The sequence below is a fragment of the Fundulus heteroclitus genome, chromosome 5 (genome assembly GCF_011125445.2).
Source record: "Fundulus heteroclitus isolate FHET01 chromosome 5, MU-UCD_Fhet_4.1, whole genome shotgun sequence".
NCBI classification, from domain to species: Eukaryota; Metazoa; Chordata; class Actinopteri; order Cyprinodontiformes; family Fundulidae; genus Fundulus; species Fundulus heteroclitus.
In genome coordinates, this window is record NC_046365.1 from 18777339 (window position 1) to 18849427 (window position 72089).

Below are 72089 nucleotides of genomic sequence, written 5' to 3' on the forward strand. Positions count from 1 at the left end.
TGCTATATAACAGAAGTTGTGGCAGAAGAAGGCACACTACTGCTTAGGTAGTGTAGGACATGAAATTACAGACTGGACTGCAAAGGTGATTGTGCACACCCCTGAATGGGTGGACACATGCTTCCTATTTAAGGTCTGTGTGTGAGAACAAATGAGGTTCTCAGGTACTGGTTGTGTTGTTATGAGAACCCAGTACTGAAACAGTAAACATTCCTCTGCCTTTTAGATTAAATATGGTAAAATATAATTATGGTTTGAAGAGTTATTACTACAGAAGTCTACAATGGAAACACCACATTAAGAACCAAGGGAGACCGCAAACAGTTCGATACTTTAACAGTCGGTTTAGGTCCAGTGTGAAGTATACAGTCAGTATTGTGTTGGAGAGCCATGTCATCTGCTGCTGTTGCTCCACTGGGTTTCATCAGACGAAGTTAGAACCAGGGGCCCTTGTAGAAATGGTCATGGCCCCTGTACTAACGACATTAAAAACATTTCTTAAGATTATATGCACTGGTGCAGAAACCATAACTGATTGGTCCCTTTGACCAATTTTATTTTTACCTATACAGTTTTACTTTAACAGGGATTTTAAAATTAAGGTGTTTCACGTTTACCTTCAGCCGTAATGAGCTGGGATCACAGTTTTCTTCTGCTAGATCAGTTGTCTGAAACCTGCAGTTCCAGAGCCACAAGTGTCTCGCTTAATATTAAATATTGCCGTTTTATTGTTTCATTCCTTTGTTCTGTGCTCCTATGAAAACATACTGGCCGCCCCTGGTAAATTTGGTCGGGGAACCGCCACTGGTTCGTGCAGCTGCGCTGTCTGCCAAGAAGTTTTAGAGCATTTCATCTTCCTCTCTGCTTACCAGCTGTACGGATTCACATTTCATCTTCCACTCAGCAATAATCGATCATAACCAAAGCGATATATCAAAGTAACATCTTATTTCAGTGTTTATTGTAAGCGTCTGTCGCGGCAAGGACCGCGCGCGGTCGCGGCGCATCAGCCGCGTGGAGCGCGCACGACCCCGTGCCTGCCTGGGAAACGGGGCGGCGCCTTTCCCTTGTTCGCCATACTTGCACAAGACCTCCGAGCAACGAACGCACTTACTGCAGAGGCACCTGAAATCACAGCTGCTTTTTTTTTTGACTTAAAGGTACGTCCCCCGCGGTGTTAAAGCCAGCCGACAGCGCGGATCCATATCTAGCCTCGCGCCTCCCGGAATCCGCCTGGACGCCGCTCGCGCGCTGACGGTTGATGATAACTTGTCGCTAGAGCTAGCCGCAGGGCACAGTTAGCTTGGCTGGATTGTCTCCTAGCCGCCTGTCTTTTCTCCCTGTCCCACCCGGTGGAAAAGGGCCGACGCCTAGAAAAGTTAAGCCGCATTTCAGGATGTTAATTGATGTAATGGCGTGCAGTGGTTGATTTTGAGAGTTGCTGTGCTGTCGCTGCAGTGTCATGGTGTAAAAAAAACAAAAAAAAAAAAAAAAACACTTATGAATGCCGGTTTTCCACTGGGAGGGGAAAGGAAGCCCTGCTAGCTTGTAGCCATCACATTTATATTTAGTGTTTTCAGAGGAGCAGCTTATCCTCATCACTGTGGTAGGAGTGTGTTTTCTAGTCCTCCATCTTCTCCAGGTGATATTTTCTTTTTGCACAAGACCAAAAGACAAAGGAAATGTTACAAATGGCAAAAGTAGCAATCGTAATGAAACTGTCCAATTTTTTTTCTCATCCAAACATCCTCAGTTAGTGTTTTCACGAGTACATTTATAATAACGCTAAATATTTCCCCAGATAACAATGAGTGATATGTTTTTCATTCCCTAACGCTGTCAATATAAGTGAAGAGTAAAGGTGGAAACCCTACGGAATTCACTTAGTAAAGACGCGGTTTTATAAATGGTCAGCACCATCACAGGATCTGATAATTAGATTAAATAGATTGGAGTACTCAGAATACTCTAGTATTTCGATTTCACTGGAGGAAACTGCATCATCTCTGTATGCAAGTTTAGGGATAGAATAGGGCTGCACAATATAGGAGAAAAACATATTGATAAAATAGAAATCATATTGGTCGATATTGATAATTATCAAAAATTATAAACAAATAATTTATTTGCAGCCGTGACCATTTTATGCTGTTGCTTAGCGACTTATTTTTAGATGCAGAACACACAAACATTGAATACAAACTTAACTCTTTATTCAACCAACTTTTTACCAAAACTGCAAGTTTTTAAAAAAGAAAAAAAGAACACGTGCTCTCTGAACTCTTTGAAGGGGGCGTGGCTTGGTGACGGAGCGTTCCTGGATCTGCGCTGTGATTGGTCAGAGGATATAATGACTGTAATATTAACCTACATGTCTAGAATGCAAAAGGAAGGAAAAGTGCTATTCTATTAAACCTTTTTTTTTTAACCTTTTTTCCCCCCTATTATTATCTGTTTATCGATTGATTGATCGATTATATATTGTTATTGAATTATCGTCCAGCCCTAGGATAGAATATCGGTATCAGATGTGTATCTCTGGTAAAATGACAATGTTTCTTCTGTTTGCCAAGCTTCACTTTAGAAGAGCGGTAAAAGAATCAACTTCTGGCACCTTTTTGGACATAAGGCAGTATGAGATTCTCATGATGTTTATGTTAATTTTTCATAATGTGTATCATGATCTATTTTCTTTTTGTTAAGAGAAAAGGATTAATTATGCCTTTTTAATGCTAAAACAGTTTAGTTTAGCGGTTGTCAATTATAAAAATGTTATATATATATATATAGCATAAATTTATGATTTTGACACAAACATTAACAAAAATATAGCAATAACGACCACTTAATTTTAGTTTTAATGTGTGTTTTGTGCAAAATAATGTACCTTATCCTGTTCTGCTCTTTAGCATGAGCATAACAAGCTGACATTAGGTGGTTCATTATCAGGCTGTCAGGTTCCACCATGCTAGCTGAGGTTTTAAAACGCCTTTAGTTCAGTCAAAGTGATGGGTCTCCTTTTAGTTTCCGCACCATAAGCTTTTGTTCGTCTTGACTGGTTTTCTTTCCAAATCGCTGAACTTGTCTTTCCTATAAACGCGGGACTAGTAGAAGCGCAGCGTCGCTCTGCGACTCAATTGGCTGGAGAAAAAGCTGGCCAGTCTGCCACGTTCTCTGACATTTCACCTATAGGGCTTGAAACGGCATGAGCAATTCAAAGGGAAAATTTATCAATTATGAAATTGGACCTCTTTTATTCCTGAAGGTTGTTGTCTGCCAAACATGCAACAAAGCCTTTCAGACTTTGCCACGTTCAGAACAGGATGCAGCTTCAAAAGTAATGAGCAGATTGTGTCTTTGCAACAGGCTGCTAGTGACAAAATGCCTAAAGGTTTAATTCAAAACCGATTATTTATTCTGTTATCCTGTTATTCGTACACACAACATGCCGTTTAGTCCTCGGTTAGGTACCTGAACCATAAAATGGTCTGTGTTAAATGACTTAGCAATCAGGCCTGTTCCCCAGAAGTGTTTAGACACAAGCACTGAAAATGAGTGGAAAAAGCAGCCATCATTTACTTTAGATAAAAATGCAAGAATGTCTAGTTTAGAGAGACGGGTTTCCAGTTTTATCCCAAAAAAGTGACTAAAAAAATAATTAAATTCATCGCAGTCTCTTTTTGGCAGTAGATTGTGGGGCTATAACCGTATGCCACTGTGAAAACACAAATACTCCTCCTTCAATAAAAACCTGACCAATTTCTATCAGGCAGCCTCAGTAGTAGGGCAATTATACAACTGAAACACAGAAGAGCTGCATATTTAAAAAAATATCTGTACTCGTTGACCACCTCATGGAAGCTAGAGTAGAAAATGTGAATTTCTCCAATGTGAGATCAATAAAGCCTATCTTATCTTAAAAAAAACACAGTCCTAGTCATGTTGTAAATATTGGGGGCTTGCAAACATGATTAATTAGGTTATGATTAATCACAACAACTATCAGAATAAAATGTTTCCACACAATAAATTTAGACAATACGATACTTCCCTTTCCCTTTCTCCAGTTCAGTTCCTTAGAGGCGACACACAAAACAAAAGCCCACTGCAAAGTATTTTCTGTAGGTATCATACCGTCATACGTAATATTCCGACAGCACAGTTTATTGCTTTTTTTGTCAACGTTGTGAACCCAGAAATTGCACAAGTATAAACATTCATATTTACACACTTTTAACCGGTGTGGCGACATAATTTAGCAAACTGTTTAAGGGACAAATGAGAAACGTTTGTAAAGTAGCTACAGCTTTTAACCGTGTTATTTATTCGGTGGTGGCACAGAACGAGGAGTCAGCGCAGGCAGCGTATATAGGAGCCTAAATATATGCAAAACATAGATCCCAAAGATTGGTTTGTAGGAACTTTTGCCACGCCAGTGTCTAAAATCCCCGCACCGTTTGCACTTCCTCTATGTAAAGCTGATGTTTTCAGTTTTCTGGCCTGATTGTTTCCTCAAAGAGCTGGGTGTGGTGATTCCTGCGCGTCCTTGAAAATGAATGCCGACACTTTACATGACAGAACGACGCGGCTTGTTTATACGGGATTTATGAGAACTTTTCAAATTGTCTTGTTGATATTTTTTATTTTTTTTTTAGTGACAGCAGGGGCTGTGGCACAAATAAGCAATTTGAAAAGATGGTTAAGGAATGATCTTCTTTGGTTTCACGGTGGAATCTCAGAGAAGGGTGTAAACGATCAACAACGCTTATTATCTTACTGCTACTGGAGACAATTAGTCCTCAAGAAGCCCTTTCTACTGCAGGGAGGGAAATGAAAGCGCTGAATTTAAAGGCACCGGTTACATCATTCATTCACTCTGAAGGCTCCTCCTGTCCTAGCATCTCACTTTGCAATTTATATATAGCCCTTGATCTAAATACTGGGTGTTGCAGATTTGACATTTCTTTATGCACAATAGTGGAGTGATTTTTAATATGGAAGGACTTTTTCAATGAGATGCCTGGGGTGAAATAAAGGACGGGTCACCTCATATGTGCCGAAAACTCCTGCTTCAGTGTTAAGATTTTACCCTTAATAATAAGGGTTATAAGGGGGAAAAGCTTTAAATCTTTGGCCTTGGTCACATTTTCGGGTCAGGGATTTGTGGAATGATGGAGAATACAGTAATATGTGGCATGTTTAGCACCAGCCCTCCTCGCTTAGTCCGCTCTTTCACTGCTGCTGCTGCTTCGGCATTCCTATCGTGACTGCTGGTTTTTGGCAGGTCAGATTGGAGAGGAGGACCGAGGTCTGCGCAGAAACGCTCTCTCTCTCTACTCGTCATGGTGGTCGCGTGTCTGTCGCGAACGTTTAAAGCATTCCTTTTCGTACTTTGACAACCAGCACGCGTGGCACCGCTCTTGTGCTAAGCCACTGCTGACGCAGAGAGGTCCGAATGATCCCTGCTCCAAATGAACGTTTTACGTTTCAAGCCGGGCTTTCACCTCACAGTCCGGGTCGCTTGAGGTCCGATCTGAAGCGCCACTGTTCAGGGGTCGAACCAGAACGCCAAGACGTCTGCTGGTGTTGGTCCGCTTTGCTTTACCAAGTTGAAACGTAGCGCAGCTGTCCGCCAGGATATTTTAGATCACTTCCCACTGCTGATGAGCTGCATGGAGACCTGCCCACAGTACCAATGAAAATGGTGAAAGTTGGATTTGAATGGACAGCAAACTGGCCTGACCCAACCTCCACAGAGAAGCTATGGTCGAGAGCCGCCTGAGGCATCAGATCCATGACAGACGAGCTGAAGGTCGCTAACAACACAGCGTCTTCCATGGCCCACATTGAAATACTATAGACAGTTTGTGTGGCAACTTGAAGACAAGAGAGGACCGCGTGGATGATCTAGAGCAGCGTCCTCCAACCTTTACACTCTAAAGAGCCATTTTGCTTTCAGTCCACTTGAGTTAAACTCGTTCAGAGCCGCAAATGTTGCCTGGCCTTTTGAAAAAAAGACAAGTTTAATTTGTGATAAAGATCTACTGTTGGAAATATGTTGTCATCGTTAAAGAAATGCCCTTTATGTCTGTTTTGAGGTTTAAGAAAAGAGGATGGACGGGATGTTGATATTTGTGGATAATGGTGTAAAATAATCATAGTTTCCAACATAATGAAAAAAATATTGATTTAAAATTAAATTACTGGCACTTTTTGCATCATTCTGTTGTGAAAATTAAAAGCAATTATTCCAAGAAACCCCCCGCTAAAACCTGCATTTCTTATCATTATTACATTTAAATACCATAATAAAAGTATAACTTGTAGCCAAAGTTATTAAGAGCCACTGTTGAAGGTCCAAAGAGCCAATTACGGGTCCAGAGCCACAGGTTGCAGACCCCTGACCTAGAGTGATTGTGGAAAGATGCATGCTCCAAGCTAAATCCCATCCCATTGGCTAAAGCAATCAAAGCTGTGGTACCAGCAATTATTATATATCGGTTTTCTTTTAGCTCCAGTGTGTGATCAAATGCCCCATTGTGCCTGAACAACTGTGACGCTTCCGAGGATCTTTGGTTTCTCAACGATTGAAGCAGTTAAAAATGGTTCCAGCCAATTATTTCTGCTGTGTTTTTTATCCTATTAAGAACCCAAGCTTTCCAAATAATCCCAGACTTTTGATTAAAATTGATCAGTTTGTGAAATCTTAAACATGCGAATGGTGCTCCAGGTCCTGAAGCAGGAAGTAAACATGTCCCTTTTTAGCTTGTAAGGCTTGAAGTTAGCTGGAAATGTGTTAAATCAAAAATAAATATATGCGAAGATGATGTTTGTGTGGGAGTGTTGGGATTATTTAATAGTCATTGTTTGTTCCTAACCGTCCCAATAAATCTGTCTGTCTTCAGTTTGAGAACCAAATTCAAGTAAGGAATATGTTTATCTTGTACTGGTCTGTGGAGACCTAAATACCTGCAGGTCTCTGGACAACTTTAACCTGCTAAATCCCCTGAATCAGTCCCAACGCTCTGTTTTCCCACCTGTGATGCACCCAGAACCGTCCCGTATGCCCCTCGCAGGACAGCTGTAGCTATTTACAATGAGTGCATCTACTAAAGCCCCAGCCTTCGTTAAGACGGAACCTGCACAAATCACACCGATTTTAAATATTTACACTGCATTGCTCCAGTTCCCCAGCACGGTTCTGATGCGTGCTGCGGGCGGGACGGCTGCGGGCGGGACGGCTGCAGCGTGAACGTTAAAGCCTCTCGGAGTAAACAAAGCGCTTCCTGCTTTTGTTACGCTTCTCGGTTCCTGCAAAGGAAATCTGTCCAGAGTTGAACCCCCCCCCCCCCTCCGAGCTCTTCCACGGGGGGACGTGCCGTACGACCAATTATTTGCTTTCATAAGAGCTGGTTGTTTTGGCAGCGGCCTAACTTGTTAATCCACGGGGCCTTCGTTCCCGATGTAAGCCGTGCGTCTTTTATGAGAATAAAAGAAACGTTGTTCTTAATAATCGTAACGCAAAACAATTTCCTGGATAGAAAATCTCCTTTCTAAGAAAAAATAAACGCCGTAACTTACTAATATGAATGGAAGCGCTTGAAATAAGTATTTTTTTTTTTTTTCGTTTCTTTTAATACCCCCTGTTGGCTCGTGTTTGTCATTCCAGAGTAGCTCAGTCCTTTTCCCATGACCTAGACGTGGCGAAGGCTAGCGAAGGCCCTCGTCACATCCTGCAGGAGAGGCTTTGTTGTCATCTGATGCCCGACACCTCATTCAATCCACGACTGGCGTTGATGACGTCGCATCAGGGATGGTTTCACCTAGCAGAGTTAGGGCAACAGCATTAAGATCAACTGTTTGATTTTGTACAGCCTGACAGCAGCAGGACTCCAGAGCGTATCGACGTACGACGGCATACAGAACCATTTCCATCAGCATTTCAAAGGACGGGGGGGGTTATATTTATCTACAGATTTATTTTTGCCCCTAAAGTACGCGTTCGGCTGTTTGCTTTTCACATCTCTCAATTCTCCGCTGCCTTTGCTGCTGGACTGATGTCTATTTATGCGTGTTTTTTTTTTTTCTTCCTCCAGACATGGCTGAGGATGAGGTGACCCCAGAGCAGCTAGCAGCCATCGCCGCCGAAAATGAGGAGCCAGAGCCAGTGAACTACAAGCCGCCAGCGCAGAAGTCTGTGAAAGAGATCCAGGAGCTGGATAAGGATGATGAGAGTCTACGCAAATACAAAGAAGTGCTGCTTGGCCCCGGGATCACTGAAGCTGGTAATGTTAGAATATGTGTATGACGGAGAGTGGGACACACACACACACACACACAAAGTTGTTCTTGTTGAACACGTTTCTTGCGTTCATCGTTGTTTAAGAAGCTTAAATCCCAAATCCCTGTTCGAGTGTTGAACGTTGCCTTGGGATTGGGATGGAAACGAGGCTAATTATTTGCTTAAGTTATTGGCATTAACAAAGCCTCAGCTGGTGTGCTGCTAGAAAACGACTCGAGAACTAAACAATATTCAGCTGCAACTCTCAATAGAAAATCATGTTTTTGTTGGATGAGGTGATGTCTGTGTGTTAACGTTGTTTGTGTGGTGAAACGCGGTATTAGAAGATGTAAACAAATGTGTAAACAATTGATTACTTAATTCTATTACTACATAACTTTAGGCAAGAAATTCATTATTAAATTAGGGATTAAAAATTGACATAAAAAGTCTGTTTGCTTACTTTGAAGCCAAATGTATTGTTTGAAAAGGAGCAGCGAGCAAACTAAGTGGCTGCTTAGGGCCTCAGGGCCACTAGGGGCCCCCCAAGAGCAAGATAAAAAAAATAAATAAATAAAAATATGCAAAATGATTTCTATATGATTATAGTAACAAAAAACACAATTTCATGGTAAAATTGTACATTTGTTTTACAGTAATATATTGTTGATCATGTAGAAATAAATTTTTCTTGCAAAAATGTATTTTGAATTGGTCTTGGGGTCCCCTAGTTGCTGTGGTGTCACGCTGCACTGGTAATATGTGCGATGCACATCCAAACTTCCAAAGCACAAAAGGACATATATCCTTCTCAGGGGCAGAGAAAAGATAGAGGAAGAAGAGTGAAACAAAAGCTAAGATAAAGGTATGTTTATATGTCTTGGCAATGTAGTGTTTATAAAAGAGGTTTGTGTGGCTGTTAAGAAAAAGAAAATAGCTAGCTAGCTAAATAGCATAGCTAGCATAGCCAAATATTTATGCTAATATATTTGTGTAAAATTAAGCTTTACCTTTCTCAGGGTTGGCCCTATATATTTTGGCTTTTTAGCTTCAAAGCAAAGTTTTTGCTAATGTTTGATAGCAGAAAATAACTGAAACATTACCATGTTTGACGTTTGCCAACAAATCCATATTATTGGCAGAAATAGAGGGCCCCAAATTAAATCTTGTTTAGGGCCCCATGGTGGTATCAGTTTTGGAATCAAGTTTTAACATGCATTTTATGAAGAATAAAAAAATGCATGTTTAATGTTTCTAAACTTCTCAGTAATAAAACAAAGAAAAACTCTTTATTGGCATTAAAGCATTGACACCCTTATAATTGACGACCAGCTCTTGGCGTGCATCCGCTGGCATTTAGACTCATTTTGGTGACATCCAAGTCTTTGAGGGTGGAAGACCTCCTTCAAATCATCCTAATCTTTAATAAAAAAAACCTTCACAGATTCTTTGTCAGAGCCAGGGTGGGCTCTGATGAAGGCTGGGCCGCACCAAAATATTACCACTTCCAGTCAGAAGGAACCTGTTAGTAAAATTAAAAGGTAAAAGTGCTTAGCCACGTTGTTTAACTTTTTTTATTTTATTTATACATCAGTAGCTCTGGCTGCATACAAGGTTTTTATGAAAGATTATCACGTAGAAGGAACCTGTTGGTAAAATAAACCCAAGTTCGCCTGGGGTGTGAATAATTGTGAGCGTTTCTGATGTTGATGACATGACTGTTCAAAGTAAGGTCTGTAACCGGACAGTATGAAAGTACCCTCCATACGCTTCTGCACTTACTCCCTGCCGGCTGGATTGCGTAGGGCTGAGTGAGCCCGTCAGAGGTAGTTGTGATGATAAACACTCGGGCTACATGTTTCTCAGATGCTGTGGCCCAACATCCTTTGGGCTAAACCACAAACTTGTCTGTTTCTAATTATTAAATGCTACCAAAATATCAAAGTCTAATTAACGGAGAGAACGTCTCAACTACAGCAGCAGCGTCCTAGTTTCAGCTCCCCAGAGCTCACACAGTTCAACAGCCTGCAATGTCACGACAACTGGACTAAGAAATACTTGAAGAATATCAGAAAAGCTTTAAAGCACTAAGAAATACTCACAACAGTCTTTGCAATATAGAAACACTTCATCTGTTGCGTGCACGTGTTGTTTAACTTGAGGGTATAGTGACATGTTTGGGTGAGCACAGTGGTATGAATAATTTTTTCACCACAGCACACGTCTGAACCGCTCGTTGCCGTCAGCTCTATAAATCTCTGACTGGTGGAAACGTGCAGAAACAGCCTCTTTGTGCCTCCAGATTGTTCCATCTGTGGTGCGGATTGTCGCAGAGCTTCATTTCCGACGGTTTTCCGACCCAGCGGTTCGCAACCCTGCTCCTGACGAGGCGCTATCCTGTTGTAGGTGGTTCCCCGCTGCCACACATTTGAGTTAAACAAATGGGTGGTTAACAGGCTTCTTCAGCACTTAAAGGCACGTTGAGGAGGTGGTGCGATCGTTAGAATCCGGCGTGCCGGAGCAAAGCTGCGTCTAAAACACGAAGGAGAGTGGACCCTGAGGACCAGGGAGAAGAATCTGATCTGACCGATGTCTGTACTGCAGCTTCTGCGCAGTGTTTCAGGAACGCTGCATCTGTTTGATGCTGGGATTGAAAAGACTGAGCAGTCAAAATCTTAGCTCTCTGAAAAGTCTTTGTGCTATTACTTTGAAGTATATTCACCCCCCAAAAAATTAATGCTTTGTGTTGTACCTTACATTTTTAATTGTAAAGTAGTTACAAATAAAAAGTTTGGTGGGCCAATGTTTTCTTGCGACAAAGTTTGGTGGCCACACAAGATCAGTTCAGGGGCCAAAAATGGCTCCGGTGCTGCACTATGGGCGCCCCTGGTCTACACCAAACTCACTCATCCATGTTTTTATGGACGCCGCTTCGCCTGCAGGTGCACAGTGGGGTTGGATCAGGAAGGGGCCATCTCACAAAGGTTGGGAGCTTGAAACTGAGGGTGTGTCTCCTTCACTAGAAAGGCCAAGCGCAGCTCTCAGAAACAGCCCCGGACCTCTGCACTAAGCTTTACTCGTCTTGGCACAATGCAGTCAGGCAACTACCAAACCCACACTTGTCCATTGAATTTGCCAGAGTGGCTTTATTCAACACTCCAGAGAACATGTCTCAGTTGCCCTAGAGGCCAGCAGTGTTGTGCTTTTACATCAATGCTTCTGACACTTTTCATTTGACTCGGTGATGTGAGGCTTGGATGCAGCGGCTCAGCCCCGAAAATCCATTGAGTGAAGCTTTGGATGTGCCCTGGTCTTGAGTTGAGGCTACGTGAAACTTGGAGGTACAATCCTTTAAGGAAATTACAATCCTTATCAGTTTTTTCTGTTGGACATTGGTGTGTCTTATTGAATTAGTTCTTGTTTTGGAGCAAATATTTTAAAACCCCAGCTTCTGTTAACCTGAGGATAATTGATTTCAATTTCAATTCAATTCAATTTATTTATATAGCGCCAAATCATGAAACATGTCATCTCAAGGCACTTTACAAAGTCAAGTTCAATCATATTATACAGATTGGGTCAGATTATACAGATTGGTCAAAAATGTCCTATATAAGGAAACCAGTTGATTGCATCAAAGTCCCGACAAGCAGCAGTCACTCCTGGGGAACCGTAGAGCCACAGGGAGAGTCGTCTGCATTGTACATGGCTTTGCTGCAATCCCTCATACTGAGCAAGAAAAAGGAGATGCGATGGGAAATTGAAAATGCCCTTTTTATCAGAGTATTGCTCAGCTTAAAACATGTTTTTTTGTTTTTTTTTGTCTATCCCAAACAGATCCAAATGCTCCCAATGTCCAGGTGACTCGGATGGCGCTCGTCTGTGAAAGTGCACCAAATCCTCTGGTCTTGGATCTGCAAGGTGAGTCCCTTTTTCAACCAAACTACACAACATCTCCCCATGTTTAAAGTCAGTTTTTCTACCCTGGTGAAAATTAGGGGTGTAGGCTAATGACTGTTTTGGTGATCGACTATTCTATCGGTTATTTTGACGAGCACCACAGTTCAGAGACCGCCCTTGACAAGGTGTTCAGTGACAGCTGTTATAAATGCAATCTGTGGAAGAACCACAGTGCTGGTGCTATTGGACCTCAGTGCAGCGTCCGACCCTGTTGACCCTCTAATCCAGGGATCTTCAGCTCCGGTCCTCGAGGTCTGGTGTCCTCCGACTTTTATGTGCATCTGCTTCAACACACCTGAGTCAGATAAACAAGTCGTTAGAAAGACTCTGGAGAACTTGTCTCAATCCGAACACCCTTAATAATAGCTCCTAGCTCCTGTTCCTTCACCTTTCACGGGGTCAACAGTTAGAACTCTATCACGGGGAGGAAAGGAGCTTCGGACCGCTGTACCGATTTCGGACAGCCTTCAATGCCGATGTCTTTACGTGACGCAAACCATCATGGATGATGAGAGTCAAATCCAAGCCTACAGCCTTCAGAAAATGAGCCACAAATTGCGATCTCTCTTCTCTCTGGACATTTTCATTGATTTCCGTGAGGTGGGCTGTGCTGATACGTCATGTCACGCAAAGGATTGTGGGATACCTTAAGCCGGCTTCTCAGTGCCGATGAGGGACGTCACGGGGATCCTAGGCAAAACTAGCCGCAGGAGGGAGCATACAGGCTACTTTTCCACACCTGCTTCCTTACTGACTGCACAATTCGGACAGCACTGATCATGGCGACCGCTGCTTTGACTAAAGAGTCCTGACTCTATGCGGGTATACGGATTGAGCCCCTGACTGCATACCGAGGAGCTAATTCAGCCATTCAGTTCAGGTATGTTGGACCATCTACAGGTTCCAGGACACCGGCCCTCGAGGACTGGACTTTGACAGCTCTGCTCTGCACCAAACTCACTCATCCATGTTTCTATGGATGTTGCTTTATGCACAGGAAGTAAGAAACCAAGCTCAGCTCCCTAAAACAGTGGCCGCCTTGCTGGCCAATCAAAACAAAGTAATGTTGTGAGCAGAGCTGGGCCCGAGCAGAGAGACGAGCAGCGAAAGGGAAACACTGGGAGCAAAGCCTCGGCTCTGAGCCACGCCTCATCGCTCACTGCAGACATTGCTGTCGGTAAAATACGTCTAACTCTGTTTTGCATAACAACTGCTTTGCTATATTTTATTTTCTGTTAAGTTTAACCGGATCCCACACTTTTGACACGGTGGTTTTGTTGGTGCCGGTTTTTTGTCCCTCTCTTGTCTCCCTCCGTAGCTGACGACCGCTCTTTATATCCTCATACCAACAGTGTAGGCTATCATAAGCAGAAATGAGGGCGCTGTGCAACACAAACAACCACTCGGATGGAAGAGCGTGCGCTGGATAAAAAAATTTAACAAAGCTTTGAGGCAGACGAGAAACTCTAATCATTCGAGGAATTGCTTCAGCTTTAGTGAAAATGCCTATTCAGACAACTACAAGTGGTCCGAATGCAGGTTTCAATTGTGTAATATCACAAACCAAGAGTCCGTTACTCCCATCGCATCTTCTTATTCTGAGTCCAACTTCAAAGGGCTCATAAATGTATTTTACACAGTTGAAGTCATTTTGGTCCCAGTGGAAAGTCTCCAGCTGTCCACGATTTGAATCAGTCCAGAACATTCTGTTCTGTGTCGGCTGTTCCCTGCATCACTGCAGCGTTGTCAAACTTCCCATCTAATTATGACAGCCCGCTCTGTAGAAATAATGGAAATGGACACGATGCTGATTCTGTGTCAGATTTCAGCTGAATCCGAGGCCCAATTATGGTCAAAAGTAGTTCTGATTTGCTTAGCCTGAGTGGATCCTCATATGGATTCTTTTCAATGTGGGAATTCTCTCAAAGACCCATAATGACCCCCAGGATGCAAAAAAAAAACAGGCAAAATAAAAGACTTTCGCCTTAAATGCCATCCCCACTGTGTGCTTTTGCACCACTAATAGCAGAAAGCAGGAAACGGTGGGCTACATTTGCATTAGACATACTAAACAAGATGTATGAATAATTTAATATGCCTCGTCTTTTAGAAAGGTCGCTGTCCTAAAAAGGATTTGTCTTCCAAAAGTTTATATCCATTAATTAGTTGAGCTGTCTTGGGGTTATTTGTAAAGAAGCAGTAAAATCTGCTGAGGATGAGTCACAGTAACTTAGTCATTGATTAGGATGAGTTAAAGCAGACTTCAGATCTAAACAGAAAAATAAAGTGGCGGGAGACGGAGAAGCTACATACCGCCTTTAAATCAGCAGTCTGAGAAGAACGGGGCAGTGATGCTGAACATGGAGGTCACCTCACCAGGGACTATCCGTTTATTTTAGGCTCCTTCAGTTCAGGACCTGGAACACAATCGATGCGTGTAAACTCCTGTTTATGTGCACTTGGAGTGTATTTCTGTCTGAACATTAAGATCTTTGTGTTTCAAGTGTCCAGAAACTAACAAAAAAAAACAAAACTATTTATTTCTGTGTGCCTGCATCGATGTTCGCACACATAATACGAGCGTTTAAATGAGGTTGTGATGAAAAGACATGAGAAGTTCTGCAGAACCCTAAAAACGGACAGCATGGACCTGTTGTACCGTGTTTTTCAGACCATAAACCGCACCGGATTATAAGGTGCACTAAATATTTATCCCAAGTGTATATCACAGCGCCCCTTCACGTACACAGCTCTCTCCTGAGAGAGAGAGAGAGACAGATATCCGTCTCTGTCGGTAGGACAGAGTAGTTGGACTACACTGTCCTGTTTCTAACGTAAGGCCAAAATAAACGTAACTTTTATATTGAATTAACTTACTAGGTTTATTGTTGCTAGCGCGTACTCCGGCCATGGAATGCCTCACATGAATGCACTTCTAGTTTCGACATTACAGTCAGGCAGTCTTGTAGACAGCTCAGGGGTCCGATCAGGTAGTGATACAGTTTACCGTAATGCTCTGAATATTCATTGAGCGAAGCGGATTTGTTGCTAACTAAAGTTGTACTTACACATTTTAACAGATTTTTGAACGCATTGTACCACATAAAATAAGCACAACGGTAATCATACATAAGGCGCACCGGAATCTATGGCACATCTTCAATTTCTGAGAAAGTTTAAGGATTTTAAGTGCATGTTATAGTCCAACAAATCCGGTAGTTTGACTGCTGGGGTGTCCTGTTTACAGTTCTGTACGTATGTCTAAAGAGACGTACTTTGTTGTAATGTTTCTAAAGCGATCTGGAAGAATTCCTTGTAGGTTGTAATGACATGAATTTGCCACTAGCAACAAAGATAGAGCTAAAAATTAATGCATAGCAGAAGCTTGAGTGAAAGATGTTTTTTTTTTTTTTCTAATCAGCAGACATAAAACCTCTTTCCTTTAAAACTAGTGATGCACCAATCAGTCTGCCTGTGATCAAAATCGTCTGGTTTTCTCTGTCAACAAGTTTAAAACGGGGGGGGGGATTTTTTTTTTTATTTAATTTACTTTGTTTGCTGAATGTTTAAAAGGTGAAATATCATGTGTGAGGTCTATTAATGCAGCAAAATGCAGGTTTTTGTTTCATTTTGTTTTGTGTCTAGTAAAGACTTTTTTTTTTAGATAATTAGTGTGGCATTTAATTGTTGAAATACAAATAACTCTTCATTACTCTTGTTAAGAAAGACAAAACTGCAGGTTAGAAAGTCCGTCTAGTGAGTAAAAGCCTGATTCATCTTTACTAAAACCACTTCCTGGTTAAGAACAGCATCTGTACTTGTTAAACTTCCAGCCCAAACTGCACCTCGGTAATTTCACTAGTGATGCTGAAATGAAACCATAAAGTCTCTCTTAAATGTTTTCGGTCTTTGCTCTCCAAGATTCTTTGATATTTTTTGTGTTTCTATTTTTGACCCACAACCCCCCTACACACACACCACCACCACCACCACATCGTATTATGTCATTTAAACCAAGGCGAGCATTTTTTGTGTGCAGTTGACTCCTGTTTAAAGTGCATTTCTAGAATGCGCTACCGTTGTTATTTTGTTTCTACTTGCTGGAAATAATTTTTGTGACTAGAAATCTACCAAGTTTAAGAAAGGTGATATCGTTTCCCAAAAATATAAGTATCAGTATAAATTTTTCTGTCTTTTTTTTTTTTTACTCAGAAACATCCCACAAAACGGTGCAAATTTATATTTAGAGTGAAAAACAATTTTTTTTTTACTTTCTCTGGAAGAAAATGGAACCCTCAAGCCTGAAAACTGACAAAAAGGTGCATAAGGTCTATACAGTGTGTCCAGACATTGGTTTTATAGTCGCATTCATAGAGAAATAAAATAAATGTTATCAGAATTGGCGTCGCTGGCTATTTGTGACTCTCTAGGGAACCGAGACTTCCCCCAATTAAGAAAAAGTAAAATGTAGTGTTTTGCCTGAAAATAAATTGTACTTTTATTGTTACAATTAACAAGTTATGAGGACTGAAGACTTGAGGTTAGTTATGGCATATATGAAAGACGTGCCACAGAAGTGGTATGTATCGGCATGCTTTCTCCAATTTTTGAAATTGTATTTTTCTGTCCAAGAAACTGAGTTGGAACAAGATGAAGGGAGTCCTGATGGTTAATGTAGGACGTAGGTACCAAGAGTGGCCAGCAGGTGGCGAGATTTGAATCAGCACTCAATGCTCCAATTTAAAGAAGCAGAGTAGCATTCATTAAAGTGGAGAATAAGAACAAAAATTATTCAAACTTTGTCGTATTTAGTATTTCATAAATATTTTTGTGACTTATGAGGGGGGGAAAAACTCAAGTTGGCTTGGGACATTTGCTGTCAGATTTCTGTCCTGGATTCTCATGACCCAACGTTTCTTACAGGGGACCTAGAAGCCTTTAAGAAGCAGGCCTTTGTGCTAAAGGAGGGAGTTGAATACAAAATAAAAATCAGCTTTAAGGTAAGCGCTTATTTCTGTCTTCAAAAGGAGCTCTTATCTACCCTTTTCTGCTAACTATATAATATTGTGGTTTAGTGGCTATAGCATAGATTCAGTGGGACTGTAATATCTTCAATGATGTACAGTAATGCCTCAAAGATGCAGAACCCGCTTTGTTTTGCACCAAGAGAGCACAGCAGGGTTTGGTTTGATGGTGACAAAAAAAAAAATCTGATCCTTTTTACCATCAGGTCCAATACCAAAATGGCCCATGATTTACTTCTCCATCCATATTATTCATCCCTTTCCTATTCCCTATGTACAAGGAAAGATAAAAATAAGACCAAACATTTAATGATGAATTCTTCTGGTCACAAAACTTTAGTGTGTATTTATAGAAAGCCCATTATATTACATTCTTGAAGATGCACATGTATTGTTGTTTTTAAACTGAAATGCTACATATGAAGATGTGTCACCTTGTCTCTGCCAGTATCTCAGATGATGATTGTCTCCTCAGGTGAACAAGGAGATCGTTTCAGGTCTGAAGTATGTGCAGCAGACGTTCAGGAAAGGGATGAAAAGTGAGTCAACAACTTCTGATGCCTTTTTGAAGTGATTGTCCGCAGACATTGTGCGGCTTTCTGTGAAGCGTAGCAGGCACCGTCAAAAGCAAGCAGTTGTGACCCTGCAGCCATGAGCCTTAGAGAGGCTCATCGTAGCTCTGCATAGCTTCAGAGGCCGTTTGCCTGTTACCACCTGTGGCTAAACTAAGGATGTGATTAACAGCTGTCAGTTGGTCTGTGACCATTTAAAGGACATTTTCTCCATAGTATCTAGTCTAAAAAAGGCCTTAAAGTAACTGTTGGTTAATTACTGTTTTTGTTTAGTGTTTCAAATACAAAATTGATGGGTTACTTATACCTCTACCAATGAAAGCAGTCGCACCTGACATAAATAACATGGTTCACCTTTCTCTACTAAAGTGCTCTGGATGTTGTAGCTCATAGATTTTTAATCAATTTAGCCTTTGTAGTTAATACTGAAAACATATATTTTAATCAATATTTTGCATGGTGGGCACTACTGATAGGCTTCTGATAATTTGTTGTCAAAATTGGCAGTTTTCTTTTTTTTTTTCTCAGATTCGATTTATTTAATTTTCATGGCAAAATTCACAAAAAGTCACTTTCTGACGTACATTTCCAATGAGGAAAAGGGAGCAGAAAGCAGATAAAATCTAATTTTGTGCGTCCTAGTAAAAAAAAAAAAAAAAAAAAAAAAAAAAAAAAAAAAAATATATATATATATATATATATATATATATATATATATATATTTACATACATACATACATACATACGGAAAGAAAAAACTAAGATGAACCTCTTCATATTGATACTGACTAAATATACTTTGTTTATACATATACTTAATTTGACAAAAATCGTTATGACTTTTGAGATCTTCATGAAGTGAATTCCACAGATTTTCCCTGATATCTGAAGGACACGTCTGTTTAAGTTAGAATGTGCAAATTGGTGTTTGAAATTATATTTTTTAAATGGAAAAGGTGTTGTTTTTTGTCTGGTAAATTTCAACATCTACCTTTTTAAACATAATTAATAATTATCTCTTAAACAGAGTTCATCCAGTCTGAGAAAGTTTAAGTGTTGCCAGGGTGGATAAAGTATCTCTCTACGCTGCGTCTTTGTCCATGTGAGCCATATCGGAACTTCTTAAAAGAAACTGTTCTCTGATGGGTTTTTGATTTAAAACATTTAGATAAAATCCAACACAGGTGCATTATAATTTATGCCAGTAGGTGGCATGGTTTTAACTCATTGACAAATATGCTCTTATAGCCATAGTAATGAGAGATCGTACATATGCTGGGTGAGTGGATATAAAGCCTAGGCCATCCAATAAACACATTTTTTATTTTAAATAATTTGCATAATCTGCAAAAACAAGTTTATTGCAATACAGACCTATTTTTTTTCATTTAGTTATAGACTGCAGGTTTCATATTTCAAATTGTTTTTTTTTTAATGATAAATCAGTTATTTAATAAGCAGCCAATAACAAAACTTATTTCATTTGAAATGGCAAATTATTATTTATACAAATACTTGCTTTGATGTGATTAAGAATTTTAGGAAATAATCTTTATGAACAAGTGAATATATTGCACTAATTCTTAGTTTTTGTTAAACCTAGTTTTATTGTTCAGTTTTGCTCTGATAGATATCAAGGTTTAAGCTCTGATGCTTCAAAATGAGGCAATTTAACTATATCACATGTTGTAGACATGTGAAACTCATCACAAGAAAACAAACTAGATATTATTTTGAGCCAACAAACACACCATCTACATGCAGTGGGCCACCTTTGAGGAGAGGCATGGCAACCTGTTGACACAATGATACTTAACTATGACTGAGAATAAAAAAATCATGCCATATTAAGTTAAGACAATAAAGCTTTCACCTGTTCACAGATAATGGAAAAAATCCATTTAAGTGCCACAAACAAGCCTAGAATCTCGTCTTCTGGAGATAATTACGCAGTAAAGGAAAAGGTCATGATAGAAATGAGCTTGAGCTAAACGGTTATTCTCTAGATAATTCCCTAATAATAAATACCTGCAAGGACGAGAGAAGCAGTGACAAATAACGAAACACAAAGGGCTAAATGTGTCTGTCCCACAGCCTAATGTGTTGCACATGGAGACAAAGTGCTAAAAGCATTCTCCGCTTTCTTGCCAGTCGATAAATCGGACTACATGGTGGGCAGCTACGGACCTCGCCTCACTGAATACGACTTCCTGACCACGATGGAGGAGGCTCCCAAAGGCCTGCTGGCCCGTGGCAACTACGTCATCAAGTCCAAGTTCACCGACGACGACAAGCACGACCACCTGTCCTGGGAGTGGAACCTCAACATCAAGAAAGACTGGAACGATTGAGAGGCCTTTGTGTTTCCGGGGGGGGAGTGTGTGATGGGGTGGGGTGGGGGGGCGGGGTCCATCCACCCCCCCACCCTCCTCCCTTCCTCCTCCCATGCTCATCCTGTGTCCACCATTTCTGCCTTGTTTGTTTTTACTTTGCATTTCATGCCTTAGTTCTGGCCTGTCCGTCTTAACGAACGCACCCCGCCCCACCGTCCTCCTTTCCTCCGTCCATCCGTCCGTCCATTTAATCACTACCTGCACGCCGTCTCATTGGTTGCACACTACTCTCCCCTGTTCACAGTCCTGCTATGTAGCACCAAGCCTCCTCACACCCAGCTCTGGTCCTCCTGGTTTTAGCTGCTTGAAGAGATTATCCTCCCCTGCCCTCCACCCCCCGCCCCTCCAGAATGGCGTCTTCCTCTTTCAGTATGAAGTACATGTGGACAAGCAACTGTACAATCAACTTTTGTTTGCCTTTTTTTTTTTTATATCTAATTGTATCAATGGTTGTGTAATGTGACTGTATTCACATGTTAATCAGCTGTTGTGTTCATAGCTAACCCCACCGCATCCACCCGCCCCTGCCCCCGCCCCTGCCCCCGCCCCTGCCCCCGCCCCTGCCCCGCCCTCACAGTAGCCTCCCTTTGCTTGGTGTCTTTTGATACAAGAACCAATACCTGCCTTGTAACAACAGTTCGATCGGAGCTGCTCTGTAGCACCTTCACTAAATGTATTCACCCACCGCCTTGTATCCAGGGGGTTGGGGCCAAAGTCAGCAAGGGAGCGTCGAGTAGAAAAGTAGCTGCCTTATGTCCAAACTTATCGACGTGTCTTCAGTGTACGAGCAGCGCTCTCTTTCCCAGTCGGTCTGTTTCAGAAGGGCTTCGTTTCGCTACCTTCTCTAGCCCTGCTGCAGTGGAGACTGTTGAACAGAGCCCACTAACCTCCCCCCCAAATCTCAATTAGTTCCTGTTCTTTGGAGGGGACTGAATGTCTCGACTGAATTGGGGAAACACAAACATAAATCCAGTATTGGCACTCTTGCTTCTCCCAGCCATGAGGCCTTAGTACCAAACTACAGTCGTGTGGAGGAATACTAACAAATGTTATTTTGTTCCCTTTTGCCTTAGTTCTTCACCATTCCCACTACATTGCTCATTCAGATTGTCAAGAGGAGGTGTGGAGGAGGCTGAGCCAGGCACCGCCTGCTGCTGCCGCCGACGTCGGAGAACTCGGCGGCGTCTGGTCTCAACCTGCTGACTGACGGGGGCCCGAGCCGTTTTAACTGAGCGACCCACCCTGACCATGAGATCAGCCGACACTAAACTAACCAATCATGTTTAAAGGAATTCAAAATCAACTCGTACTGTACCAGAACATCTGGATGTAAAACCCGTTTTTTCCTCATTGCTATGTACTCCTGCACCATACATTCCTTCACATTGTACAGTTTCTATGAAAACGCTGGCATGCTGGTGGGGTTGTATAATATATCATCATTTGTGGTTGCTCTTATTGGTCAATAAAGATTTTGCTCAACTTGGCCTACGATGCTGTGTTTTGCAGTGAAGAACCGGAAAATGTTATGTTTTTAATCAAAGTGTCTCAGTCCTTTAAAAAGAAGCGGTTATCTTTGGGGAGCTGATCGTTTGTACACTGATCTATAATTGTTTTTGACAAAGTGTAGGCACATTTATTGGCACCCTTAACAATTAAGTTGAACTTAAACATCACATTTCTGTGTTTATAAGAACTTCTGATTCATTAAAGCACATAAACTCAGTTTATATATCAATCGGATCATACAGATTGAGTGGAAAGTTTGGTAAGGAAAACTCCGAAGAATGCATTGAGTCATTCACTTGCAATATTTACTTCTGGATGAGCATTTAACAAGAGCGGAAAGTTGCCCTGTTTCATGGAATTTGCAGCAATCCCTCATACAAGTATGTGTGAAGCAACAGCAGAGAGGAAAACTCCCCTTTAACAGGAAGGCGGCCATCTGACATGATTCACTTGGTGTTTGAGCAGACGAGCATACACCGAAGCCCTGACTCAGGAATACTTTCTATGTTAAAAAGTCAATGGCATTAGTAGCGTATTTATTGGCTACGCGTTTACTTAAACTGGATGTGCTCGCTTTGATCCTCTAGAGTCTAGACTTTAAAATTGGCTGAAAGTGGCTGCTTCTCTCCTAACCGCCACTAGTTTTATCTACGTCTAGGAGAGAAACTGGCTAAACATTAACAGTGTATCATCTATAGAAGGAGAACATGAAGCTGTTAGCAGCTTTAGCTCAACTGATGCCCCCCTCCTTGACAGTGTTACAACTAAACAGGCCAGATGTAACTTATGAAGGTAGAACAAAGTTAAAAGTGTAAATAACATCTAATATCGCTAAACTGGAGAGTAGTAGGAGAAGGTAGCAGAGTAAGAGAAAGTAGTCATTGTTTTCCTTCAGCAGCCTAAGCCAGCATAATTACAGAAAGAACTTGTAAACTTAACATCCGGCCCATTTATTTGAAGTCCTGGCCATTAGGCTGAAAAGGACCGCAGTTGTTGGTAAAGGAGGGATAAAAAGAGATTTCCACAGGTTCCTGTTGTTGGAGAACTGCAAACAAAGGGTGCCATCTTGGAGACAGCATGTCTCCATGTTGAAACAGATTTCTTGGGAAATATACCAAACGTTCCTGCCATTTCTGTCCCACCACCCAAGGACGGATTACGGACCGGGCCAGTGGGGCTAGCGGCCAGGGGCCCCGGGGGGGCCCGAGACCAAAACTGTTTCAACATATACGATACAATACATTGTTATTTCATAGGGCGTCTGATGAAAACAAGGAGGGAGTGGGGACCCCTGACATTTGGCTACCAAGGGCCCTTTGAGGGCTGGGGTGGCGAGTGGGGGGTACTTCCTACCAGGGCCCTCTGACCAACCACAGGCCCCTAGGGTGCTTTTAGCGGGCTCCACAGCTGCTCCTGCTAGTCAGCCATGGGCCCTGATGAAAGCACCCTCACCCTGGAACCTTGGTAAGAGTGGATGTGGTTGTGGAAGGGCCCTTGCCCTGCTTTTGGGCCCCTTGTGAAAATGGTTAAGGGGTGCGGGTGGAGGATATTTTCAGCAGGCCCTATGACTACCAGGGCCCCTAGCCCTGCTTTTGCCTTATGACAATGGATGGTGTGGTGGGCCTCTGACTGATTTTGAGGGCCCCTACCAGGGGCCTCTGACTTACCACATGCCCCGGGTAAGGGTGCTTTTAGCGGGCCCCACATGGATCCCAGCTAGTATGCTTAAAAGAGGTGGACTCTAGCTTGATCCACATGTAGTGTCATCGCTAATGGCGTACCGCGAGCGAGCTATTTTTAGAACGTGACGTCATATCACGTGGTACGAGGCAGGGCAAATATGCGTTTTCCTCCACTCTTTCACTGTACATTACCCTTGGTTTTACTCAGTAAAACGACTGCTTTTTCTAAGTCTAAGACGTCTCCTAACCATGGTTTTTAAACATTGATGTTATGGAACGTGCAACAGCGACTCGAGGTACGCTGATAGGCCGCATATGAAGGATGTTAAAGCCGCAAGCGGCGTTGATCAGCCCTCGCAGCCAAGCGTCGCTCCAGCCTATTGGCCACCGCTGCGGTGGGGGGGCGGTCGGCGGGGTTCGCGCACCGCTGCGGTGCCTGCCGGCCAGCTGGCCGGCGTCCACTGGGCGATTCCCACAAACGCGTTCAGCAGCACTCACCCATGACTCACAACAAATCTGGTGCAGACCGGTCGATGCAGCGAAAAGAATCACCCACCTAATAAGTTCCAGTACTAATTAGTATTCAGGATTAGTTTTATATAATATACGCCATGAACGCCGAGCATGAGAAAAACACCACTCACCGTTCTATCAACTCGGCCCGTTTTCCAGTCTTTCTAAGCCCTCGACACTCAAGCCATCGTTTGAACTGAACGTTGGTATGTTGTTCCACAGTTCTACCAGTAAACTGGGCGCCTGGACATCCTCTTGTGAAAGTTTAACAGCGGAAAAGTCGGTCATATCGTTGTATCTGTTGCACGTGTGATGGCTGGTTGCTACGTTCGCTCTCACACCGTTTGTCCTACCTTAGCGGCAAGGGGCGTTGCTCATGAGATGGTGACGTCACGTGCGCGGTACGCCATTGTAACTGCACGGATCTCAGCATGGATCTCAGATATGTCGTCAATGACAAGACTTCAAATAACAAATGTGTCACTTGTGATGTGTTAATTGTAAAATGAGACCTGTGTTTTACCATAGTAACAACCGGGGCTAAAAAAGGGGGAGAAACAAAGTGCTCTACCAAGTGCGATGTGTAATAAATTGGAGTAAAGAGAGAGCAACGGTCTTAAACTCTGGCATGAATGCAAAAGTGCTGTTTCATACAGATCCGAATTACAAGCAAATTCTACCCAGTAGCACAATTTTAACAAGTAGTTTTATTGTAGTAGCTGTGGCTACGTATGTGTGTTTGTAACCCTGATATTATGTTTATTGGAAAACATATTTTTTTCAGCTTATTCAATGTTTTTTTTTTCCTTATTTCCTCACAATTTGGACCTAACATGTTTCATAAGCCTGCTGTAAAACACTCACACTTAATATGTATTTACAATGATAAAACGTAATTTAATACTGCAATTAACACAGCATTTTTAATTTAGCCAACTCACTATCTTCCCTAATCTCTGTCTTCCTCTCCATGCCTCTGTCACACACATGCACACAGCATGCATTTTTTGTAGTAGATAGTGGCTGCCCCTCCTCCACTCTCTCACTCAGTCTAAACCTTAGCAAGTTGTTAATTTCATTGAACATATTGACAGTGTCTCCGATTGCGCTTAGTTTCAACAATTTAATTCTCTTTGCATTTTTGAATTTACATCATTTGAGATCGTGTGCATATAGCTGCACCTAGTATTTCTGCTAGGTTTCATTGAACTCTGGCTACTCCGTTGCGACACGAGTGGCTTAATGTGCCACGACCAGGCAGGCTATAATTGTTCAGAAAGACGTAAAGTGACAAACCGCTTGAATTTATTCACAATCCACAATAGCATGGTTTGTAAACTTTTTTTTTTTTGGGGGGTGGGGGAGGGGGGGGGGGGGGCTGGGCAAATTCTTTGCCCAGGGGGCCAGACTACCCTTAATCCATCCCTGCCACCACCACAAACATAGCCAAGGAGTTTGTTGAGCTGAATGGAAGAAGGAAGAAAATTAAGAGTGAGGTAAGGAAGTAGGCTGTGGGCCAGAATCTGTAGGATGACTTTTAGGATGAACTGTCAGGGGGCAACCTTCTGGATAAGTTGCTACACATAGCAGTGATCTCAAAACACCAATGTTCCCACGTTTTCACTTGCACATTAATAAGTTATAGCCGATAAAAAAATAATATAAACAGTTGCCTTCCGGTGTAGTGCCAAACGACTTATCCCCGCCAGAATTTGTATCTCCAGCGTCGGGAGCGCATTGAGCTGGAAGAATAAACCCAGTGAACTGCGCCTCATTTCCGACCTATTAGGCGTGGAAATGAAGATGTTTTACTTTTCTTAACGAAATATAGCAATGGTGTCGTTACATTACATTACGTTACGTTACATCGTTCAGTTAGTGGGTTAAAACTGAAAATGTAACACTTGTTAGTGCGATCGTAAGGGATTGCTATGTTGGTTAAAACTCGATTGATCAGTCAATATAACACATTCTGAGAAAGAAAACGGCTCTGTGGTCATTTCCAGATGTGTCACGAAAATAACACTCTGCTGAAACCAAAAATCCTTCCTGAGTCAATCACAGCTGTCTACTGGTTCGTCTTTTTTCTTTTTCTTTTTTGGTAGCTAGACCCGCATGAATAGATCATATAAAGCGGATTTCACGTGTGATCAAATGAACACTGAATAAAGGTGCAGCCAAAATTATCAGATCTAATAAGATTTTAATTCATCCAAGAACCATATAAAGATATTATCCATATTAAGAAAACGCGATATGTCGCTTTTAAAAATAGAACAATATGAGAAGTTTAAAAAAAATCTATTTAATTTTATTAGAATGTGATGTTTAAAAATATTTAGACTTCACAATGCTGGAGGTTAAAAGTTTTTTTGACTTCAAACGTGACGGAAAATGGATGGATGGTCTGGGCTATTTCTTTTTCCTTGCCATCAAGATCTCTGCCAACTGGCACCAGGAAATGCTATTATTGGGCTTTCTTCGTCTGGATACAGATGCAAACAACACCTTACGGGCGCAGCCGTGATGAACTCGTTGAACTCGCACAGCTGACAATACACCGATCTGATTGGCTGAGCAGCAAAACTCGAATCACGTGACCCCTTGGACCGGGAGCGCAAATGTTATATTTTTTATCGGCTATAACTTATTAATGTGCAAGTGAAAACGTGGGAACATTGGTGTTTTGAGATCACTGGTATGTGTAGCAACTGATCCAAGTGGAAGACAGTTCATACGAAACTTCTTAAGGAGAAGTCCTACAGGTTCTGGCCCGATGACTAAAGGCACTCTAAATGCAATTTTTGTTTTAATACTAATCCAGACCTGGAAAATACTGAAAACAAATTTCACACTTTTAACAACTGCATATTATCTCCAGGGATTTTAACTGGAACCAGTGAGACTAACATTAATAAATGAATACCTTCAGTCGTGGTCGATGGGAAACAATGGATGAACAGGAGGAAAAGCACCTCATGCCCACTGTAAAGTATTGTGGAGAATCTGTGATGATGTGGGCCTGTTTCTATTTCAAAGGTCCTGGGAACCATGGCAGAGAGTATGGCATCAGGAACTGCTTGAAATAACAGGCGGTTTTAAATCAAAATTTGGAAAACTATAAAATACGTCACTACTCGGTCTTTCAGCAGGATTTCAATCCAAAACCTGGAAATAATCTCAGGTTTTCCATTGGATTTAGGTTGAGTTCTATTGGAGGTCGCTTTTTAGTCTCAATAATTTCTGTTTCTGAGCTGAAAAGATCACAAGAGGACCCAGGGCTTTGAACGATCTGAAGTGTAAAAAGTAATGTTCAACTTTCCCTCTCTGTCCTATGTACCACAAAGGGCTGGAATAATGTATGAATCTGATTTAGTCAGAAAAAAAAAAAGCTTCACCTGGGATGTTTCCTCCCACTTAATAAATATGCTAAACATAAACATTGGATTTTTTTTGTTGCTACACGTCGGTGTGAGATGATGCTACTGCAGTGACAGATTAACTTAATTTAAGGCTTTTTACGCATCTTTGTAATGTAAACAAGCAAGATCATTCCACTGAAATGTTGGGAGGGGATTTGGAAACAGACTGTAGCAAAAACAACCTCTGTACGTGTTGTTACTTGAACCTTGCTGGAAAACACGGGTAGACGGGGTGAACAACCAACATGTTACCATCTCCACAAGAGGAAATGGGAGCCTTTGAAGGAAATGGTGTCATTTCTCAGAGCTTTACGTGGAAATAAAAATGGAATCAAGAAAATACAGGCCTAGTGGCTGACACCAACAGAGTGGCAAACCAGTTATGCAGTTTATTTTTTAAATAATTGTCACCAAATGAGAAATCCTGTACAAACTGTGGGTGCTATCGGCGCCCTTTGTTGAGATGATTTTGTAATGGCACAAATGTTATTTTTGCAGTACAGGGTCTGCTGCAGGAGTCAAACAGTAAGAGGCCACACATCCTTAATTATTTATACCCACGTTGTATTTTATACTCAACCTTGTACAATGCCAAAGCAAAATAGAAATATTACTTACAAATGTATATCCAAAGGCACAGCTTCAAAATACAATTTGACATGCGGTTTCGGTCTCGCAGGGGAAGTAAACATTCAAAAGGATGACCCATCTGGCCTGTCTGTTAAACAACAGCTGTCCGTCACAAGGTGAATACTAAGAAGCGTCAAGTCAACATGGCAAAAAAAAAAAAAAAAAAAAAAAAGACAACACAGTACAGAAGTCAGATTCTCCTCAACCACCAGAAAGGGATCTGAACTGTAACATTATTTGAAGTATCTGAACCTGAGCTTCACCTCACAATGTCTCCGTTAGCACCCAAACACTCAGTCTGTAACACAGCAGTATGCCCCCTCCCCCCCACCCCCCCACAGGCGGCTGCAATATAAACACATGAAATGCACAGAGGGGGAGGAACGGGGAGAGATGAGCATGCAGGGTTTTGGTCCACTGGTACAGCAGCCGACAAAAAAATAGTAAATGTTGGGGAAAAAGGACTCATCCTGAGAAACAATACTACCCACTTTTTTTTTTTGCCTAAAAGATGTGCAAAACTGGGACTGTTTCTTTTTTCTCTCTCTCCTTTTGGCACATTTAAGTCTTGTGTCCAACACACCCCTTTACTGTGAGCTATCGCTGTGCATGGCTTTAAGTCTCCAAATACAGATTTCATACAAAGGATCACTGAAGCAAAGCACAATAAAACATTGCAGGTAAAAAAAAAAAAAAAAAAGATGCAATAAAAACCTAATATAAAAGTGGATGGGAACATCCTGTTGGTCCACAGGAGTTGCAGCTGGGCTTGTTAAACAGTAGATCTGCCAAAACGTAAAGGCCCAAAACACTGGCGGGCGGTGAACCGGGCGTCTGCAGCTCTCCGCTGCGTCTCCCTTAGTGGTTTACGTCCTCTGAGTTTGGGCAACGGGTGAGTGGTGTAATACTTTTTGTCCGTATGGTTATGGCAGTTCATCTTGAGAGTTTGCTGATGACTCGAATGAGTGCGGCGTTCTCGTCTTTAAGCCTCTGGTTGTCTGCTCTGAGGTCCCCCAGAACCTACGCAGACACACGGAGAAGCAAAGTGGTTACAGAGTCATTTTTGTTCATTTCAAAATAAAACAAAGCCACTACACTACAAAAATGTAACTAAAAATAAGTAAAATCTTCTTGAAATGAGTGTGTTTGTCCTTGATTTAAGCATGTAAATAAGATGATCTGCCAATGGAATTAGTATTTTGACCCCTAAAATAAGGTAATTATATATACTGCACTTGAAATAAGATGATGAAGATGAGTTGTTCCTATTTTAAGTGCAAAAATCTCATTCCATTGGCAGATTATCTTATATGCCTGCTCAAATCAAGGACAAATACACTAATTTCTAGAAATCTTGACTTACTTTTAGCTCCTTTTTTGCAGTGTATGGTTGCACTGTCCTTAGTGTCATTATCCAGTCCTGTGGCTCACATTTGAAGCATGCAGTAGACGTATACATACCGCAGGCAGATTTAGATTAAAACGTAAATGTATTGCTAAAGTTACCGCCTTCTATCTGCTGGCATTGTTCTTGTGTGTGGAAGACCCAGTCCTCTGAACCAAGAGTCTCTGATCGCTTCTCGTTCTGGTGGTAAAAACATCTGCCCAAACATTTGTTCCTGGTGTCCATAATGATCTCCAGAACACACTTGACATGGTGGACCTCACTACCATCACTCAGGTATTTTAAACAACTTTTAAAAGGCTGATCTAGTAGAACAGTCTCTCTGTTCTAACTTGGGTTTATAATTAAGATTTATATTACATTGTGCTGTGTAAAATGATCACTCTTAGTCTTAGTCTTGTGTTTTTTTTTTTATTTAGTTATTTATGCATGAAACCTTTGCTGGTCATCATAACCAAGGTTAAATAAAATAAAATATCAAGTAAATGCTTACATTAAACCTAAATCTGACAGGAGTATGAATAATTTGTAGAAGATCTGGAAAATATGTAATCATAATGCTATTTCTGATTCGGATTACTATTCTTTTGACGTCTTGGTGTCTTTCTATGGGCTTTGGTATCTCAGCCACTAAAAGTCTTTGAACATTTTTTATTTCTAAGTGAAACTATGCTCTTCTAAAAATATATCATCAGCAGTTTAAGTACCCTTACATTAGAGGCCTACTTTTAATCTGCAACTATCTTTACCACACCATCTCTCTATCTTTATGGTGTCATACAGTTTGTTATTCCTGTCGATGGTGTTGCTATCTTGTAGTATGAAATTATCTGTCAACAAATTTGGGTCAGGCCCTGAGAACTGCCTCTCAATTGGCTCGCCTGAGTAAATAACGGTTAAAATAAAAGCATTATATGAAAATCATCAAAAACAAAAAGCAATGAGTCTAAACTGACTTGATCTTGAATTTTCAAAATTCGTCCAAAACGCCTAGATTTGGATTATTGTCCCCTCAGCAAGTTTCATCTGTAGTCATCAACAGTCTTCAGTAGGCAACCCAATAAGGTCCCAAGCTTCAAGCATCTGACCGTAACGGTGCCTCAAAGATGAAATAAATCACTTAGGATGTTCAGAAACTATCCAGTGACCACCTTCCATCGGCACGGTGTCCCCGTCTACAGCAAAGCAGGTTTTACATGGCCGTGGACTCAGAGGGTGCCGACCATGAAAGAAGCCCAGAGCGGCAAGTCAACAAGTTTAAGTTTGACTTCTGCTGGTGAGACCATCGCAACATAGCTGCACAAATTCTCATTTATCCAGGTCATCGCAACAGCAACCAAGTTTCGACACCTATCCAGGAGTCAAACCTAGCCAAATTTTACCAAATGACAAGCATGGTGGTGGCCACATCATGATGTGGGTCTGCTATACCTGCTAGGGAGCACAATGAGGAGGAGCGAGGACCGACTCCAAACTTTCCAACTTCTCCTCAGACCATCAAAAAGTTACCATTATTTTATCAAGAATATTATTCTTACTGCTCATTAACATTGATTTTAGCATGGATAGGAAAGATTCACATTAACACGCCTAACCCCAATGAAAATGTACAGATTATACCTCAAAACTGAATTCCAAACAGGGAAGTGACAGGTTTAAATTAACTCCAGCCAGAATTATACCAGAATCTTGTTGATGGACTTAAAAAGCTTGTAGTTTTTCTGCACATTGCCAAAGGACATGTCTCTGAAACATTAGTGGACCTGAATGCTTATATTTGAACCTGTGTGTATAATTTTGACCTTCTGTGGATTAGAGGTAAATCCACGTCAAATTTAGATGTGTGCACCTGATTTTTATATTCAACCATAAAAGCTTTGAATGAATTGTTAAAAGCCCAAAATGAACAGTTAAAAAAAAAAAAGGTTTTACATCAGCGGTGAGATAGTTACACTGCAAAAAACAGCAGATTCAAGTCATTATTCATCACCTTAAAGATGCAGTAGGTAACCTTTGTGTGTGTGTATATATATATATATATATATATATATATATATATATATATATATATATATTAAAATGTTATTATGCTCTGACAGTAAAATATGAGGCAGATAATTTGTGGAAATAATTAATAAAAAGCTCCTCTGACTCCTCCCAGTGGCCTTACTGCCAAATGATGCAGAAATACACCGCTCCCGGTCACTGACAACCAATCAGAGCCAGGAGGAATGTCTGACTCTGATTGGTTGTCAAGTGTCCCTCCTCCACACAGTGCTACTGTCATTCAAGCCCATGATTGCCGGTGGGGCTGCAGCTGTGTGAAAAAAACAACCTGCTTTACAGGAAAACTGCTGATTTCTGGAGTGGCACCTGCTCAGAGAACAGAGACGGGTAAACACCGGAGCAGCACGGCGGGCTTTGCTGTGGGGGAGGAGATGTGGAGGGAGGCCTGCAGCGCAGCAGAGAGCAAGGGGGAGGGACCTATAAGGTGTGCTTGTTCAAATCTTCAGGCCAAGTTCACTGTTTTCTCAGAACGCCATACTTTAAACGCGACTTTAAATGAAAATGACAAAATCATAAAGATGCCCGATGACATCCAGCAACCAAGACATAAAACTCTTGTTATTAATGTTTATTTTTCATAAACAATAACCCAAAATGTACCTTCAGCTCATCCTCCAGTTCCACCACTTTCCTCTGGAGGGACAGCCTTTCCTGTGAACCAAATATAGAAAGATCAGGAAGCAGACTGAGGTTGCCACAGCGAAGAAAGCAAGAAAAAAAAAAAAAAATAGTTTCAGCTTCTGCTGTAAAAGACTGCAAGTTCAGACAACGACCGGCTCAACCCGCAGGCGTCATGCACCACTGAAACTGCAGAGCGGTTAACGTACACTCATTCTCAGGCTCGTACATGATCACGCTGCACAAAGCAGAGACGGCGAGGAAAGGCAGAGGAAGCACCCGCAGCTTAAAGGCTAAAGGACAGGAAATGGCAGCTTAGCTGTGTGTGTTTTAAAATAAACCTCTGAGGCAGACTTACAAATCTCTCCAGCTCGATCAGGGCCGGTCTGTCAGCGCTGCTCTCCTCACTCTGCAATGCCGAGAAAACAGCGTTTTTACAGGAAGCTATTCCACTAAACTTCTAAATACTTAAACAGCACTGTTAACATTCCTCTTGGCTCAATGATAAAACGTCTCATGGTTCACATGTTCAGTTCAGGCATGTTATGAAGGGGAAATATTTCTGGAACACAGGCACAGATAAAAAAAGGTCAGAGGAAGTGGCAAACCTGCTGAAGCCTCTCCAGCTCCACTTTGTTCAGTTTGAGCTGCAGCTCCATCTCTTGCAGCTTGTCCTTCAGAGCCATGTTCTCCTGCAGTACCTTGATGTACAGCTGAGAGGAAAAGCAGCAGGCGGTCAGTCAGAGAGCGACAACCACAACATAAGTCACAGCAGAAGGAGCCAGAACAAGTACCAATGAGCTGAGAGATTTCAGAAACTCCTAACGTTGATTAGAGGTTACCCAGTAAAGTTTACTATAGTCTGTGTGGTGATTGTTAGTTTTTGGGCTTGCAGCCTGTTGGGTGTTTCAGCTCGTGCAGCCATGAGGCCCCGTTTGCTGCCGTTCCTGTCCCACATGTGTCGGAGTCTCTTTCACTCTCAGCCCTCGGGACTGTTTCCTCAGGCGGGTACAGAAAGAGTGTCACCTACCATTTTGAAGTCTGAAGACGACTCTCTCCTGCTGGGAAAACAAAGCCGTACACGAGAAACTGTTAAACATCCTCCATGATAACAGCATGCCTCAACTCTACTCAATAGTCACCCTGTTTTTTTTTTTTTTTGTGTAAATATCTCCCTTCCAGACATTCAGACTTTCCTGTAAGCTTTTTTCATCGTTTTCAGTTCAGGGCGCAACAGGCTTCTGAACTGGACAATGTTTTTTTTTTTTTACCTCCACATAACCACAAGAGGATTGTGTTGGGAATAATGAATCTGCGCTACAATGGTTTATATCCTACACCCTGTTCATTCATTCATTCATTCATTCATTCATCATCATCTAAAGCTTTCCTCACCTCTGGGGTCCCTCAAGGCTCCATGCTTAACCCACTTCTGTTCTCCCTGAACTTGTAAACCTTTTTTTCTTTTCTTTTCTTACCACCCAGTCCACATCTTTATGTGGCTATTTGGAAATAAATACATCTCAGATATGTCCTCCTTTTATAGCACTTCTTTCAATCCAACAGCTTCACAGAATAAACGACAGAAATTAAACAATAAAACCTTTTCTATGGCCGTAACGCATGAGTAAATGTCACATTAGTCCTAGGACTCAAACATGAAACTCACTCAGTGCTGTTGCTGTCTGCGTCTCCCAGCTGGGCTTCACCATCATCGTTCTGAAAAACAGGTCGTTTAAAAATGGTCAACTTAACACTCAATCGTTAACCTGGACACACAGTTACACTTAAAATGTTGCTTTTTTTTAAATTCTTGAAGTTCTGATAAGGACTTGTATTTTTAATAACTGTGCAGCATTTTTCCTATGTTGTAAAGTTTTCCCGTATTTGCTTCCGATGCACCTTAAATTCCCCACTGTGGGGCAATAAAGGATATTTCTATTCTATTTACAATATGTAAAAACAAAAAGATAAAAAAAAAAAAAAAATAACACTGGTGGTAAAATACATTTAACCAGACCCTGAGTGGCCGATCGGGAGGACCAGAGCAATTACCGGTGGGTCGGTCTGATACTTGAGCTGCTGGGACCATTTTTTTTTTTTTTTATTTAGTCATGACACAGGGGAGTGGATCACATATGTTTCGGTGCTACGGCTGTCCCTGGGCTTGCAGCTCTTTTTGCTTTTTTTTTTTTGCACACCCTGACGTCACCTCAGTGTACTCGGTCAATGGTGTTTGAAGGATGGAGAAAGAGAAAGGGCGGCGTGGAGAGAAAGATAGAATTAAAGAGGAAAGCGCTGAAAACAGCCGCCGCTAAATGTGCAAAGATTAGCAGCTTTTTCAATAAAACGAGCTCGTCGTGTGAAACGTGAAATGAAGACGATGAAACGGGTAAGGAAAGATGTTGAACTTTGCTTGCAAACCACCCTACAAGTTAATTACCAAGTCACTGACTTTTGTGATGTAGTGTGTATAATGCAATGTTATATAGTTTAAATCACAGGTGTCAAACTCAAGGCCCGCGGGCCAAATCCGGCCCGTCAAGGTAAATTATCCGGCCCTAAAGAACCAGAAAAAAAGGCATATATCCTTTTAAAGTGTCTAAAACTGTGCCTCCTGTAAGTGTAACTCACCCCAATATCAACTTCTTTTTGCAGATAAACTGTATAAACTGGGCCTAAGGGTGCTACTTTTATGTTACAGTGCATTTTGTATACTACTATGTGAACTGGAATGAAATTATGCAATGAAAAGTATCGTCTCTACACATGCAACCCGCCCTTTTAATGACTTCATGAGGCCAAAGTGGCCCCATTTAGAAATTAGTTTGACACCCCTGGTTTAAATAATAGCATGATCCAACGCTACATAACTGTGAATCTTTATCTTGTAGCCCCTCAGAGTCAGAAGTAAGATCCCAAACCTGGAGCCTCTCATAGAGCTCTGTTCAATCCACCATTTAGATATGGAGAGTTTGGTACACCTGAAAACCTACTAAGACAACCTACCACCTAAGCTGAAAAGCTGGAAAAGGAGAGCATCAATCAGAGGCAGCCAAGAGGCTCATGGTATCTCTGGAGGTGCTGCAGAGCGCCACAGCTCAGGTGGGAGCATATCCCCACAGGACGACTATTAATGGCGTCCGTCTGCAGATCGGTATCTGGGTGCAAGTGATTGTGAAATCACGTATAACACAGTGAGCTGTTCTGATTCCCCTCCCTGTAGGAAATATGACAAGAACTGTGCAGAAACACAGTCTCGTAACTTCCACTGTGAGAAGTTCCTGATTTGCTCAAATGACTCACATCACATGTTCAGTTACATCATCTTACTGAGGAACTGGTTCGCCGTCCTTCCCTTTCTTTCCCTTTTCGACGCACAAATTGATTTCTTTGTGAAGGCCGGCCGCCGGCGGCAGGCGCCGTAGCCCTGCAGGCTCTCCTTACCTCCGAATCCAGCTGAACGATGCCGGTGGAGCGTCTCTCCCTCCTCCCTCGTCTCCTGTCCTTCGCTCCCAAGCGCTTGTCTCCCTCCGACTCCACCTGCTTCACCGGATCGTTGTCTGGAACGAACAGAAAACAATCAGGAGATGCAGGAAAATGTGGTAATAAATACCAAAACAGATCAGCAGAGACCCGAACGAGTGTGTAGATGAAATATAGTGCGAGGTAAAAGGAAGAGGTCAGTTTATGGTCAACCTCTTCCTCATAAATGCTGTGCAACATGTGCTTTTTTTGGAGACAGACTGTTATCTTTTACAATGCTAATACTTCCCTGGGCTTTCTGGAGGCCATTTCTTTGGGTTTTGGTTGCATTTACAACCCTTCTCATCAAGCCCACTTCCTTGTAAACAAGCGTTCAGCTAAAAATGAAAACAAAGAACTGAAAACGAGTTTACAGCTCGGGTTACTTCACAGTTCTGCCGTATAGATCAGAAGGGGGAAGAGATCAGTTCCACCTGCACACAAAAGAGGGTGGAGATTTTGTGATGAAAACTTGATGGCAAGACAAGACGATCGGTGGAAACCGCAGAGAACAGGGAGGCACGGCGAGTGGCCCACAGCAGAAGCGCTGGCTCTCAGGGTACGTGAGAAAACCTCACTTCCTTTCAAAAAGTATCCTAAAGAGCACTCCACCTACAATGTGCTTCATGCATTTATTAGCAGCTGGGTTCTTACTGTAAACACAAGTCACACTGCAAAAAGGATTCAAGTAGGTAAAATCCTCTTGAAATTAGTGTATTTTTCATTGAGTTGAGCTGGTAAATCAGAGTATTTGCCAATGGAATAAGATTTTTGCACTTGAAATAAGAACAAGTCATCTCCATCATCTTATTTCAAGTGCAGGATGTCTAATTATCTTATTTTAGGGATAGAAATTCTCATTCTATTGGCAAATAGTGTTATTTAGAAGCTCAAATCAAGAAAACATATACTAATTTTAAGAACATTTTACTAATTTTTAGTTCCCTTTTTGCAGTGCAGACTAATTAACGAGAAACAGGAGTCAGACTGGAAGCAGAAAGTGAACTTTTACTCTCTAGGGTAGTGAAAAGCACAAGATCTTTTATTTTTTTTTTGGGGGGGGGGGGAAATGTGTAACATTCAGCAGATTTGAAGCTTCAGTTCCCGTCTTTTCCTCATGTATCTGACAATCATGTGGATGACCGGTACCCTTAGTTTCTTTACAACTTCTATTAATAGACAGCAAACACAAATTCAGTTACTTGGTGAAGGCGCTTCTGGCTGTTGTTTTTAATTAAAAGGCTGGATAAGAGATGAGAGAATAAGCAAAAACATTGTTGTATAATAATAATATGAATTTATAGCCAACTTGGTAAGGCAAGCCTATTTTTAAAGGACTTTTCAACAAGAAGACGCTCCAAAGTGCTAAACATAAGAAAAAAAAACTTAGAATAAGCTACACAAGATTTAGTAAATTCTATTTTATTTCCATTATTTTTTTCCATGACAAAATAAGATAAGATAGAACTTTATTGATCTCATAATGGAGAGATTTACTTGTAAACAAACAGAAATAGGCTAAACTGTGTAGAATGAGGGTACAACTGAATAAAAACCATTGTGATCAGTGCATTTCCAGGTCTTTTCACCAACTCTTTCCACCTAATTATCCCAAACAAAAACACACTGCTGGCAGCCGCTGAGACGTAGAAAAACTACAGTCAAATTTAACAAATCCAAACTGATCCACATCCGCTGGTATAAAACAAAACCTTAACCACAGGGACCTAAAGTTATCAAACCCATGAATCGTCGTAGCAGCTGATGACAGAAGGTGGAGACCGTGAACAACTACACCTTCCAGCTTCTTTTATCTTCTTTAGCTTTGTTTTTATTTCCATCTATGCCTTCTGTGTCGTCTTCGCCACTTAAAAGGTTGAAACTGAGGCTGAAAATGTTGAATTTAACTTCATCGAGGATCTCAAGTCAACAGGGTCAAACATCATTACCAGAGTGCTTTGTGACACAAACACCACCTCCAGAAGCGGACATTAGCTATTATACAGATGTATATCTGTATAGCAAATATTATTTACAGTGAAAGGCAAAAAACTATGTTTGTTTTTTAGATTTCTTACACCAGGAATATCCAACCTTTTTCATGTGGGCCAAAATTGTCAAGGCAAAAAGTACTTGAGGGCCAAAAAATATACAGAAAGAAGCAACAAAAATGACTAAAAACACATTTTAATTATTTTAAATAAATAAATAATTAAAAGCAGATGTTGATTATCCCGAGTCTGCATTTGAGCAAATGTTAATAAACAGACGGGTTCCATTATAATAAAAAAAATTAAATAAAATCAACAAGAATGTAAAAAATGAGTTGTGAGTTGTGTTATAACTAACAGTTTCAATTGTGAGAAACTTGTCTATGATAATTTTTTCTTAATTAAAAATAGAAAGTCTCCATCTGCATCAACCAAATCATTCCTGAATTGCATCTGGGGGCCACACAGAATCATTTTCAGGGGCCTGCACACTGGACACCCCTGTAAGGACTAAACACTAAATTCTTCACACTTTGTGCAGCAGTTCCTTCACATCTTGATTCACATTAGGGACAGACACAATAAACAAATTAATACGTTGAAAAACCTTCAATGGTGAGATATTTAGGCAAAATTGGAGAACATGTAGTTCCGCCTCATGGAGAGAATTTGGCTGGAAGTGTATTATAAGGTATTTAATTTCTCCAGCACAAAAGAAACACCAAGACACAAGATGTTGGAGCAGCTGTGGAGAAGAAAGAGCCACTTTCATATATTTTGGGGTTGCATTCGTATTGCTACGTATTAGCAGGACTGGAAGGACTGTATGGAGAAAATCCTGAAAGTGAAACTTCCTCTAACATTTAACGCCGTCTACATGTGAAGGGGGATTGAAAGGTTGACAACCTCAGAGGATAAATATATTTACAGCATCATGTTGGTGGCTGGAAAGAAAGCTAGAACTAGGAATTGGCTGAAAACAGAGGCCCCAACGAAGGAACGTTGGGTTGAAGTAATGCACAATATTTGTACGACGGAAAGGCTAACTTTTTACTTTAGATTACAAGCTGGCAAGTTTAAGAAATATTGGAAATATTGGGTGAAATTTATATCACCAGTGAGATCAGATTTCCTCCTGTGACAAAATTAGGGTTGAGAACCTCTTAGTGCCACACATTTAGAGCGTTCTTTTATAGTTTTTTTTTTGTTTTGTTTCTTTTATTTGGGTGTTTTTTCTTTCCTTTTGTTCAAAAAAAAATATGAGTGTGTTTGTATGGGAGTGGACATTTGTAGATTTATCTATGAATAAGGAGGAAGTGAAGAAAGGAATTGATTGGGTTTTCCTTTTTTTTTCCCCCCTCACGAGGGTATGTGAGTTAGGATAAAAAGTTACGATTACTATGAGTATAGTTGTCATCTAGCTCATGCATGGACTGTTGTGAATTTAATTTGGCTGTGTTAGGACTACTTGAGAAATGGTTGTGATGGATGTATAATAATTTTGAGATGCACTCAATAAAAAGTTAGTTTAAAAAAAACAAGTTTCTTTCCAGGAACCGGCAGCAGCTCAGGGCCTTCCAATAATAACTCACCCTGTTCAGTGGGCGTAACGGTGATGATGGGGCTCACTGACTGGACGTTTCGTGGAGGAGGAGGAGCCGGGTCAGCAGCTTTATCCATGCTCTTCTCCGCTTCTTTCAGCTCAGTCAAAGTCACACCCTGTCACCAGTAAAAAAAAGAAGAAGAAGAAAAACCCTCAGTGGGCTTTTGGGTGTGGACAGAAACGTGAGTTACAAACAAATATATCTGCTGGAACATCTGATGCAGATGTGCCTTAAAATAAATTCATCTTTTGCTGATGGAGGAAGATTAATGTCAAGTGGAAACATTTAGAAACACTTTACACGTCCTGAAAATGGTTGGTTGAGAGTAACTGGGAGGAGAAAAGTATTTTCTGGACACCAACATAAACGTGCAGCTGAATGTGAATCTTTAACTGGAACAGCGGGGCTTGGTCCGATGATAGAGACACGAAGCCTTTCAACATCAAACCATGCAGGTGGGCTTGGAAAGAAACTAATAAGGTGGAAAAGTAACCGATGCCCACTGTTACGTAGGGTGGAGGATCTGTAATGCTGTGGGACTTTTTTAGATGGGGAACATTTTAAGGAAGCTAAACTCTGTTGGAGCTCAACAGTGAACTTCGTTGGGGCTTTTAAATGGACAACATTCTGTTTATTTTGGTGTTTTTGATCAAAGTATTATTCCTTAACATTGGATTTATCAGTGCTGAAAAATATGATCAAATTAAACCTTGGCTTTTATTTAATTTTTTTTACTTTCTTCTGTATGAGATTATGCTGCATAAATAAAAAACAATTTGAGCCTTTTAACACACCTTTCAAAGGGGGCACCAACAAATTTGCCAGTGACTGTAGAAATGACTATAACTGCATATTTTAGAAATATTTCCCCCTTTTTTAAAAAACAAAGTTAACCTGTTTGGTCAGGGTATCATTTAAATTGTTGGCCTGAACACAATAGATCTTTGCACTCCCCTAATAATCATCTTAACCTCTTGAAACCCAAGGCTTTTTGTCTAAACATTGGCTTTTTGATACCTGAACAGAAACAAGTTTCTCTTCAAACATATATTTTTCTTTGACAGTTGATTAAACATATATGTTTGAAGAGAACCTCATCTTTTTCAGCCTGTTTCCTCATGTCTAAAAGCCTATGTTTGAACTAAAACTCTTGGGTCTTAAGAGGTTAAAGCAGAAAAGGTGTAAATCTGAAAGATTTAAACCGCCAAAGCCCTGAGCACAAGGATAATTATCTTAGCTATTGATGCTGGAGAATAAGCTGTGCCGTTTTAGAACGGAAACTTAATTGCTCACTGTAAAAGACTAATTTAGATAAGAGAGGGTAAGTCGCACAAAAGGGAAGTGTGAAAAAGGAAGGAAGCAAGTAGGTTTTCTAGTGTAAAATGTCAGAACATCCTCCTCAGAATCAGAGGGGTAAAGATTCTGAAGTAGATCAGGTAAAAATAAAGCAAAAGATAAAGAGCTAGTAGAACCAACAGGTCAAGGCCCCTATAATCTGATGGTCATAGCCAAGGCTGAAGGTTTATTACAAGGCTGTTTCCTCCAAATTACTTTCAAGGCAACAAAATTAACCTTTTGCTCCGGCCGCTGTCTTTTAGTCATTGTTGAAAAGAAACTAGAAGTAAATACGGTAGATATTTCCCTTCTATGTTCAACAGGATTTTTTTTTTGTGGTAAAATGATTAACTGTATCCACATTTTAAATGATGGTTATGTAACAAAATATCTTCTAAAGATTAAAATGTGAGGTTCTATGGTTAAATTTTTTATATTTCAGGTAACCCTTGATTACTATTAGAAAACTGAATTCCCTCCATTTATTGCAAAAACCTATTTAAATGTAGTTAGTTATTATTTGTAGGACTAAAGGTGGTATGAATTAATAGGTTATTTTATTTTGTTCAATCCTATATTTATTATTGGTATTTAAATTATGCAAACAAGTCCAGCTGTTTGTGTAATTTGACTGGTTGCATCTGGATAAAAGAACAGTGTGTTGATAAAAAAAAAATAGAAATCTTGATAAGGTCTGCGATCTCTTTAATGTTTTAAAAATGTAGGTAAAATATCAAAGAAAAAAAAAATCCAGGACATCATATTCTGTCTTTTAACAACAGTTGACTTAAAGAAATGTTTATCTCCTGAAGTAAAGCTGGTGTTAAATTAGCAGTGTCCACTCGTATTTACCTGAGTGAGGCGACGGGACTGTCGCATCAGCCGACACCGAGCTTTCCTCTGGGACTCGGACTCTTCGTCTCTATCTGCTGCCTGGAACCTGGACATAAAAATGTATGCGTTTAATTTGTGTGATCCAGAAGGTTATTGTTCTGCATTGGAAATGAAGTTTAATAGTACGGAAGTGGTAGTAAAGGGGAAAAATGGCAGGAGTTACTGTTTGGGTTGCTGCTGCTTCTTGTCTGCGTTTGGAGCCACGGGGCTCTCGGCGGCCCCCGTCCCTGCTCTGAGGAGTGGGCTGGACTCTGGCGGTGCGGCTCGCCTTGTCCTGCTCCTTCTCCTCCTCATCATCCTCCTCCTTCTTCTCAGAAGGCTGGAACACGCAGGAGAGAAGAAACAAGCCAGCAGGTGAAGTAAGGTCTGATAAAAAAATTTGCATTAACGGCCCAGTTGGAGAACAAGAGATGTTAAAATGCCGGGATTAACTTTATGAAATATAAAAATAACAGGCCTAAGCTGTGTGATTCACAACTGCTGACGACTAAACGAGGAGATGACGTCAGGTACAAGATCCCATCTGATATCTCACCTACACATTAAACTAAATTAGTCACAGTGATTAAAAACTTGCATAATTAAATCAAAGCTCCCAATAATTTTTCAAATAAGTTTTCCAAGTCCTAGTGCCAGTACATTAACTTTAAGAAAGGATGGAGGGATTACATGCAGAACGAAAGAAAACAAGGGCATAACAAGAGAGAAAAAGATGAAGAAAGAACACAATTAGATGGTGGAAAAAAATCTGGAAATGCTCATATTTTCCTTTTTTTTGTCTTTTTCTGTTCATGTTGAGACCAGGAAAATTATAAAGTCACATTCCAGACTTTTTTAGGCTGCGTAGGAACGCTGTTAAACTGAGAGGACTCGTACCATCAGTCTTCCTCACTGCCTGCTACTAGAAAACATTCAGCACCGTTTGCTTCAGTGAGTTTGGCATTCAGCAGATTACAGACAGAGATCTCAGAAACAAATTGTAAAACTAAGGTTTTTGCAGTCCTAGGCGACATAGTTGAAAAACAGGTGAACCATGAACTGCAGTGTTTTGGATACCTGATCATGTGTTTAATTTTTCTAAAAATTGAACCTCCCAACTGGAGCTAATCTGTGATCCTTTGTAAACAAATAGACTCACTGCTCTTCGCTGTAAAATATTAAGCGAATAAAACACTTTTGTGTTTCATTTGCAACATTTTCTTTTGGCTAAAAGATTAAAGTTATGGCTTTTTAAAACATAAGGAAAATAATTAAATGTCATTTGTGATTAATGTGAAAAGGGCCATTAAAGATGTGATTTTGTTTTTGCTTCGCCTCCGTACAGATTCTACAAGTCATCTGTAATACCATTTTTCAAGTTACAGGTATTAAAAATGATAAATCAACATTTGTGATTTGAAAATACACAATTGATCTCAGATTTATTACAGCAGTCTAAACAGTTTACTGGGAGGGGTGTACTGGACCCGAAGCAATGAGAACATGGCGGGTTATTCCAGGTTGCTAAAGATTTTTCTTTTCAAAACTCCACACATTTCCAGACTGTTTAGATCAGTTTTATGGTATTGTGGACATTTGAATATGATAAAGTTGTCTAGTTGGGGTTTATTATCCGTATAAATCAGGAAACAACCATGCTTTGGATTTAGCAGTGTGTTGAAGGAATCTGTGACTGAGAAATATAACAAAAGCAAAATAACTTCTCTGAAGTTCTGACTTTTATCTTTTCAGAAGATGAAGAAACATTTTCTGTAAACACAAACATTTTTTTCCCCCATACTCATACTTATCCAGACTTGTCAAATGATAAAATCAAATACCAGACCATTTAAAGACTGCATAGTTAGTTATTTAAACTTAAATCATTGGAAACATAACAAATTTAGGAAATAAAACAAAAAAAAAGATTTCAAATCCCTCCTTCAGTCTGCTTAACAGAGTCATAGAGGAGCAATTGTAGTTTTTAAACACCTTTCAAATTCACCATAGCAACAGCTGCATCCCGTCTTTCAGCCTTTCAATCTGTTACCAAAACACGTGTCATGGAGGCTGTGGTTGGTCAAGCTTGAGGGTTGGCCTGTAAAATACTTTACAGACCCCATTTACACAGCAACGATCCATTGAAAACACTTTTTTTTCAGTTTCTGGTAACATGTTTACACGACAACGTCCTCATTACAATCTAAACGGCAACAGTAGAAATTTGAAAACGGTGTAATTCTCATGCCGTGCCACTAGTGGTGCTGTGGTCTTTGAAACTCAACATGTATGCATTTTTTTTCTTCTTCTGTAATTTATGAAATTGTAGGCAGCCATTAATGTGCATTAATTCTGTGTGAGACAGGTATTTCCTATAAGAAAAATTCTGTTTTTCCTGTTTACACGACTATGGAAACCGGGACTTTTTCCAACCATTACAACCTGGAATAAATTTTCAAACTGTGCCGTAGTCAGCGGTACCATTCGTCAATTCCATGTAAATGAACAGCACAAACGCAACCAAACTTTTCCATTTTCACCAGAAAATGTAGTGTAAACTGGAGTGTTTACCCCTCATGTCTCTGAAGTAAGCACAAGCAGATGTGTGCTATTTAAAGTGTTATACATTATATAAAATTAAACAATATTTTTTATCACAATGGGACGATTGAAACATCTTCAACCATCTTCCACTAAGCTACACCCATGGTGAACAGAAAAGTACTACCTTCTTCTTCTCTGGTAATCTAACTCTACCCTGCTTCATGGTAAATTTCTCTACAGCTCATGCACCCTTAACTTTATCTGTGATATATTTGCAATGAATTATGGACATCCGCTTCAGTAAATCCTCCAGTTAAGGAAATATTTTAGATTCAGGTTAAGACAGCTTTGTCAATTGTTTTTACGTATTTATTTTATTCATCTCTTCTCTTTAAATTACCCCTTTATATGTTTGTTTTTTTCCTCCACTGTGGAGATTATTTTATTGCTTTGTGCAAAATAAAGACCAGGTCTCCCCTCTGAGAAACCAGTTAAGTGCAAACCCTTTTTGAAATCCAGCATATCTGCACACCTATCCTAAACTGCAGATCTGAATCTGATTCGCAGTCGCCTGGATTTGTTACCTTCTCCGCCGGACTGACGGTAGATGTGGTCCCACTCTCAGTGTCTGGACTGGACGCGGTGGAGCCTTCTGCAGAGGAGGACAGAGAGCGTGATAAGCCAGAGCTGCATTAAACAGACGCAGCACTCTGGGCCGAGCCGATTTACCCGTGCTGCTCTCCTTCTCCTCGCTCATGTCCAGGTCTCCTGAGACGCCCCTTTCCTTAGACAGATCCTGCACGTTTATCTTGTCTTTACTGCTCATCCTGCACACAGACGTCCTGGAAGGCAACGGGTAAAAGTTAGAGGAAACCTCTCCAGCCAGTTCTCTTTATTGAGAGCAGGTTTTATTACAAATTGACCAAATCGGTTTACTGACTGTAAAAAAGCTTGCAAGCAGGGTAGATTACTATGGGTCTTATAGCACCCTGTTCACATATTAGAACGTTAAAACATGGGAAATGGAAATAATTATATAAAAAAAAAGGGGAAAAATAAATTAACCTCCTTCGCTTGTTTTGTGCGTTTGCAGCATTTTGGCCGGGTTGGTTCTGCCTCTCTGATATCGACCGCTCGTTGCGCCACTGAAAAAAGGGGGAGAAGTGCCTTATTTAAACCTAAAGGAAACCGTTTGCGTTGCATCAAAATAATCAATGTCATTCTCACGTTGGCTTGTTTCTGTGACAACTCTTCCAGCAGCTCTGCGACGCTTTCGTCAGCGACCTCGAACGGCGTCTGACCCTGCGGGTCGCAAAACAGACAGGCATGAAAAGGAGGCGGAGACAGAGCGAGCGCAGAGGTGCGACGCTGCCGGAGCGTCTGGCCCTCACCCCGTTGCTGCGAGCCTCCATGTTGCACAGCTGCTCGGCCAGGATGCGACAGGCCTCCTCTTGACCCCAGTGAGCTGCAGCGTGGAGAGGCGTCCAGCCGTCAAAGTCTGTGGCCGACACGTCCAGCCCGCACTGACACAGGATCCTGCCAGAGCAAAACACACGACAGAGCTGGAGACGCTCAGCGGTCCTACTGCAGTCTGGAAATACGTTTAAGCATCTTACTAGATCTAGGTATGTGTGAGAGAGAGCGAGACACTGGAAATCATCTCATTTCCAGACTTTATTCCCTTCCTCAGTGTGAGCAAAATGTGTCCTTCCTTCCCTGTGCCTTTCTTGTGTAACTCCTCATTTTATTATGTCCTTCCTTTCTTACTTGAGTCTTCTTCCTCCTCTCTAGTGCCTATTCGTCCATATGTTTTTAGTTCCTTGTGTTTGCCTCCTTTCTTTCTATACTTTTTTTCTTTCTTTCTTTCCTCATTTTCTCTCTCACATATTTTCTTCCTTGCATTTTCAAGTTCTTCTCTCGATCCTTCCTTCTTTTCTGGTGTTTGCCCCCCTTGTCTCCTTCCTTGTGTGTCTTATTTCTTCATTCAATTTCCTCCTTGAGTTTTTTTTCTGTCCTTTCTTCCTTTTCCTCTGTCCTACATCTGATCCTTTCTTCCTTGCATGCTTGCTTGTGTCCTTCCTTCCTTCATATTGTTCTACCGTCCTTGTGTCCTGCTTCATGTTCTTCCACATTTATTCTTTGCATAGTTCCCTCCTCGTGTCCTTCCTTTTATCCCTTCCCACCTACTTAACTTTCTTGCTTCTCGCCTTATTTTCCGTCCACTCTTCTGACCCTGTGTCCTTTCTTTTTCACTTTCTGTCTGTCCTTCCTCCTTGCCCTCTGTCAGTTTCTGATGATTGCGGGCTCCTTACGTAAAGTCCACTTCGTATAGAAATGTCTGCCATAAATTTGTTGAAAATCTTTGTTTTTATTTAAAAAACAAACAGTAAACTCTGATAATCTTATTTTAATGTGATTTTCAAATGTTTAAGCATCTTGAAAATCATATTTATGTAAATTTAGTGATCAAATACATTAGTGTTTAGCCAACAGGTGAATGTATATTACTTCAGAGCCTCCACGTATCCTTTAGCTGCAGCGACGTGCAGCGGCGTGGCGCCGGTTCTCGGGTCTCGGACATCAGCAGGCGGACCATCGTTCAGCCAGGTCCGGGCGTCTGACATCATCTGCTCCTCCTCCCTGCGCTTAGCTGCCTCCAGGTCCACACCTGCACACCACAAATTATTCAAAAAAATACTGAAAAAAGATAAGATGCTAAAATGCTTTAGTTAGACTGAGGAGTGGTAGCTGGCTTCATAATGGACTCAGCTCAACTGAGCAAGGTTTTTCTTAAAGTAAAAATGACGTGATCCTTGCAGAGTTTGAACACACACACTGAGACAACGCAGTTCTGAGAGAATGAAATTATAACATTCAGCGCACAGCGTGGCGGAGAGCACAATGCAGCGTGAGTCACTGGGGGCAGAATAACCAGGAGGAGCTGAGATCGCCGTGCCGGAACAGATCGCCTCAGACAAAGACGGCCACTGTGTGACGGAGGACCGCCGCAGGCCGACTGACTCACTCAAGGACAACCAGAGAGAAGCAGTTCATTTCTGCTCTGTACGTCTAATGACGTGACATTCGTAGTATGGATGCGATAAAGCCGTTAGCTTTTTTAAGCAAACTGACTTTCAGGCAACAACATGATGTAGTTGGTAACATCATTTAATCTTCCCCGAACCTTTTAACATTTTGTTAGACGGCTATTTTAAAAAGCGCTGTATGAAAATCAGGTAAATAAAAACTGGTGGCTTTATTAAAAAGCTCAATATATACATTTTAAATTAAATGTGCAGATTTTCTGGCGTCCCTCCACCTGAATCTTAAGAAAAATTTGGCCGACCAGCGCTGGTGGCTTTTGGCAGATGGGAACTTTTTATTTTTAATTAGAGCAAAATAATATAGACAAGTTAAAATCTTAGAATTGAATGTTTGGTACATCCCCAAAACATTTGTCTTTTAATAACCACACTTTTTACATTCGCTTTAATTTCATAATAAATAGGGCGACTTTTACTCAAATGCAGACTTTGGTGCATCAAAATCTGATTGGAATTAATTTAATAAAATAGGCTAAATACAGTTTAATATCTTTTCTCAAAACGATCATATTTTCTTGGGCAGGGTTAGTATTTATGGTCATGTTATTTATTTTAATACATTTTTTGGCCCTGGAGCGCTTTCGATTTAACAATTTTGGCCCAGTAGCCAAAAAATGTTTGTCTCTGAAAGTGTTGCACTAAAATAATTCCCTGAATTTGATTCACACACAGCTTCAGTCACATTCACCTTGTTCACTCTGTGTGCCTCTGAAATCATCTATGTAGTGTGGATACAGGCAATGTATTAAAATTCATAAATAATTTTATAAACACACACACACACACACACACTTAACCACTATTTCTAATAACTTTTTTTTATCCTGGTAAAACCTCTCCTACAGCCTGGGCCACAGATGTAATAAAAAATATGCAAATTAGATGACAACGTCACCCCACCACAGTTTAAAAAAAATCCAAGAGGAAACTCTGCATGCACAACTCTCTCCCCTATTCCTAATATCCAGCAGCGTAATACGTCAACGGCTTCATATTTGCAATTACTCCAACGAACGTTGAGACAGAGCAGAGTGTGGTGACGTCCCAGCGGGAGAGAAGGCCTCCAAAATCCTCCAACACACAGAGGAGCACGTAAACGTCCTGCGGGCGAAGACCTCACCTTGTCTTTGTGTGTAGTGATGAAGAAGGGACTCGGTGGTCTCGTCCAGAGCAATGTCCAGAGGAACATCGCCGTCACAGTTCACAGCAGTCAGAGACGCACCTTTCTGAAGGAGGAATCTGAGAAAAAGGAAAAAATAATACATTCATGATCCCATCCTTTAGTCGTGTTATCCATGTTTTCGGCGTTAATGACAGGGTTTTGCACTAAATCGGCCGCAGGGTTTGGTGCTAAAGGCACCGGCGCCCTGGAACCAGTTGGATGACACAGCCCTCCAAGGCGAAAGCCTCCAAAGTGGCAGTAATTAGACCAACAACAAAAAACAAGCTACAGCGAGCAACAAAAAGCAGATCCATGTTTTTTAAAAAAAAGAAAAAAAAAAATCTCTGAAGCTGTGTGCGTTTGAGTGCCGCGCCACTCGCGCTTAACGGGGCTGTTATCTCGGCACAGATGATGACAACAATGTTAGTATTGTTGAGTGTCGAAATGCTCTGGCGCCCACGCTGTGCTCTGACATTCAATACAGCGGCAAAGAGCGACGTGCTGCACTGATTTAACCGTTTCGATGGGTCGCTGCTACGCACTCTGCAATGTCAGGGTAGCCGCAGGAGGAAGCCACGTGCAGCGGCGTCCATCCCTCACTGTCAACCTGGTCCACGTTGGCGCCGTGCTCCAGCAGGAAGGTCACGATCTCGATGCTGCCGTCTATGCAGGCCTGCGCACATAGAAAGGAAATAAATGAACGCGATAGGAATGAAGCATCTGTAGTCACCGCCAGCTTGTTTATTCTTATACAGTATTCATAACTCCTGAGAGAAAGAAGGTGCACTGCTCAGACGAGATCCAAACCAAATTATTTAGCTCATATCCAAAACATTATGTGCGGCAGAAAAGCTTCCTAACAGGACACATGACAGCGAAAGCGTGTATAATATATCACAAATATATTGTCTTCAGAACATCAATATGAGCATCTTGAGCTTAAGGGACTTTTTGCTGATGTAATATTTTGCCACTTGGACAGAGTCTGGTGGCAGCAGATGCTCACAGTGGAAAATAATAAAGTGTAAGAAGCACAAATTAGAAAGACGAGAATGAAGGAATTAGACTTATTTGAAAGAGTTTGGTTGGGTTAAGTGGTTTCCATGAACGTTTTGATCCGCTGCACGAACAAATCTACCGATGGGAATGGATAAAGTAACCTTAAACTGTCGTCTCCGTTGCTAAGTAACATCAGCGGCCCTAGTTGACAAGCAAATGACTAAATACTGGGAAATGATCAAAGAAAACCATTTAGAAGCAGAACTTGGGGTTTAAGTATACCTTCTGGCAAAATCTACAGCTGGAGATACAATGAATTTGTTTTAATAAAACCATATTATTGCGCCATGGGTAGCCCAGTCAAAGTCCGGACCTAAATCCAACTAGGAACATTTGATAGGACCTGAAAATGCGCTGCAAAAACGGATCTAAAAATAAATAAAATGTTCTTAGAGTTAGTGTATTTGTCCTTGATTTGAGCAGGTAAAGAAGATTATTTGCCAATAGAATGAGTATTTTAACCCCATAAAATAAGACAATTAGACATCCTGCACTTGAAATAAGATGGAGATGAGATGTTCCTATTTTAAGTGCAAAAATCTTATTCCATTGGCAGATCATCTTATTTAGGTGCTCAAATCAAGGACAAATACACTCATTTTAAGAACATTTTACATATATTAAGTTCCGTTTTTGCAGTGGGATGTTCATATATAATCTGTGAGCCACCCTAACTTAACTTGAGCCACTTTGCAAAAGAACCTGTTGGGATTTCCTTTTCTTTACATGCAAAACTGGCCTAGACAAACCTTTGAAGCAGCTGTGATTACACTGAAAGCTAGATCCTGGAAGGATTGACTCAGGGAGGCTGAATACAAATACAGGTCAAACTTTTATTTATAAGAAAACCCCACGTCCTTTTCCCTCAACTCCACTTATGTCGCTCTGTTCAGTAAAAGATCAATAAAATCCATTTAGGTTTGTAACTATGACTTCATTCATTTGCCAGCGCACAGAAACCTAAAGACCTGCATTTAATCCCCACTCAGCTCAGATCTCACTGCTTGTCACGCTGCGTTCGCTTTATCTAATGTGTTTATTTGCCTCCATTACATATACCGGCTTAACATTTTCAATAAGTTGTCTGTTTTTAATCGTTTAGAGGAGCATGTCCTCCTAATCAAGGGACAAAGACACTCGCTGAGGAGGCCCGCTGTGTAAGACGCCCTCTGACCTGCATTTACTCACGAGGCTGTTCGGAGTTCGAGAAACTTGTGAAACAGGAAGCCTGAAAATAACTTAAACCCCGATTGCGATAGTGATAGCGAGGCCAGGGGCGAGCTTGCCACTGCGTTACCTGGTGCAGCGCGGTGATGCCATCGGCGTTGGAGCAGTTGATGATGTCCGGCAGGCTCTCCCCGTTCCCCGTTTTGGACTGCTCGGTCTCCTCCAGCATCGCCTTGGCCTCCTCCGTGTCGCCGCTGGCGCAGGCGGCGAGGAACTCGGCGGCGCTGTCGAACCTCACCCTCTTCCTAAAACAGGACAACGGCAACTTTTACTACTTCACCAGAGAGCTGAGCGACTAACTCTACCCAGCAGGAACAGAGATGCCCATATTTGTCTCCTTGAAAGGCTCGACACTAGAACAGAATGCTTTTAAAGGATTAAAAATAAAATAAAAAAAATAAATAAAAAATCAACGACCGCTTTCTAATTTATCTGCTGACTCACTAAGAGGCCAGCGCAATGAACAGGATAAAATGAGAACTTAAGCTCTCAATGGGGTTTTATTTCATGTCCCCAGATATTAAAAAAAAGGTTTTTGGTGAACACCAACATTTCTGATGTAATTTTGCCTCCTTCTAAAGACCTCTGGAGTGAAAAATAATAATTATATTAACATCCAGCTTTGTAGACCAGGGCTGGATCAGCGGCAGCTTTGCATGTGTGATTCTGACTCCGGTGCTTGGAAGTTGGGAGGTGCAGGGCTCGCAGCAGACCAATCGACGCTTTCACGTGTTGTCGCCGAAGTTTCCAACAGCACAGAAAAAGTCGCTAGATTTGTCGCTAGTCGCTTTTCCAAATAAATGGGTCTGTAAAGTCGCTGAATCTTGCGACAAAGTCACTGTTTTGGCAACAGTCTCTCTCTCTCACCCCGATTTGCTCCTAGTCTTCTCAGCTATGCTGCCGCGTTGTTGCGGGCGCTGCAAGTACCGGTACCCTCCAAATGTAGTATACCGTTTTAAAAATGCCGCAGAACCCACGGTGCCAAATTAGTACCGCTATACCGAACAACCCTAACTCAACATGGGCATGAATGGTAAAATGGTAAATGGCTTGTACTTGTATAGCGCTTTAACTAGACTTGACGACCTCCAAAGCGCTTCACACTACAGTTTTAGTCATTCACACATTCACACCCTGACATGGGACTAATTTAAAAAAACAACAATTTGATTCATGTGTTTGAATTTCTTGCTAGATGTTCTCAAGCTAAAAGTCACCCCCCCCCCCCCTCTTTACAAGTTGCGCCTTGACCACACGTGTTTTGTCGCCACCATAACGCCTGTCGTAATTCTGCCTAAATATCTGCTAACTCGAACTTGTAGAGTCGATCTCAATCGGATCTGCACAGATTGCAGATCTTCTGTATGGTTAATGTTAGCCTGTCTTGTTCGTTCCAAAGCCAGGTTGGACGTGTGTTCGGGCTCATCGTCCCACTGGGACACCCAATAGAGTCAAAGTTTCAACAATCTAGCTGTAGATTAGCGGTTAAGAAGGAGAATTTTGGAGGGAGTCCTTCATCTTCATCTTCCCCTCCAATCCGTACAATGCACCAGTACCAACCGTAGCAAAACATCCCCTCAGCCTGACGCTGCCACCACCATGCTTAACATTTGGTTCTAAGGTTTGAAAAGCCTCATCTTGACCTGCAGACACCTACTTATTATTGTGGCCAAAAAGAAATTCGTCTTTGTCCCATTTTTAGTTCACAAACTCTTAAAGCTGTCCATTTTTGAGCAGGCACTTGCTTTTCGGTCACGTACCCTTTCAGTCCATGTTAAACTAGCTTTGCTTTGGAAAAGGCATAATAAAAAATAGTTTTAGAATCAAAATGTCAGATTAACACCAATCACCTAGAACAGCACTAGTTTAAATGAACTCTACCAACTTTAAGAGAAGTGGTTGAATACGCAGCAAGAATTATTACTAAAAAAAATTTGTTGATTGCTGACAATATGGATGGGTAACGAATTCGATACGGGCACCATCTCACGTAAAATCAAACGGTACCATGTGTCGGAACCTAAAACGCACCACTGTGACCCAGAGGGAGCAGAAGAGTGGCCGATTCTCCATGCCGAACATGAACGCAGCATGGCCTGCACAAGAGCATGATGACATCATTAGCTGCTGGTGGTCCAACAAAGCAAGCACGGCTGATAGGAAGCCGCGTCTCTCGCTTTTCTAAATGTGCAGCAGATTACGCTCGCTGCAATATGTGTGAGGCGAAGTGCACGGCAAGCAGCGGGGATGCTTCTAATGTGAGGAAGCAGCTGGTCACTGCTGGCAATTCTGTGAATTTCTCATTATATTTAGCGACTTTTCAGACCTTTTTTTTTTTTTTAAAAAGCGACTAGTGAAAAATCTACTGACGTTCTTCTGTTACTGGTGACTTCCAGTGAAAGTAACAATCGTCCTGGAGTTGTTGGCTTTGGAGAGCCAAGAAGTTCTACAAGCTAGTCCAAGCCCCGTCTCCGACTCCCAGACACACAGACAGCTGCTGATACTGATGCTTCGTCCTGAAACCCGTCTGCACTCAGACCAAAGTTCAGAGAGGGAAAGCCTCTGTTCCCTCACTGTAAACGTATCCCGCCCAGATTTACAAAGCGGGATAAAATATGTTTTAATATGCATGTTTTTCTTCTCTGAAACTGTTGCACTAAAACAATTCTCTGAGTTTTATTCACACACAGCTACAATCCCGTGTTCCCCCTCCTTCACTCTGTGCCTCTGATAACTGTTGTTTTGATTTTATTATTACATTGCCTTAATTATTATTCAGGCAATGTATTAAAATTCATAAATTATTTGATAAGGCTAATTTGTAGATCCAAACAAATTTATATATTGAGAAATAAATATGTTAAATTGAATTTTTTTTTTTTTGATTTTATTGATAGACTGACCTTTATTACTACATAAAAACACACAAAAGTATTGAAAATAGGTACCATTAAGTACCGGTATCGATTCCCAGGTACCGGGTATTGGTACTGTATCAGTTCAAATGTGAAAGGTACTCATCCCTAGCTGAAAACCTCATGTTTTAGAGCTGAAACTTACAAAAGAACACTTAAACCAAATTTTTGTGGGGGTGGGTGTATATATTTGGATCTGTGGGCCTATTTTTCTCAATCTGCTCTCCTTCTGTTCTCCAATTTGCATTGTTTGCTGTTAGTTCAACTTTTAACTTTTTGTTTTCTCTGTCTTTTTTTTTTCTGCATAGAAGGTACAGCTGGTCTGACGTTCTGTAGCTGTGACACCATCTGGGAGCAGATCCTCTGCCATTGCCATATAACATAGAAAGGATTCCTTGATCAATGTGTGCTTCTGTGTTTCTTTGTGTCTCTGCTCTGTCTTCTCTAACCCACAGTCGATCCAGGCAGATGACCGTTCATTCTGAGCCTGGGTCTGATGGAGGTTTTCCTTCCTTCTCTCCACTGTCACTTCATGCTTGCTCAGTAAGAGATTGCTGCAAAGCCATGGACAATGCAGACGACTCTCCCTGTGGCTCTACACTTCTTCAGGAGGAGTGAATGATGCTTGTCAAGACTTAATGCAACCTGCTGGGTTTCCTTAGATGGGAAACTTTTTTTTACCAATCTGTATGATTGAATTTGACTTTGTAAAGTGCCTTGTGTTGTGAATTGGCACTATATAAATAAAATTTAATTGAACTGAATACATTTTTAACCCTGTAGGGCAATGGTCCCCAGCCCTGGTCCTCAGGGACCGCTGTCTTGCATGTTTTAAGCGTCTCCTTGTTGCCGCACACCTGACTAAAATAAATGGATGATTAAGAGGCTTCTGCAGCACCTGATGGCTGCAGAGGTCAAGCCGTCATTTCAGTCGGGTGAGCTGGAGCGGAGACGCATCTAAAAACATGCAGGACAGGGGTACTTGAGGCCCAGGGTTGGGAACCACTGCTGTAGGGGATAGGGAAAATCTATTTTTAGTTCCTGCAAGTTTCTTGCCGTATGGCCACCCTACCCTTGAAAAATAAACCAATCCTATCATTAAGAACACAGGCATCTGTAAATCCATCAACAACAACATTACGACCAGTGACGGATATTCTGACAATGGCAGGGTCTGAAGGCGTCAGACACCAAATGACTATTCTGTCCTTTGAGTTGTCGCGTCTGGAGCCAAGGAAAGAAAGGGTCGAGGGCCAAACTAGAAAGGCAAGGTGGCTAGCAGCATAGCAGCATGGATGAAGTTCAAACTGTGCAACGTCGGCGTTCAACGCTAAAACTCGAACCCCGGGCGATGCTGAAAACCCTACGAACGTGAGAGGACGGCAAATAGCTTTCGCAAACATACTTCCTGTACAAATCCCCCTGAAGGAAAGACACTTTCTCCAACACACGACGTGCCATTGCTGTTTAGATCAGTGCGAACGAAACAAGGACGTCAAAAGAGATGGAATTCCTGATATACGGACGGTAAACAGTCTCTCAGCATACCACAGAGGTTAGCAAACAAAACAGAGACAATACAGCTCTGATTAAAAAGGTAAATGGACTGAATTTATACTGTCATGTCACTAGAGCCACATTCACATATCCATGCAGCATGGGGCACCTTGACCAGGGGCTGGAATTGAACCTACAATCTTCCAATTGTAAGACAACTGCTCTACCCACTGAGCCACAGTGTTATTTCTCTAAATAACACAAAGGCCAAAACAAATTGCCTGACCAGAAAAAGTTAACAAAACTGGGCAGAAGGCCTAGAGCTGACTTGGAGTCCATGAGAAACTGGAAAATTAACCTTATTAAGTTGATCCCTGTCACTTTGTCAAATAATATCTCTTTTGGAAAGACCTTGCTGGTGCTAAAACACCATTTTAACGTTGTTTTTTCGTAAAGATGACTGGCAACCTGATTTGAGACCGGTTCACCCCAGTTTGCAGTCTGTCACAGCCTCTAAAGGAGACACCTGGAGCATGTGAAAGAATGTCCTCAGATTAGACGTGACCGAAATCTAACCCTGTGGCCGACGAGGAAAAACACTTTGTCCCAGACGACCAACACAGAACCAATCCCCTCAACGTGCCGTCGCCACTGTGGAAGACGGCGGTGGCAGCATGATGCAGTGGGGATGCTGCAGGGACAGGAGAGCCGGTCGCAGTTGATGGAAGACAGGTGGAGCGAACACTGGAAGGAATCTGGTCCGATAAAACGGCCACAACTCTCTTTTCTCAAGACTTTATGGAACATCTTATTTCCAAAGATCCACCAAACGATTGCAAAGAGTTTGGAATAGCCAGTTTTGCCTTGATCCGCTCTGATCAGTGATCTGAAGGACACATACTGCAAAATAAGTGTTTTTTTCCCAGTCATCAAAGACACCAAAACTAAGAACGCTAAATTAATTCTGCTGAATCAAGAACCTGCAGTATATTTCTGTTCTTATGTGTCACATTCCTCAGGAAAATAATTAATTAGTTAGAGCCTACCTGAGATTTTCTTTTTTATATACGAGGGATTATGACACCTGACAACCCCATTCTGATAGATAATATTTATCAGAGTCACATAAGCATGTTTCCTTATAGCAGACCATGAGTGGATTATGGAATGTTACTTTACATCGTTGCTAGTAAATTGGCACACGATGTCTCCAAGGCCTGTTGGGGTTAGTAGGAAAAGGGAGAAATTGTCAGGACCTGCAGGGGTTCCTGGGAAGCAAAAATGTGCTGCAAGAGACGTGGATCGAGACTTTTGCACAAGAAAGGACTTTAAAAGGACAGCCATGTTCAGATTTAAAAAAAAGAAATAGCTAATAAATCTGAGAAAAAGGGGAAAGCGGCCCTTAAATAATAACACCAGTGGTAAATGCGTGTGTTAACGGGCCACTTGTCTGAAAACAAGCGGGGCTAAACTACAGCACTCCCCAGGAGATCAATAACAAACCTGTACAGCAGATAAAATGAGACCTGGTTCAGCGCTGGGTGGCTGACAACAAACCCCGGCTTTAACGCAGATTAGATAACCCGGGAGGCTGCGCTAGGCTGCCTCTCTGCTGCTGCTGCTGCCCAAACAGCCTGACCGAGCCGTGTCCTCACCGTCCACCCGGGATGGGGCTGCTCTCATCTCTGCCCGCTGACTCCGGCTGCTGCACCCCCGGCGCCTCGCCGCCCAGCTCGGCCTCGGCCTCCCCGGCATCGCCCCGCCACCTCCGCCGGGGAACGTCGGACGCTTTGTCGGTGGAGGAGCCGGCCCAGCGCTTCAGCTGCTCCCGCCGCTTGGTCTTTGCCGTGTCCCCCATTAAATCAACCGCGGAGGACGGTGTTTTTAAAAATAAAAGCTGGGCTGGCGGGGCCAGACACACCCTCCATGTGTATGCTTTCGCTTCCTGGTTCTAGGCTCTCGCTCTCTCCGCTGAACTGGGCGACGGGAGCTAGGGGGCTCGTGCTCGAGGGCGTCGGGAACGCGCCACGAAACGACGTTGAAGGAAGAGCTGCCTTGCGTGCGTGACGTCATCATCGTCGATGTTTTGAAATGGGAAACGTGCCCGCGCGTCGTGCACGCACTGTACTTCCTGTCATTGTCCTCTTTGATGCTTGTAACCGATGCATCCTAAAGGAGCTACATAGTAAATACTGCGCTGCAGTAGGACTGCGTTACAGAGAGTTTACTAATATGTGTTTGTGTTTAAGAGATCTTAAAGAAGCAAATAAAGTAGGGAAATATCAATTTGGTCGACAATTTCTTTGCTGTAGCAATGCTTCTTGGCAATAAATCGTGTACTAGTTGAAAGCATTTTTTTTCCTATTTAATTGATGCAACATTAGTTAGAAAAAGGGCATTTGTGGGTTGCGCAGCAGTTTTCAGTAGGCTGTATGAAATTCTAACCACAAAGCCAAACTGTTAATTTTGCTATCCACCTTTTTTGATGCAATTTATTAGACTGGATTTGATGGCTACATTTTAAAGACACATACCGACAAGTATTCAAGGCAATTGATTGAGATCAGGACTGTAGGGAAGCCACTTCATCCTCTCCGCTCACAAGTTCTGGAGGTAGTCCTGCTTTGAGTGTTGACATCCTGGACTTATTGGATTGCTGCTGGTGGCAGAATTTCATTTCAATCTTAGAGGACTGCCATGGTAACTCCGGGAGAGCTGCTGAGAGCAACAGCTCAGTAGGGAGACTCTGTTGAAAGGGTGACGATTGTTTGTGCAGTTCACAAATCTGGCCTTTATGGATGAGTGGGGGAAAAAGCCAAAAGCAGTCCAGTTTGTGTGCATGCAGCCACTGCTACAATGGAATAGGATAAATCTAAGCATATTCATGTGTTGCAAGGGCCCAGTCAAAGTCAACCCTAATATCTGCTGCAAGATCTTAAAAAAAATTATGTCACATCCAATCTCGATAAGCTGGACCCTTTTTTGGAAATAAAAAACAGGAGGTGGGGGGTGTGTGTGTGTGTGTGCTATTTTCCATCCTCATGTGTCTCCTTTAGGATCTCACGGTTAAAATATAAACTTTTCTTATTTAGACGAGATAAATTTAATTCCAATCATAATACATTTGCTTTAGTCCTTCAGTGAGACATTTAGCTCCCTCATTCTTATCAAGAATAAATATTACCGGCTGGCATTCAAGCAGTCTGACTCTTTAGAGTGAGCTATTTTTGTCATTAACTTTGATTTTTGTTTCTTTTTCTGTACCATAGAAAGTATTCCTGGCCTGGTGCTATTGTATTTATTTATGTCTCCTTCCTGTTCTAACAGCGGGCCAGGGCAGACGGCCGCCCATCCTGAGTCTGGTTCTGCTGGAGATAACCCTGTTAAAGCAGAGTTATGCTCTCTGCTTAAAGGAGACTCGTCTGTTACCCTCAACCTTATGTTTTTTTTAAGAAGGAGTTATTGAATTACAGTAAAGATACATGAAACATGTTAATATTCTTATGTAGAACACAGGCATTTTGAGCTCTTGTCCAATGACCACTGGAGATAGGCACCAGCACCCGTTTGACTCGTTACAGGTAAGCGCACATAGACAAATGATTCATGGATAACGGGCAATTTTATAATGACCAATAAGCTTAAAATCAGATTGCACTGAATTTGATTGAGTGGATTGGAATACATAAATTAAACTTTTTACTTTACCATTATTCCATGTTGAAGTGACATTTTAGTTGTTAATTACCACTAATGTCAAGAAACTGTGCTGAAGTGAAACTGAAATGGAAGGGGCACCTCTTTTACAGATAAGCATGACATTAATACCCCAAATACGGGTGTTATGGCTGCAGTGGGTCTCTACCTTATTTTCCTTGTCGGGTTAGAGAAACAGGCCTTCTGCAGGTGGGATGCATTTCCCTGATTAGTGTGCTGCTGCTTTAAAGCTGCTATGCTTGTAGCAGAGGAGAGGCTCTCTTCCTGCTCTCCCTCCTCAGATCCCCATTTGATTTGATTTGATTTGATTTGATTTGATTTGATTTGATTTGATTTGATTTGATTTGATTTGATTTGATTTGATTTGATTTGATTTGATTTGATTTGATTTGATTTGATTTGTAGCTTGTCGCTTGTCTTATGGTTGGGTTTTGTTAGTTTTTTTTTTTTTTTGCATTTTCTTATTTCTGGTTAGTTATGGTTTCTTATTTCAGGTATTCTCTCTTTGGGCTTTTATTTCTTTAGTATGATTTAAATAAAATTCAGTTTTAATTTAACCAGAAAATCCTTGTGTGGTCTCCTTGTAATGTTATCCCACCAAACGAGCCTGGTGGACGTAACATTTGTGGGGGCTCGTCCAAATTTAGGTGGACCAATTAAGCTTGATTGGGCTCATTTTGTGTTCGGGTTGCAGTTACATGCCCTGACTGTGTTTGTCCTGTTTACAGGTTGCTGATAGATATTTGGGCTAGTTTAAGGTGTTCGTAACCTTACTACAGTTTGGACATTTTTAATGTTCCATTTGTATGTGGTTGGAGGTCCATGAGGATTTTGGCACTTTTTTTTGGAGGGGGGGAGAGAGAAGTCTCTGTTTTGTTAGGTAAGTGTTGTGTTGGTGGTTTTGGCAACTCCATTTTTAGACGACCCTGTTTATTATTTTAGTTTGTTATTTTGGGCTGGACTCTGGGTTGAGGGCACCGCCGTGGTTTGCTGCCTGAGAGGTTTTTGACCTGGAAGGATTTGCTGTCAGCGGTATCTTGGTGCTTCAAGTGCCTTGGCCCTTGGAGGAAGGCCTGAAGACTAGGCTAAGGTTAGGCAGGGTTCTGGTCACTTAGTTAGCTGCAGGAAAATGGAGACTTGCCATTTGTTTGTACCACTCATGCACTTCCTGACAGTGTTTGGTTACAATGTTTGGTTTTTCTGACTAGTTTTTTAAGTTGGATTATTTTATTCAAAAATGGATACTGTGGGTTCTGTTTTTTTGTCTTCCCCAACTGTAAAGCTACTGAAAAACATACAAAAGGAGCAGATCCGTATAGTAGCTGAACACTTTAAAATGGATTTTGAAGCTGTGAGATATGTTGTGATTAAACCTGCTTTCTGAGATGTCTGTCTTAAGTGTCTCTCTGGTGTTTGTATTGTGACCTTTTGGTGTTGTGGAGAGGTTAGCTACTTGTGGTTGGATCACATCTTGTGTTGCTGGCTTTCTGAAGCAGTAACCTTTGAGTGTGGCGGTGGAACATGCTGATGTTGGTCCTTTTTGTTGGTGTGGCTCTCCACATTTTGTTGGTCACTTGTGTGTTTAGGTGACTTGTTGATGTGGTAACTTGTTGTGGTATTAAACCACTTGAGGTTTGACCATTTGTGTTGTGGGGTCAACAGTTCTTAGTATGTTTGGATTATTAGTTGCCACTTGTGGTATTGTGTGGTAACTTTGTGTAATAATCCATTTGACTGTTGAGCTCCCTTTTTGGGTCACATGTTGCCATCATCTAAGTCATTTGTGTTTTGTCTTAATGGGTGTTTTTTTTATTTTTTTATTTTACATCAGGTTAATTGGTTTTTCAACAACTTGGATTGAGTTTTGTTTCAATTGTTTAGCTCCTTCTGGTGACTCCTTCTGCTCCTTTGATTTCAGATGCTGATGGACCAAGCATAACAAGGAAAATGGTTACAGAGGTCCTAGTTAGGATCCTCTGTTTTAAGGGGGGAGGTGTTATGGCTGCAGTGGGTCTCTACCTTATTTTCCTTGTCGGGTTAGAGAAACAGGCCTTCTGCAGGTGGGATGCATTTCCCTGATTAATGCGCTGCTGCTTTAAAGCTGCTATGCTTGCAGCAGAGGAGAGGCTCTCTTCCCTCCTCAGATCCCAGTTTGGTTTGTAGCTTGTCTTATGGTTGGGTTTTGTTAGGTTTGTTTTGCATTTGCTTATTTCTGGTTATTTATGGTTTCTTATTTCAGTTATTCTCTCTTTGGGCTTTTATTTCTTTAGTATAATTTAATAAAATTCTGTTTTAATTTAACCAGAAAATCCTTGTGTGGTCTCATTGTAATGTTATCCCACCAAACGAGCCTGGTGGACGTAACAACGGGGCATATTTGATACAAGTGCAATTAACCGAACCAAGTTAGACAGTTTTTGTCTAAATCTTATCTTGTAAAAGTTTCTGTAAATGATTCTACTTTCTTTTTTTTTTCTTTTTTTTGGAAATGTAAACAAAACTCAGTGGGGTACAGTAAACTTCAATCCTAATTGTGTGGTATTAAAATGAATTATCTGTGCATGAAAAGTGGATTCAGAGGCATGTTAATCAATACAAACAATCAATGTTAATCCTATGGTGTGACCGCTGAGTGAGCCTGTAAACATTCCAACATCGACACAGGGTCAAATTCCACGCCACACTTTTCCTGGGGCTATGTGTGCTCACTTCTGTCCCTCTGCAGCCTGCGACCCACAGACACAGAGAGGCACTGAGACAAGTAAGTATGCATCTCATTAGCATTTATCGTGCTGTTGCATTCCCAGCCTGAGATACTGAGTTATATTCCTTTGTGTTCTGGTTTGGAGATTGGGAGAATAACATGCAGCGCAACAGAGCTAACTTTGTGTCTCTGACTGAGCAAAGTAAAGTGCTTTTTTTGCATAGAAGTTGAGTTAAGATCTAAAGGGACCTTATGAGACTTATGTAACACTACTTCAGCCTTTTTATCCTATATTTGTGTAATTTAGTGTGCTTGCACTTGGTGCTGCTTTGGAATGCAAATAGAAATCAGTAGACAAACGTGAGACAACGGGTCAGTTTATTCCAAATCTTACAGTGAGACAGTAGAGCACTTCAGATTGAAAATGTGTGACCTCCTTTTGGTTCCTATTTCTATGAAGAAATGAAAGAATTCAAACATACCTTACTTTACATGCAGGTTTAAAGCATGTCTGGAGCGAAAACACTAGTCGCCCATTCGATCCCACCTCACACCCTGACCCGGCTCGCACGTGAGTGGCTGGCAGAGGACACCCCAAACTTTGACCCGGCGGGGGTTTGCGTGGGATCAGAGGAATTGGAGGCTAAGTTGTTGTGTAAAACTCCCCACACCGTGCTGGCAGGGAGCCCTTTCTTCACAGCAGTGTTCGCTGAGGTGGGCTGCACCGTGGACTGGATTTACCAGGAAGGAGCGGTGATTGGTAAGCATACTATTTTTATACACCCTGTTATGTGTCTCTGGTTTTTTTCTTTAGTCCAACCTTCCCTAGCCAAATGATGTTACACACACTGTACAAAGATATCAAAATATATATTGAAAATAACAAAATTATGACAAGCTTCTTAAAATAGTCTTTATTAATTATTGTTATTTATTTTTTTTATTACTGACACAAGAATATCCATATTAAAATATGAATAGAATGTTTAATTTCTGCATGCAAAGGCTTTCTTTGGGTGTGCCCGATTCCTCCTACAGCCCAAAAAAACATGATTGTTAGGATAAATAGTGGATCTACAATTTCAACTAGGTGTGAAAGTGAGTGTAAATAATTGTTTCGCTCGTCTGAGACAAAAAAATACTACTGGAAAATGTCTTGTTCCTTCCCACCAGAACCTCTGTACATCATAAGATTTACCAGAACCACGTGAATAGTCAAGGAAATCTGATGGCTACAAATAGAACTGTTTGTGCTGCTGAGCATTTTAATCGAATTGTAAGACTTCCCTCATAAATGCAGAACCAAACTCTCTTCAGATCCACTGCTGTCAATCTGTGCCAAAAGTCATGCTGACTTTACACCTCAGTGTTAATTTGTGGTATTATTTGTTTGTGGGGTAAATACAAACAAAGTAATAAAGTAAGTAAAGTAAATAAAGTAGTGAAGAAGTGGAAACCAGTGAACCAGGAACAAGTGCTGGTAGCTGTTTATGCAAGGTTTATTTTACTCCTGAGGTCGAAACTTGGATCTGGAAATGATATAAAACCCAAATTAACCATCTTTCAGTTTTAAAGGGAACACACAATGCTTTTCAGTTCTTTGTTTTCACATTTAAATCATTCAGTTGTGGTCTATATAAAGTGGACCTGCAATTCTTTGGTCTGATTCCCTTAATGTTAATGTACACCCGTGTTCCCCCTTTTTAACCCTGTTCTGAGTCGGATCTGAGAGCAACTCGTTATGGTGTGATCTCTTTATATCTAAAGGATTTAGACATAAAGGGACAGGGTAATGAACAAACAATGACTTAACCACTTAGGTTCAACATCCTGCAACTTGGATTACAAAGTTGCTCGGAGAAATAAAAATGTTGGATTTGTGAGACTGTTACACTGGCAGTCCACAAACTTATTTCTGCAGCAAATACTGTGACTTGATTGTTTAGAAAACAGAGAAAACTAAACGGCTGGAAAAATATGACCCAAAAACAATATATAAAGACAACCTCAAGTACACAACAAAATGCATTTAAGGGCTATAAAAGTGGATTTTGCAGGGTATGTCCCCTTTAAGATCAGAAAGGAGTGAGATTTTCTAACTTGTTTGCTCAGGCTACCTAGTGTTAGTGATGCAAACAAAAAGCCATTTAACAGTCTGTATATTGTATTTCCAAACACTGCAGAAACTTTGTTAACTCAAAGTATCGCATGGTGCCATTATCTAAAATTTTTAAACGGGTACAAATCATCAGAAATCATCATGCATAGCAGCCATGATACATTCTGAGGTCAGCTCAGGTGAAATATGTCTTGGCTTGCCAAACAGAAGTGCAACTTTAGAGGTTTTCTTGTTATTTTTTTTTTTTTTTTCCATTTTGAAACTTAGTTTTGTGGTTTTTGTTTTTGGGCATAACACCATTTAATCAAAAAGTCCAAGTCCTACTGTTCAACAATGTGTGTCAAGATGGTGTTATTTAACAAAGTTAATATCAACTCCAGTGATACTTGTTCTAACCACTGGCTTTAAATTTTATTCCCCTGCAGTCATTTGTGTGTTCACAACTAACAAAACCATGGATATGTTTATCTCTCCATTATACGTAAACTTACTGGATTTATATTCTAACATAAATTTATTTATTCTGATGTCCATAAGACTCAACGGCCAGTACTAAATTTTACTACCTGGAGGGGTGGTGGTCTAGTGGTTGATCACTTGTGTCCTGGGAAGATTGCAAGTTCGAATCCCACAGAGCAAGACCCTTAGCTCCAGGGTCTTGCGTACACTCGCAGCTCACTGAGTCTGAAAAGGACAAATTTAATTGCAATGTACAAAGTTGCAATGGCAAATAAAGTTATAATTAAAAAGTTTTATTCGCATCCTTAAGTGGTACAATTTGTGCTGTTGACCTTCTGCTTTACATAAGACAAAAAAATTTTTCATCAACTATTGAAAACTGGGTTAAGAATTATCATTTACTTGAAGAAAAAAGTATGAGATATGCGTCTGGTCATGCCTCACATGAATTTAGGACTATTTCTGTCAGCCTGTACAATTATTATTAGCTTTCAATTATTATACTTTTGATTTAGAAGTTTTATAATTATGCTTAATTGTTTTTTTTCACAAACCTCGAAATTCTTACCATGTAAGCATGTGTAGGAGGTACCATTTATTGTAATCTACCAATACAAATAATTTAAAATTTCAGACAGAATGAGTTTAATTAAAAAGACAAATATTTTGTGATGCTAATATGCCATATTTAAACAGGAAAGAAATGGGTTCAACGTTAATTCAGTGAAACACATAGTATCACCATCTCTCCATTTTATGTAACATCTACAGGTCCAGATGCCGTCACCCTGACTGCTGTGGTGAGAGGCCCAGCCAGATGCCTCCTCCTTGGGGAGCGTCCTGCTCTGAACTGCCTGAGTCGCGCCTCTGGGATCGCCACCCGCTGCTCTCAGCTCAAGTTGATGGCAAAGTCTGCGGGCTGGCATGGAGAGGTGGCTGGCACCCGTAAGACCACTCCGGGTTTTAGGCTGGTGGAGAAGTACGCCATGTTGGTGGGCGGCACATCCATGCACAGGCAGGACCTGAGTGGGATGGTGATGCTGAAGGACAACCACGTCTGGGCATCAGGGAGCATCAGAGAGGTGGGCGGCTGCACCAGGCATTCACTTACAATTGTTCAAAAATCAACCCACAGAGATCTGATGGTCATATGATCAGAAGACAACAGATGGCACAAATACACATAATGGATTCTGGTCAACTGCAGACTACGCAGCATGTTTTTTTGTTTTTATAGCAACAACACACCAAAAAAATATTAAATTACTTTAAAAGGATTTTAAAGGTAACTAAAAACTGAAACGTTTACAAAAGACGAATCGTTGTCTTGAAACCAAGCAGTCTAAAATTTCTAAAAATTTGGTGAGTCCTATGGAGACTAGATATCTAATTTTCTAGACCAACCTGTAGTTTTCTAAAAGCCTTTCTGTGGCACTAGTGGTCTTTGACGTTTTAGAGGACAGGAAAAGGGGTAAAGAGAGAGAGAGAGAAGGGGAAGATTTGCAGTAAATCACCCAGACCAGGAATTTAACCCAGGACAACTTCATTAAAGACTGGCCTCTGTACACGGCCTTCCTGTTCTACCCAATGCACCACACAGTGCCCAGAGACCTGTTTAACAATAAATTGTAGTTATTTCATCTAGTGCATGTCTGCCACAGTAAGACACTCTCCATCTGAGATACACATGTGGTGAAAATGGCAATCTGATAATAATGATACTATAAAGTACCCTTACTTTACATACAGACATTGGAAAAACTAAGCATCAATGTTTGGAACAGTCATTCTCTGCAGGACCTGTCAGTCTTTTTACAGCGTTGCAGAGGAATTATGGCTCACTATTCTTTTCAAGGTTGTCACTTCACTGGGGTCTGTGGACAGTGATTCTCAAACTTCAGTCTTGAGGATTTTATTTAGATTGAGGTCTGAACTTTGACTGGGCCATTCCACCACCCTGATTATTTTTTTCTGTCAGTCACTGTGTTCCACATTTTCAGCTGCGTTTGCAATCGGCCCGTTGATTCATCCAGTTTGGGACCAGTTTCGGCTTTTGGGCAGATGCATGTGCAACATGCGCATACATGCGCTTTGGTTCTATTTATTTAGATGTTTCACAGCGCTTTAAAAAACAATAAATTAACCAATCAATCAGATGGCCCACATTTCCCTCTAGAACATATTTGCATTTAGATGATCTGACGGTAAACACAATTACAAGAATGTGGCCAGGTTCTGTGGTTGCACAAAGCCCATATCACACCTCTATCACCATGCTTGACAGTTGGTATGAGGTTTTGTGCGCTTGTAGACAATGTTTGGTTTCCCATTACGACCGAACATCTCTACTTTGGTGTCATCTGTCCAAAGGACATTGTTGCAGAAGCTTTGAGGTTCATTCAGATGGCGCTTTGCTAACAAAATTTGGGCTGCCACTCTCCTTTTTAAAGAGAAGAGCATGTCCATTAAGAAAAAAACTTGTTCTGTTTTTCAGTTTTCTATCGTTAACATGAACAATTACCAAGCGAAGTAAGGCCTGTAAATTCCCAGGTGGAGCTCTTGGGATGTTTGAATTTATTGTGGACACTGGATGGTAAAGGACATCAACTCATGAAGACTTGTTATATTGATATATATATATATATATATATATATATATATATATATATATATATATATATCACATGTAAATAATTTCACTTCATTTAGAATGAGTTCAAATTGTTTGGAAAAGCCTTTATAACCCTTCCTGGATTAATCTCCATAATATTGTTTTAGGTTGTTTAAAAAGGTGACTGTGTTGGCTTTTCTTGAAGGAATCTCACTTATAGCATGGAATCCTGAATTTAATTTCCTCTTTGAAAGATATTCTAGATTTGCGCCGCCCAGGATGGCAGCACGTTCTAGTAGCTCTGTAACTCTGATCTTTTCTTTTTTTCAAAATTTCATTCTGGCTGTTGTTGGAAAAAATAGCTTTTCTTGACAACCATTTCTTTTTGTATTGGATGCTGTGCAGTTGGATTGATTTTTCCAAATACTTTTTTATATTCCATTTCCATTCCAGCGTGTAGAAAATGGATGGATGGACTTTTCTATATTTTACTCTTTTGTTATGATATGTAACCATAACAGCAGGGTGGTTTACAACAGGGAACGGTTGATTAACGTCGCAAAAATAATACACAACTGAAGCCAGAAATCCCACAGGAGTTGAAAAAGAGGTGTCATGGTTGAAGAGCAGGAGCAAAGAGGACAGAGAGAGAAGCAGGAAGTTCAAATCATCTCTACCATCCATCATCATAGGCACCATGAGATCATTAGCTAAAAAGTTGGATGTATTTCGAGCCCTGAGAAGGACTCAGCAACAGCATCGGGAATGCAGTATTATGTGTTTTACTGAGACATGGCTGAGGGATCATATCCCCAACTCCAACGTCTCCTGACTATACGAGCAGACAGAGATTTAAAGATAAGCAAGAAAAGGAAAGGTGTATTGGCAGTGCTTGTTAACAACAGATGGCGTCACCCAGCACACGTTACTGTGAAATGTCGTTTCTGCAGTCCAGATATTGAGCTGTTGGCAGTAAGTTTTTGTCCATATTATTTGCCATGAGAGTCCACCAGTGTTGTTTGGTGGTTGTTTACATTCCACCCTCAGCTGTTGCCGACAAGATCTGTGATGTCATCAGTTCCGTTGTTGTCAGGATGCAGACACAACACCCCGATGCTTTTGTGGCAATATCTGGTGATTATAATCACGCCTCATTCTCTGCTACACTCCCAATGTTTCAACAGTTTCCCAGCTGCTCTACCAGAGAAAACGAGACACATATCAGGACCCCCTGCCGTTTGCTTATTGCCGTGGAGTTGGAGTTGAAGACGGCATCATAAACCTTCTTCTTTAACAAACCCACTGTCATCTGGACAAAGCAGACCTTTCCTGCTCACTGCCATCACCGTCTATAATAACTCTTTGACAAAATGAGTTACATCAACATTTAATTTCCCTTTGGGATAAATAAAGTATTTCTGAATTGAATTGAACAATTGGTAATTTTGATACATTGTTTTATCCTCATAGCTTGATCAACACAGTATAATTTATTTCATTTTACAACAACTTCACAAGAAGATTGAAACTGCACGATAAAATAAGTATAAATTTACAATGAAGAAATAAAAACAATCAATTAAACCCACAGTGAACGTCTTTGTCTTAGTCAATGATGCCAGATGAGGACATTAGACCAGCAGTAGATTTTGAGAACACACCCATACAGGTCAAAAGCGCCAGATTCACCTTTCATTCACCCTCTTGTTGCTAAGAGAACTCTTCTAAAGTAGAACATGAAACTCAGAAATCTGAGAAGCAAAGCCCTTTGAAGAAGATAAACAAACTCTTATTGTTAGAAAGCTACACCGCTCAGAGACATCAGAAACTGAGCGTTTTAATCAAATTGTAGAACCAATCTCTCTTCAGATCCACTGCTGTCAATCTGTGCTAAAAGTCATGCAGTTCTTTGTTTTCACATTTAAATCATTCAGTAGCGGTCTATATGGAAGCCTTCAGATAGGGGGTTGTGTGAGCCATCTACTTTTTATTATAAAAATATTTGAATTTGTTTGCTATGACAATTCTGTTTAATAATGAGTAAGCATAATTAAGTGTGTGTTTGTAAGTGGTGCAGTAGAATATAAAGTATCCACTCGGTTCATCTTTAAACCATACAGTTTTCAATGCTTTCCAAAGTTGGCTCTATGTATAAAGAAACATTTGTAACTACATGTCCCAGCAAGCTTTGCAGCCCCTTTTCCCAGGCTGTGCCTACATCTCCCAGCAGTCTTAGCTCCCCTCATGCTATAAAAAAAGAGCGGATGCAAGTTATTACTCCTTTTACTCTGTGACGCGGTCGTGTGTTACTCTAACCTGACTCTCACCAAGTGGATTTACGTCAAGAGTCAGGTTAGCGTAACTCTGAGGGCACAAATAACATGGTTCTGAGAAACTCTTCACCTGCTCCATCCCTTCGAAAAGAAAAGCTGACCGCAGCTTTGAAATTCAGCTGCATGGAACCAGCTGATTTCCAACTCTCTTTCAGGTCAATGATCGATGGATCCTGGTGGCAGAAAATCTAACAGAGATTTTCCAGAGGAAACAACCAATCTTTTATTTTCTTACTTTTCTTCCAAGCGTGGGCAGGATAAAGTAGTAATAATAATAATAATAATAATAATAGATACTTTATTCATCTCACAATGGAGAAATTCACCTCTGCATTTATCCCATCCCCTTGAGGAGCAGTGGGCTGCCACTGTGCGGCGCCCGGGTAGCAATCGGGGGTTAAGGGTCTTGCTCAGGGACCCAGAGTGCAGGCTGTTGGGATTGAACCGGGTACTTGCATCCTTCTCTGAGTGCAAACGTGCTGCTCTAACCACTAGGCCACCACTCCCCAAACAAGTAGATTTTAGACGTCTAATGGTCCAGAACTGCCTGTGTGCTTTAAATTTTGAATTGTGTCCTCAGACATGCAAAGTTTGTGAATGTGATCATTACTGTGGTTTGTTTATGGTAACCCATTGCCATAAGTAATGACTCATGGTAACCATAAGTCAGCCAGCAGACTGATTTTAGACGTTTTGAATGTTTCTGAAGTAGTCCCGTAGTTGAGTCTGTGGCCTGCAAAGCTGACCATTCCTTTCTCTTCCTCTCTTTTACATCCTGATATTTACCACATGGTGTCCTGTTTTATGGTTCTTTGTCTGGGGCGCTTACTTTAGGCTAAGAAACTACAGCCATGTTACATTCCTCTCCCTCCTCCACTGCCAGTGACAACTGCTGCCCCAGCATCGATCAGAAACATTAATCATCGCGTGTTCCACTTCTGCTTACACACTCAAGTTGATCCAAAAGCTTTACTTCACATAAGTTGTAGGTGTTGACCTCCGATTATTCCTGCTAATCAGGGTTGCCATTCAAATCCCTCTGTGCAGCCTCAATTACCTGTTTAGTTGTCGAGATCGGGGAGGAATAAACGTATAATTTTTCAGTTACTCGCTGGTTCTTAATTGATCGTTTTGTATTTTCCTTTGATTATTAGATGTGATGTACTTAGTTATTGGAGTTTGTGATTCAAATAGTTTTAATCGTATTGGGTTGATTTGGTTTAAGCTCTCATAGATGAAGAAATACTTGTTGGTGCTTATTTAGATTTTCTGGCCGAAGGTTAGTGCTCGAATTATCCCTTTTCAAGTGAACAGTCGAGAAGTTACATCGTATGGTGATTTGGTTAATAATTATTAACTGCCAATTGTGGTTATGAATTGTAATTATTTATAGTTAATAGGGCTAGACAAATCTGAACTTCTTCCACAACTTTGAACATACAGATGCTTCTGGTAATTTTGGTTAATGATGATTAAATATTAAGTAATTCTAATTCCAGACAGCTAAAGCTATAATTAGCTTATTTAGCTAGCTCGAGCTATAAAGGTACAAACATTTCTGGGCCACAACAATTGTAAAACTTTTGTTGGTCACATGCATAAACAGTGAAAACTATGATCTAAATAAATTTGCAGATCAACCAGCAGGGCACCTCTTCAGTTCATGAGGCTAGTTGAGTCATATTCAGGAAAAAAGTGTGTTCTTTACACCTCTTTTATGACTCCTCTCATTTCAATCTTCTCCGTGAAGAGTCAGGGGCAACAGATAAATTAAAGACATTTCCAATAGAAACATTTTGTCCACTTGCTGAGCACTATTAGCTTTTAACATTTATCAGGAAACATATCTTTGTTCTTTTATCTCTATATTTCTTTAAAGCAATGCTTTCCACATGCAATTTCTGCACCTCGCTCTTCATGTTCCATTCTAAAAGGCTTTGGATCGTCTTTTTGTGCAGTGATGAACATGTCCCTCCTCCCAGCCCGTTTTAATACACATATTTTTTGCTGTCACATTATCTGGAAACCAATGCAATGTTCTCACATACAGCTCAGGGATTTCTCTGCTGTCGCATTGGATTCAACTATACACACCACCAATAAACAAATGTGAATTAAAAATACAGAGAAAAACATATAGTTGGACATTTTTAGCTCATTAGCAGCACTTGATAATATCATTCTTTAACCCAAGGCCTTCTCTGACATTTCTAAGTGACATCCACGCAACCCAGTTTTTCAAAATGTTGCAATAGCCTGGAGCTCAAGCCATGCACCTGACACCATCACAATGTGACTATGATCATATGTTGAAATGTTTGGTTTTGCACAGTAGGAAGCAGAGGGAAATACAGATTGAGCACCGGCTGACAGACGTCTTGAGTTCAGCTTTCCTTCTGATACTTCACCAAAGGCTGATTTGGCAACGTGGGAAATGGTTGTAAATATTTTTTGTTGCGTTTATTTTGCATGCTTTGTGTTCACTTTTCTGCATTTTAGTTTTGTTTCCCTCTATAAATTAATTCAAAAACAAAAAATGTTTTTGAACTCAGTTAATCTGGTCGTAGGGTCAGAGGGCGGGCTGCAGAGCGGCAATCTGCTGCTTATACACAGGTGTGTTGTGGACACCTATTTGTCACCAGGCAAAAATGAGCTGAGGCGGAGGAAGCGCGCACTCTGCCCAGAATCACCGGGTCAAGAGGAATTCACACCTCCAGGGACTGCGCCCTGGAGGTAGACAAAAAGCCCAGCGTTTGACGCGCTTGTAAGGAATCTGCCCATTCGACCCATTATGAGAAGCGGTTGCAGCAATGCTCACACCTATGCGTCCTATTGAATTGTGCTTTTGGGTGCGGGATACTACTGCCTTCTCCTTTTCTTCGCAGCTTTCCCTGGCAAAGGAACTGGACCGGCCCGGATCTGGGGTCTTGTTAGTAAAACTACGCGTGGAATCCATACTAAAAGTGTACGTAGGCCAAAAAGTATTCTGATTGATAAAACCATGCGCACGCTCACCAGCAAGCAATTTCCCTTTGTAGATCACAGCTGCACCTGAACGTTTGCGTACCTGGTTCCGCCTCAGGTTCAGCCCTGTACACGCCCAGATTCATGGTCGATGCAAAGCACCTCATAAAGGTTAACGTGTATAAAAATGGGTCAGCGGATCGGTTTTTTATCATGATGTGGCAAACACGGAGACAAAAACAAAAACAAAAAAAAACGAAGAAACTGTGA

General features: G+C 41.2%; 3 protein-coding genes across 4 annotated transcripts in view; 2 read left to right on the forward strand and 1 right to left on the reverse strand.

Moving 5' to 3' along the window:
• Window positions 1–1040: 1040 nt before the first annotated feature.
• LOC105921301 (rho GDP-dissociation inhibitor 1) lies at window positions 1041–20768 on the forward strand. 2 transcript variants are annotated; one of them, XM_012857010.3, is made up of 6 exons: window positions 1041–1160; window positions 8097–8285; window positions 12119–12202; window positions 17165–17241; window positions 17741–17804; window positions 19989–20768. In XM_012857010.3, the coding sequence occupies exons 2-6, from the start codon at window positions 8099–8101 to the stop codon at window positions 20186–20188; spliced, it is 612 nt and encodes a 203-aa protein (XP_012712464.1). In that variant the 5' UTR covers window positions 1041–1160; window positions 8097–8098; the 3' UTR covers window positions 20189–20768. The 2 variants fall into 2 exon arrangements, with proteins under 2 accessions (XP_012712464.1, XP_035992982.1); XM_036137089.1 differs by lacking the exon at window positions 1041–1160 and adding an exon at window positions 7698–7831.
• Window positions 20769–27698: 6930 nt separating this feature from the next.
• Window positions 27699–56929, reverse strand: ppp1r12c (protein phosphatase 1, regulatory subunit 12C). The gene is given in 21 exon segments (XM_012857026.3): window positions 27699–29006; window positions 32059–32109; window positions 32435–32485; window positions 32685–32789; window positions 33107–33134; window positions 33746–33795; window positions 35524–35639; window positions 39185–39311; window positions 41384–41471; window positions 41589–41647; window positions 41649–41744; window positions 44533–44600; window positions 44678–44790; window positions 45014–45093; window positions 45176–45250; window positions 45340–45484; window positions 46457–46616; window positions 48173–48291; window positions 48757–48887; window positions 50571–50745; window positions 56568–56929. Coding segments are annotated over 21 exon segments (2127 nt in total). The 5' UTR covers window positions 56771–56929; the 3' UTR covers window positions 27699–28919.
• Window positions 56930–60756: 3827 nt separating this feature from the next.
• Window positions 60757–72089, forward strand: part of LOC105921323 (nicotinate-nucleotide pyrophosphorylase [carboxylating]) — a 13047-nt gene continuing 1714 nt past the window's right edge. The window contains exons 1-4 of the mRNA XM_036137090.1: window positions 60757–60818; window positions 61294–61390; window positions 61832–62093; window positions 64683–64993. Coding sequence (XP_035992983.1) covers window positions 61841–62093; window positions 64683–64993 — 564 coding nt within the window. The 5' untranslated portion in view covers window positions 60757–60818; window positions 61294–61390; window positions 61832–61840. The remainder of the gene's footprint in view (window positions 60819–61293; window positions 61391–61831; window positions 62094–64682; window positions 64994–72089) is intronic.

Coding starts and splice junctions, on each gene's coding strand:
- LOC105921301 (XM_012857010.3), top strand. CDS start 8,099: ATGGCTGAGGATGAGGTGACCCCAGAGCAGCTAGCAGCCATCGCCGCC. Junction 12,203..17,164: donor TCTGGTCTTGGATCTGCAAG/GTGAGTCCCTTT, acceptor CGTTTCTTACAG/GGGACCTAGAAGCCTTTAAG. Junction 17,805..19,988: donor GTTCAGGAAAGGGATGAAAA/GTGAGTCAACAA, acceptor CTTTCTTGCCAG/TCGATAAATCGGACTACATG.